Source organism: Arvicola amphibius, chromosome 8 (genome assembly GCF_903992535.2).
Source record: "Arvicola amphibius chromosome 8, mArvAmp1.2, whole genome shotgun sequence".
Classification (NCBI taxonomy): domain Eukaryota; kingdom Metazoa; phylum Chordata; class Mammalia; order Rodentia; family Cricetidae; genus Arvicola; species Arvicola amphibius.
This window is the reverse complement of record NC_052054.1, coordinates 57,353,684-57,425,772: the sequence shown is the minus strand read 5'-3', so window position 1 is coordinate 57,425,772 and position 72,089 is coordinate 57,353,684. Positions and strand designations below refer to the sequence as shown.

Below are 72,089 nucleotides of genomic sequence, written 5' to 3'. Positions count from 1 at the left end.
CAGCAATGCCCAGTGTAATTCTCTAAAAATATAAGTGTCCTTTGGGGTCCTTTCCTATATAGCACACATCAGCCACATCTAGCTTTTGCAGGCTGAAAATGTAGCTAGCATACCTCAGAAATCAGTGAATGTACCATTATTTGAATTTTAATTAACTGTCAGTGTCATACAGTAGCTGCTGTACTGTATGGCAGTTCTAGAACCTACCATGGTCTCATATACAACTCCAACCAGATAGGGACGGAGGTAGCATAGGTCCAAACTAGTCCATCTGAATGTGGGTGACAGTTGTATGGCTGGGGCTGACTGAGGAGCCACAGGTAGTGGCATCAAGATTTATCTCTACTGTTTGTACTGGCTTTTTGGAACCTATGTTCTTTGGATGGATACCTTGCTCAGCCTAGATATAGTAGGGAGGACCTTGGATCTTCCCCAAAGCAATGTGCCTTACCCTCTCTGAGAAGTGGATGGAGGTAGGGTGGGAGAAATTGGAAGGAATGGGAGGAGAGGAGGGAGTGGGAACTGGGATTGGTATGTAAAATGAAAAAGGTAGCTTGTTTCCTTTTTTAAAAAATAAAATAAATTAATAAAAAATTGAAAAAAAAAAGAAAGTGAGATATTTTCCTGTTCATTTTAGCATACGAAGAGCAAAGAGAAAGCCATGTCCCATTATCAGCACAATACTAAAGAAGTAATAGATGGAAAAGCCACTTTTCAATCCAAGTTTTCTCTTTATTTTATCTTTTTTTCACATCACCTACCTCTCTAGTCAAACTCACACTTTCTAGTGTGCCATGAAGTTGTATAACCTAACTCTAGTCTATGTCTGCAACCCTATCTCTATGATCACCCACTTCTTGTGTTTCACACTCCAGTGTATTTTCTTCACTCTTTTGTAGAAGGAACGGCAGTGCTGCGTCCCGCCACCCGGCCAGCTTTACCCAAAATAATTACATGGAAACTGTATTCTTTTAAATACTGCCTGGACCATTAATTTCAGCCTCTTACTCACATCTTGATTAACCGATATTTAGTAATCCATGTAGCACCACGAGGTGGATCGCTTACCAGGAGAGATCTTAATCTGTGTCCATCGCTAAGAGGAGAGGCATGGCGACTCACTATGGCGACTGCCTGAAGCGTCTCCCCCACTCTGCTTCCTTTCTCCCACAATTCTGTTCTGTCTACTCCGCCTACCTAATTTTCTGTCTCTTAAAGGGCCAAGGCAGTTTCTTTATTAAAAATGAAAGTAACACATAGACACTTCTCCATCATTTCCCCTTTTTCTGTTTAAACAAAAAAGAAAGGCTTTAACTTTAACATAGTAAAATTACATGTAACAAAACAGTTATCAAGCAAGAATTACAGTTACAATATTTAGATCTATTTTATCTTTTATCATAACTAAGAAAAACTATAACTATTGAACCATTCTTCACCTCCATCAAAGACTCCAGAAGGATATAATACTACCTAAGTAAATAAGAAATATGCAACTTTCAAACTCTAGAAATGACAGAGACAATTCGCTCTCTGGACAGTCACCCAAAGTTCCTCTGTACTGTTGGGGCATCCATCTTCAGCCTTCAGGCCCACAGTGTCCAGCAGACATTTCCATGAAGCAGGAATTTCCAAAGACAGTTCAGTCACTTTCTGCTGTGTCCTGCAGAATGTCTCACAGACTCTTTCACGAATCAGTAAACCAGAAGGAACATCTCACCTTTAGGCAAGTTCAGCAGTCCTCTCTCTGCGGGTTCTTTATGTCCAGTTTATGCAACAGTCCAGGTAAGAGCATTTTCTTACCCAAATGGCTATCAAACTCCATAAGGAGCCTCTTCGATGCCCATCCTCCTCTTGAAGTAGATTGGTGCTGCCAAGAGCAGACGTGTCTCATTGTCAAGAAAAGCCTAAGTTATTAAAACATTAAATGCCATATTCTACAGTCTTTGAAAGATATGAAGAATGCCTATCTAACTGAAATATATATATATCTAGAAAATCTAACTAACGTGACTACAAGCTTGACTATTATTGATGATTATCCATTAACAACCTATATTTCCTAATTATACATTACATTCTTAAATGAACTACACAATCACAATAGCTTAATCAAGATCAGAAATACATATACATATAACAAAATTGACATTAAAATCCATACCAATGCAAATTATTCATATCTATATCATCTCCCCTTTAAATGTAAAAGAAAATTTATAAACAATATTTGGGAAAATAGGCGCAGTTTTTTTCTCTAAACTGCTTCCTGCTGAATGGGGGCGCTGTTAATCAGATCTTTCATGGTGTAACTTGTGTGCTAGGTTCATCTCAGTTGGCAGTTGAGTGAAGTAATTTTTGAAGGTGTTCACAGCAACCTTTCAGGAGGGCGTGGTCTATCATACCATATTGGGATAGAAGCAATCCACAAGGTGTCATCCTCTGTGAAAACAAAAGAAGACCCTCTTTTCCAAAGCATCATGTTCTTAGATCCAAATTCTGAAGTCATACCGTTAAGATGTCCATTCTGGTCTAGCCTGGCAGCCCATATAATGAAATGTCTCTCTGTATTTAGCTCCTTTACAGTCAAAAATTTCAAAGAAAACACAATAAAATACATAATCCAAAATCTCTGTGAATTTTCCATTTTTATGTGGCTTATTTTTACTCTACCACTTTACTTTATTCTGTCTCTTTAAAGACTTTACCCTTTTTTAAGGCATTAACTTTATTCTCTATATTCTTTTCTTCTCTCTCTCAAGCCTACGTACAGTCATCCAACATTGTGACCCATTTAAAAGTCTTTTCTGTCTGAATCTGTCCTATTGTGAATCTGTAATTCTTTACTATCCAGGAGCACTTCTTAAAATGTTAAGCACTTCTTAAAAACTTAAGTTGCGCCACGTAGAAGTAATATGGTACCGCCTGTTTCCAGCCCAGTCTAAACCTTAACTGTGCTGTTATCATGGTAAATACAATAGATCCTGCCTGAGATCAGCACAGTCCAGCATGGCAGGAGCTTGAGCCGCTCCTGCCTCAGTCATTTGGTGCCCCTGAGCCACACAGTTACAGGCACACAGCAGTCCACATTGGAGCCGCACTCAGCAATTTAATTCTGAGACTGAGCGTGTACCATAGAAACACTTTTCATCCAAGTTACAGCCAAATATGACGCACAGAGCACTGCACAGTCTGAAAACATCTCTCTGTATGGCGGCAGAAATCTGCCATGCTCTCCCGCCTGACCAAAGTCTGCCCAGGCAGGAAGAGCTGAGCCAAGGGCATGGTCTCAGCTACTTTCCTTCCAATCCCGAGCGGAAACACAAACATCCAGTCCTATAAAAGCCATTGAAATGCTTTAAAGCCAGAGTTTGCACTGGCAGCACAGCCTCAGGAAACTACGTTTTAAAATGACTCAGCTTTTTCTCTGCCACTATTGCCGAAACAGGAAATCTCTCTACGCACATCCTAGCAAACAGCAAAAAGCTGTGTTAAACTCTCTCTCTCCTTTATTTAAAGCTGTCTCAGGTTTTTAAGTGAATTTAGTCCATCATGTTGGAGCACCAATCTGTCCTCCAATCATGGTCCATATATTCTGAAAGCCCCTTCCTTCCTCTACTCCCCAAGCCTCTCCCTATCTGGTGAACTTACATATTATATTTTGATTATCTGTTTATATGCCCATCTCCTCATATTGAAGTCAAACTTAATGAGGATGTCTATTTTTTTCTTTATAGTCCTAAGATGTAGAAAAGTACATGGGTAAAACTCTGAACATGTTTAATGGCAAATAAGTGAAAGAAAAATCAGATATGAAAGAATTAAATTAATCATTTATTTATATAGTGTTATCATGTGTGGCCCTACTCTAGCAATGACTTTGTCTTGAAAACTAAATATTAAGAAAGATAAACCACCAAATGTAGAGGTTTATGCTTCTAATTCTAATACCTGGGAGCTTCTAATTAAGCCTGATGACCTGAGTTCAATCCCTGGAATCCACATGGTGGAGGGAAAGAGCCAAGCTAACAATGGCAGAAGACTCTATTAGTTCATATTAGTTCAAGACGATCTCTGGCTACATAGTGAATTCCAGATCAGCTTGAACTACAGAGTGAGATACTGTCTAAAAAGAAGAAAAAAGAAAAGGAAAGAATAAACCACATATTTTGCCAAGTATATTAAAAAGTCTGAGTTAAAATTTTGTGAGGAAAGCCAGGTACTGATGGCACATGCCTTTAATTCCAGCACTTGTGAGAGCGGGGCAGGCAGATATCTGTGAGTTTGAGCTCAGCCTGGTCTACAAGAGCTAGTTCCAGGGCAAAATCCAAAGCTCTATCTCAAAAAAAAAAAAACACACAAAAATGTGAGGTGAACATGTAGACAGAACCACACTTGTCCTGTCATTGAAGATGAAGATTACCACATAAAGGAAATCATGACAAGTACAATTAAATAATATAGTTTGCCTAAGCTGAGTGTCGTAGGCATATATCCCAAACATTTGTTTAAAAATTTTTAGAACATTTGGTAAGTATGCCCACTGGGTTGTGAGCATCAGGGAAAGTATCAAGTTGCTTTATTCATCCATGAGCAGATACAATTTCCATTGCTTCTCATGGTGAACACTGACTTTTCCAGAACACCCTATTGCCTGTTCCTCTCAGAGAAGACCTGGGAGATGGCTCTGACTCAACCTCTTTGAGTGTCCTGAGTATACTCAACATTGATTAACATGTTATTGTCCTAGAAAAATTGACAGTCTCCCTCAAACTTACCCTCTTATAACATATGCACAAACATGCAAAGAAATGACAAATGACTGAGCTGCCACTGTGGGGTAAAAGTTATGGCCCTGCCTGAAAGCTTGGGTTTAGTAGAAAATTTCAATTCTCATTTTGTAGTTCAGATGTTCACGGAGAACTTGGGCCACTTGTGAAACTCCCCAAATATCCCAGATCAGTGCCTCTGCGCTCTAGTTGTACATAGGGATCCCATGGAAAATTATTTTTTATTATACTTTAATGTGTGCCCCTCCCTGCACCTTGTGGATTCCATGTATCAAACCTGGGTCATCAAACTTAGAGGCAAGCACCTTTATCCACTGATTGATCTAACTAGTTCTAAAGAGATTTGTTAATTACAGACAGGACCAGCCTTCATGGGTCATTTTCTGACCTTAAGGCAGTATGAAAGAAAATCACACCTAGCAGAAACTGAATATACAATTTTGAATTTTGGTTTTTATCCAGACTACCAATTTGTTACCTACTCTTTCTCTTAATTCAGGATAGCAAACAGCAAACCCCAGCTCCCTGTCATCCACTCCAACTCAAGAGCAATCACCAAATCTCTGCAGTACACTATATTGCTGAATTACGATGTTGAGTAGAGTAGGCACATTTTCAACTTATTGCAGTTTTGATTTATGATGTGCATATTGGACATGTCCATACCTAGTGTCCCATACTCACAACTTCTGGTTCAGCTGTTACATGATGAGGTAATGTTTTAAAGTTACCAAATGGTTCCACAGACAACTCTGGTTGAGATTCATAGCCATAACTAATGAAACCGGCAGCTTAACTACCAGAGGTGCCCTAAAGAGAAGAGTACAGTCAACAGGACACTACAGTTAATTTGTAGGAACAAAGACAGGGCTAAGGATTGAATGGTGTCCTTAGGAGGAAAGCACCAGCCTGTAGCTGAGTTCGCAGTGCTCCGGCAAGAAGGCATTTGCCCCACAATTCATCTACAGTCTAAATTAAGCTCATTTTACAATAGTGTATGATTCCTGCAACTGTGACTTGGCTATAGTTGTAATTCGATTTAGCAAACAGTCATGGAGTGTTTGTAATGTGTGCTCAATTCTCTGGGCTAGGTACAGAGAAGAAGGAGATTGGAAAACAACATTTAGGACCAGAGTGTCCAGCAGGAGAATAAGACACAAGCAGTTTAACATAATGTGTTCCTTGGCTGAAAGAGATATAAGCACAGATGTGCTATGGGAGTTCCAAGCATAAAGTAGGGAGTGAAATAAATTAATTCTGTCACTCAGAGGGAAAAGCCAAAGGCCTTACAATGGTTTACTAAGACCTTGATCAGGTGCTCCATTACCTCGGTGACCCGGTCTCCTACTGCACGCAGTCATCTAACCTGAGTCAGATGTCCCACATGTTGCTGGAACACTCCACACTTGCTCCCAACTTAAGGTCCTTTGCTCGAGCAATTCCACCAAGCAATTCCAACTTAAGTTTTCTTACTATAACAGCATACAGCATTACTCTGCTACTCTGCCAGAAAGATTTTCCCCACCTGCTGTCATCCCAGTGGGGTCCATCTTGCAAATACTATGAGGAGAAATAGCACCCAACCGCCTTGCCTTGCTTAGCCCTCCACTCACACCTAGTCTGTCCTGTTGTTCCCAAAGCATGCATCTGTTGCAGCATACTATGAGATTCGTTTGTGCCTCTTCATTCATTGTCTAGTTGCCTGCACTAGCATTTAGGCCCCTGACTGCATGAACTGTTTTGTCTACTGATAATCTCAATGCCTGAAAGATACTACCTAGCAGATGCTAGACACTCAACAAATGATGCTTAATTAATAATGAGGAGATTAGAAAATAATTCATTTAGCAATGACAGGCTTCCATAGATTATTAAAGGAATTGGATTTTCTGTTCTACAGCCAGTGTGTTCTTAATTTGGGGGCTGTTAATCATAGCACACTGACCTATAAGAAAGAGCTATGGGAATACTGCCAGTCATCCATCCACTCAGTCAGCTAGTCAACAGATGTTGATTTGGCACCTATCGTTAAGGCTACCTGGAAGATACCATTGCCATTCACATTTTAACTTTGATTACTCTAGTTCTAACAAAAGGGATGAGTTGGGCACATAAATTAATTCAGGAAGCTGCCCCATGAGAAGCATGCAGGAAACAATGCAGTTTTATACCCACAGTGTGCTTCTAGCAGGGCATTTAGGACAGAATGTCCAGCCTTGGTGGCTAAGCGCACTGAGGACACAGGATGACACCAACCGGTCCAATCACCAAAGATGGCATTTCTGACTTTGTCCTCTGATCGTCTGCTTCCCATCACCAGATGCCTGCCCAAGGAGCTGAGCAATGTCATTAAGCTTTCTAAACACACTTGAGCTGACTTTTCTGATAACCTTTACCTACCAAATCAGGCATGAAAACCACTGAACAATGGTTAAAACGCTTTCTCTTTCCCATTTCCCCCCGGCTTTAACATTCATAGCTGTTTGTTCTAAAGCCATATGCAGTACAGTATGTTTCAGGAGAGGCCTGCAGAGCTCTAAAACAGCTTAGCATTTGGGCTACTCTTTTAGAGCTCGCACACGTCCCTACTGTAAATGTAAAATAGCTTAGATCAAACTGCATCGTTGATTCCACACGGAGGTGGGTGAGTGATTTGTCCCTAGGAACCGAAGCCCTCAGACAAACAGTGTTAATGGGTCTTACCACAGAGCAGTTGGTGACAATAACAGAGTTAATTTTAAAGAAGGGAAAATTAAATGGTGGTTGCAACAGTTCTAGCCACTCCTAATTATTGTGATGGCAAATTATGAACAATTTCCTGTCACTTTCCCTTCTAAAGCAATTATTGATGTTTGCCTTATGGCTGAACTGGGCAGAGCACTCTCTAAGCAGGAGCCTGTCTGATTCGATGCTTTGTGGGCTCATATTCAGAAAGCCATTTGGCCTGCAAAGTTGCTGGATTATCTGTAAACACAGTGAAAGGAGACCAAAGTGCTTGCACGAAGCGGAGGGAGTGCACCTGAATGCCAATAAGGCCCATGTCATGACAGGAACACAAAGCCAGTATTCCATGTGACCTTTTCGATAGAAACCAATTTACTTTGGTACCATCTCAAACAGAAAATTATGGTGTAATTCTTCATGTCAATACATAATTTATTTTGTAATAAATAACTACCCGCATATTTATGGCGCGCCTCTCCCTGCTGTTTACGATGCTCCAGCCTCTCCGTCAGACACCCGCTGCAGAATCGCAGCGGAGCTTTCTGTGTTTAAGGCTCTTCTCTTCTCTAAGCTCAGTGACGGCCAACGAAAACATTATGAGATTAAAAGCCACTCTTTATCTCAGCAAAGAAGCCCAAGTTATTTATTTTCTTATTTTCAAATTACCTACCAGGCTGAAGGATTCATGAGACCAAGTCAGAATAAGAAATCAAAGAAGTGCCGAATTAAGCCCAGGCCACACTTCCTAATAAAAGAAAGCTGCTGTACTTAGAGAGGCATTAGCATCCGGCAGTGAGTCAACAAGGGGGAAATTCTGCCTTATCAGGTCAGCACCCCCTTGTGTACATCTTCTTCTTTGGGGGGGGGGGTGATCTAGGGGCAAGGGCAGTTTCCCCAAACCGCCTGCACTCTGTCTTTAGGATACAAAGAAGGTGAATCTAGAGCAGCTCTGCCCTTTCCCCCCTGGTCAGCACTCAGAAGCTCCCTGAAGCTGGCATTGACAAGACTCTCTTCCCAGCTGACAGCTGGTCGCTGACCTCTCTGAGAGCAGTTGGGGGTCTTCCCTGAGCCTTGAGCCATAGGTGACCTCGGCACTGACCAAGCCATCACAGCAAGCAGTTAGCATTCTGGGTCCATGGCCTCTGTCAAGGACGAGCCAGCTGGAGCTCGTACCAAAGTTGGTGCACGAAGCACAGAGGGCGAAGCCGACCAGCCAGGCATATGCCTCTCTGCAGCTCACAGAAAGAAATCTCAGGCTAGGATAACAGAAGTGTGGCACCTGGGTGGCTACAGCTCAGCATCTTTAAAAGGTTTCAGAGAAATGGAAAATAAAGAACGTACAGCTCCATAGCTGGCTATATTTGTAATTTTTGGCTTTGAAATATCTGTTTTGAGGCCAATTTGGTGTTAATGATTATAAACATTTGTTTATAATGTGATCCCTGGCTAACTTCAGCTGTTTTAAGAAATAGTAAAGTTAATATGACATGCCACAATCCTTCCTTTGGAAATTAGTCACTGTGCCACACACACAACACACACACACACACACATCAAACAAACACATTTCTTTGGCTTCACAGATGAAATAGCAACTCTCTATGTGTAGGAAATAAGGGCTCCAATTCAAATATAACATATTGAGAAGCAAAAATCAATACCCCGAGAAGGTTTTACATGGCACTCGTGTTATTTTTAATGAGTTGCTGTATAGAATGAGGCAATAGAATGAAGCCAGGATTCTCCCAGGGCTAATTGGCTTTCCTCCTCCATCATGCCCACCAAGTAGTTTCTGTTCTGCTCAGAAAACATATGCTGGGACCAAGATCAATGAATCAATCAGAACATATTGGCCATCGAATGGGTGTTCGCAGAAAGACCTCTGATGGGAGTTCAGAGGGAATCTTCTGTGAGAACTTGGCCATTCCCAGGTCAGGAATGCCTTGCTTGAGTCTACAAAGAAAATGCAGATAAAGTGGACAAGATCCTGCAATTGTCTTCAGGACTCTTAATTTACCTGGGGTTGGCTCAGTCTGTGTGACTGATCTATTTAGCATTTCCTTAAAATTAAAGACACTTAATTGTATGGACAAAAATATATCTATACTTCTTTCATATAGCACATTATAAATAATAATATTTAAGCAAACAGAATTTAACAATGTAATGTTGTTTAAAGGGTAAACAAATGTAGCACTAGTAAATAAAATAACAGGAAATTCTTAGACACCAAAAGCTCCATGCTGTCTTCCATACACTCACACAATGGGTTGGGGTAGAGACAGTAGGCATTCTTGTCTTTTAATATTTAAAAGTTTATTTTTTGAATAATTAAGATTATTTATCATTATTGAAGTTCAGAATTGGTAAAATTTGGTTATGCTAATAAATGAGGATTTTAGATGATTATACATTTGCTAGTGGCCTCAGAGGTGGTCTTGTACAATCAGTAAACACATACAAGTAAAAAATAAAAGCACAAACCAGGGCACAGAAAGACAAAGACTCACAGAAAAACAGAAATTTGCCATTCACAAAACTATAAATACCTGAATCTCCTATTTCTGATGGAAACAGGGAAGTGTTAGCTGGTGTCTCTGGCTCCAGGTCTCTCAGGAGGGACTGATGAACCTGAACTTCCAACCTGGGCTGCAACCTCACTTGAAGACTAAAGAGAACAAGTAAGGGGTAGATAACAGGAGGAACAATCTACCTGAAGCTCATCCACTGGCAAGCTTTGGCCATTCACCAGAAAGAGTCTCCCAGATGCTCCCACACAAAATAGCCATTGCTTCCATTGAAGAAGCAATCTGAGAGAGAGAAAGGGATTCCCCAGATGGTAGTCACTGACTTTTTATAAACTAATAGCATAATCAATATACCTCTGCCCTTTCTGTAATTTTATTAGAAGAAAATCACTAGTCCCACCCTATACTCCACAAAAAGGCTGACTCACAGGCATGAGTATGAGGAAGTGAAGGTCACCGGGGGCCATCAAACAGGCTGCTGCCTCACATGGTCGGAAACACCAAACTCAGTTCTCATTCCACAACCCAACCCGGAGCTGTCGTGGGCCATTTCCTAGCCCTAAAGATGAATAAGTTCTCAATGGGCTACTTTGAGGACTTCTTCTAGTCTCAGAGTGTCTTCTGCAGTAAGACAAAGTTTTACCAACTTATGAGGGCTTAATTTAAACACCTTTGGTGCGTGAGAGGTGCGGTGGACTCTCTGCATCATCCTGGGACTGGAGTCGCTGACCAGTTCAAGCATGGGTTAACTCATCTTGTTTTCTAAGCCTAGTTGCACTCCTGCCAAAATTCAGAAACAAGACTGAGCTTCTACTGTGTCCATGGTTCTGTCACACTGAAACAAGTTACTCTACCATCTGGTTACCTTCAAGACCGAGGCGACACATAAGTAAATTAAGTCACCAACAACAAGGTTTGACATCTAGGCCATATAAACACTATTCCACACCGAAATATTTCTCCCTCTGGCTTGAATTTCTACATGAAATTCTTTGTTAATAAAAGCCTTTGCCAAAATGCAAGTGTGTTTTTGAGAAGAATAAATCAAACTATTGTCCCAAATTAATATTTAACTGAATTTGTTTATCTTGTTAACTAACATATCAGCTGGTTACTAGGATCAGGGAAGAGAGCAAAGAAACAAATTTTAATGAGAATTGGTTTTATAAAAGATTCGTAGGGTTTGAAAGGGCAGACTCGGTTGCAGCTGAATGATGGGACTGAGGGAGCCAAGAGCCAACATGACAAACTGCAAGGGCACAAGGGATGTGTGAAGCAAACTCAGAGGAAAGAAAACTACCCACGTATCTAGAGACATAGCATCCTTTCGGTGCCTCTAACTGCTTATCTTAGTTAAATAAAATCAATGTGTTATAATTAACTCACAAATCAAACCACACAACTACATTAGGGGAACCATTCAAACCCTCACCCAGTGCCAAACCTTATAGCCCAGTGAGCTTCTCCATAACTAGTAGCCATTCTAAAGCGATGGAGCTTCCTCGGGCCTACACCATGACTATCAATTACCTTTCATTCATGTATCTAACATACACACAAGACTATCACAGAGTTGAAGCTGGAAGAAACTTAGCTGTCTGTCTTCTTTCATGGCCCATGTGCCCTTTCACCCTCTGCATTCCATCCTTTTCCGTCACCTTGTATTATCCTCTCCAGATCTCCTTTCTGTACTTAGACTACACCCACACCTACACCTGTTTGCATGCACATACACACATATACATTATAGGCTAGAATCGCAGATGAGGTGAATAATGGGGCACTCAATGTCTTAGTTTGGGTCACCTTGCTTAATATACATGGATTATATTTTATAGTTATTATTCAATAAAAATACTATCCTTACAGACAAAGCAAGTTGTGCCGGCAAAGCTAGAGATCCACCGGCAGAAGAATGAAATTAGATCCATATCTTTCACCTTGCATAAAAATCTATTTGAAGTGAATTAAAGGCTTTAATTTAAAACATGAAATGCTGAAATTGCAAGGGGAATATTCTTCAAGACACTGGCATAGGCTGTAATGTTCGGAACCGAGCTTCAACAACACAGAAACTAGGCCTGGCTATAGCAGATGGGACCACATGAAATTAAAACAGTTCTGCACAGCAAAAGAGACTCCCAGCAGAAGTACGAAGAGCACACAGCGCAGGAGTAGATATTCCCCAGCGGCTCTTCAGACAGCAGACACACTATCCAGAACTTTCCAAGAAACTGCACACCAAGAAATAAGACTGCCCACCAATAAATGAGCTAATGAAATGAGCACTTTTCAAGAGGAGAAACACAAATGGAAAGTTAACTATTTTTAAAGTGGCCATCATCTGTAGGTATCTAGTCATTTTCTATGAAGAGAAACCTCTTTGATGAGGGGTGGCGCTACACTTATCTGTGGGAATAAGGAGAAGATTTAAACAAAGTAAGAAATTATGCTGGTCTAGCTAAGTGGCAGTAGTAGACTTTTCTAATGCCTACTTCTAATACCTTTATTTATATCTTGACATGCACATAATTGATAAGAATTGTTTCTTCCTGACTTCCCTAGATGCCCATTCGCATAGCCACCATTTGAATGTTGTCATTACCTCTCTGGCCACAGCCTCGGTGCATTTCTCTGACTTCTTACACCCCATTCATAGCATCCCTTCAGCGTGAACAGCCATCCGGTTTACATTCTAAGACAGATTCACAAAACTAAGCTCTTCCTTGTGGTTCCCCCAACGCCCCTCCCCCTCCCTCGCTCTTAGCCATCACACTCACGTATGTTCGCTAGTCTGCGTGAACCTAATGACCTGTTCTGTCCACAGTCTCCCCGCTTTCTCTAAACTACGCTGGAGAAAATAATGGAGCTGGACACACCGATTTCACTCTAAATTTGTGACTACAAATGAGCGAGCAAAGCTGCCGAGCAAGGTAGCTTGGTTCTTCTCTGAGCACACCAAACCCTCTTCCGTGCGCCTAGGACCCATACGCCATCGCACTTTCTTTCCCTGGAGTTCAGTCTGAATATCTCAACCTGAGCATCTCTGAACCAAACTCTGTGTTGCTGTAGTTTCCTCCTTCAGCTAAACGTCTTCCTTCTGCTGTTCGCTTCCTTCATGGTCCTTGATCCCAATTAGGAATCGTGCTGCTTGTTTGTTGTACACAGGCCATTTGTCTTCCAGGGTATATATGCTTCAACCTCCATGGAGATCTAGACCATTACTGTTAATGATTTGTAAGCTTGGACATTGTATGGGTTTAAACCATACAAATACCCAATAAATACTTTAAGAAGTACATGTATGTGCAGGATCCCATGTCACTTGTTTCTTTATTCAATCAGTACTCTTTTGAGCAGAGATTTCTAAAGGGAATTCTGGCACAGACTTTGCTTCAGCAGCATAAATGGCATCAGCAGCTAACATCCCCCCCACTGTTGCCACTGGCAACAATGAAATTAGCTATATAAAACCTGACACGAGAGCTGCAGCATCCATTCAGCAAAATAACCATGCAGTCTTTCAGCAAACATAGTACCAAGCTATAACTGCACTTTTAGTAGATGAGCAAGGGAAAAGCATTTTCTTGCCCAAGACAAGGCCCTAGCACAGCTCCTTCCTCCCACCTCCATAGCAGCTCAAGGGGATACCGAATCAATTGGTCTCACTGTTTCTCCCTTAAGGTACATCTGAGGGAGGAGCTGAGGAGCCAAAGAGCTACTTTTATACAAGAAGGAGCTGTGGGAGATCTTGCTGTGTGTTGTGTATCATTGTAAATAAAGGTGCAGTTGACATAGTTATCTACTGCTTAATGCCGGTAGACATTGACAATACATGTGGAGACTCCGTGCTCACAGAAAGACCAGTTATCCAACCCGACAGATGTCCTGACTCCTTTTTCCTGTGCATACTTCCACTCTTTCCCAACATACTTGCAGTATGTACTCCGTAGAAGCAAAAGTCCAGCATAACAAGTGCACTGCTATGGAGCAGATCAGCTGTAGGGAGTACATCAATATCGACAGAACGCCCACAGCAACCATTGATTCCTTGCCTCATCAGATAGTCACAAAAATCTTTGTGTATACATTAGCATTCTTGTTTTGGCAAATTAGGAAATTGAATCTTAGGGATGTGATGACTCTCAGACCATTTAGGCCACTATACAGAGCAATTTATACTGGGTAGTTTATGAACCACACAACGTACCTTTTACACTTTAACTCCCCAAGAACAAAATGCCAGGGGATTGGCCATCTAGTGAGAGTGCATTTTCTGTTTTACTGATTAGGAACATTTTTGGTTGCTTTTGTTATGGTTTTGTCTTGATTTTTTAATAGCCTACCAAGTCCAAGCTGTGTTGCCCATATGTTCACATGTATGGGACCATACACTGGAACTTGGTAGGTCCACAGGAGTGATGATATCTTCTTTCTGTGTTCTCATGCAGTGGAAGGGGAAAGCTTCTACCCATTGAAGCTCTACCCTCATGACCTGATCACCTCCCCAGTTCCCTACCTCCTGAAACCATCACTCTTGGGATGAGGTTTGAAGTACAGTAAGATAGTAAAGATCTATTAACTGACACTGTGTATTGATTTAGTTAGTGATTTACTCAAAGCACTGCTTGTACTGCCTATTTACCAAACATGACTCAACTTGCTACCTGGAGAAAAATTAGCTAAAGAAATAGTTGAAACAATTGGGCTATTTTTCTTATTAACCTGCTGACTACCATGTGGGCTTAAAATCTTACTTGCTACCCCAACTTTCGGTTTTGGAGTACAAAATGAGAATGCAAGCTAGACCCAATACTGAGGCCAGGAGCTACCCTGGCTTTGGTCCACTGACAACATCTCCTCTCTTCCATTCTCATTGGTGTCAGGGTGCTTATTCCGAAAACATTTCCCCAACAGTTTCAGCATATACAAATGCAGTGCCACAACTATTCAACAACCTTCTTAATTTTACAGATCTGTAATCCAAGTCCCACAGCAGAGCTAAGCAACCCAAATAAGCAATAGACATAGAAATGAAACTAATGATAAAAGGACAGACATGAGAGAGATTTACAGAACCTCGGGGACTGTGTCTTTCTTGAAGTAGAACAGGGTCACAGTGGTTTCTGATTCAGGTAAGCAGACAGACTACAGGATCATTTCCCAACCTGTAGAGGAGAGATTGTCTGAGCAGACAAAGAAAGAAAAAAAGATAAAACCTGCAGAATTAGAATTTTACACAGAAAAAAATATTAGTAAATTACTGGCATGGAGTGAGCAAGATTTGTCTTGAGGGGGCTGGAGAGGTGGTTCGGTGGCTAAGAACACTTGCTGGTCTTCCAGGGAACCCAGGTTAGATTCCCAGCATCCACGTGACAACTTATATCAATCTGTAACTCCAATTCCATGAGATCCAAGACCATTGTCATGTCCAGTATAGCCTGCTGTAAACCTGAGACAACAAGGGAATAAATAAAGAACAGATAATGAATATATATATATATATATATATATATATATATACATATACACACACACACACACACACACACACACACACACACACACACACAAAAGCTGGAATCAGATGGAATAGAGCTGCAGCAACAAGCAGCAATCCTGAAGTTCAGCAAAGGAGGAGGCTGGGTCAGCTAGTCTCAGCAAGAGGCCTACATGGGCGTGTCTCAAGTTAGAGCCATCCTGGAGGAAGAGGATGAAGTTGCTAGCTTTTACACACATGGATCAATCTTTCCTAAACTCTGTACTTGGACCAAGCAAAGGCTTTGCCATGCAGCCAAGCCTCACCAGGAGGAAGGCTTTGCCAGGCCTCTGGGCCTCACTAGGTGGAAGGATTTGCCAATGCCTGTGTGTCTCCATCATTGGTTCCCATTAATAATCCATGTTCGTTCACTATGGGCTTTCTCCCTCCATGGGCTCCAGACATGTAGCTAGTACACAGACATGCGTGCAGGCACTTTCATACAAAAATAAAAGGAAATAAATTAAAGATGCGTACTGACAATATTTTATCAACTGCAAAATTATTGGTCACCTTGAAGTTAGTAATTTTACTTCGAGGTGACAAGTATGTTACAGCAGAATACATGGGTAGGTAGCATATAGACAGACTAAAACAATTTGTATGAGGTGTGTGGCACAGATAACAACATTGTACCAAAAAATATTTTCTGTTATCTATTGATGAACTGTTAATATAATTGTTTTTAAAATCTATTCCAAGCTCAATCTCAATATCAGAATTGCATAAGCTCATAGTTCATGGGAAGATCTACATGGCTTACTTTCTTTCTCTTTCCCAACAGTGACAGGTCTTAAAGAATGCAGGTCATTTATCTCCCGAGATTGTACCTTATATTAAATATAACGAGATGACACAGAGACTTTTAATTAATTATGAAAGCTCAGCCTCTCTATTAGGCTTGTTTCTAACTAGCTCATATAACTTAAATTAACCTATTGATAATAATCTACATTCTTCCATATGGCTTGTGCCTGCTACCTCTCCTCCTGCACAACTTGCTTGCCCTACATGTCCTGGCCTCTCTGCCTATTCTTTTTTTCAGAGTCCTCTCTGTCCCCAGAAGTAACAACCTAATCTCTTCCTGTCTAGCTATTGGTCATTTAGCTCTTTATTAGATCAATAATAAGGCAAAGACACAGTTTCCCAGTTTAAACAAATATTCCACAATGGTTAAATTTACCTGAGGTTTCCCCTTCAGTAGGTTGAGTTTATGCACTGGTACAGACAAACACAACAAGAGTGAAGTAGGTGTTCTCTGTTGCCTTGTGTCAGTAGAAACAGACACCATCTATCCAGTTGCTGTTAATGCCAACTGGGGTCATTTGGTGAGGATGCATTAGCCCGTGTACTTTGCTGTAAAGTTTCTAAGTTCCTCTTTGTGCCTCGTATGAAAACTCCTAGATAATTGTCAGTATGCTACTATTCATAAAAATATTGTTCTACTGTTTTCCACATTTTTACTTTAATGCTTTTATCAGCATATATATGTATATATCTATCATAATGGTTTTATTAGAACATTTTCATACATATGCATAATTTATTTCAATCATATTTACTCCTGTTAATTTATTCCTTTTTCCAACTAGCCTTTTTCCAGGTCTCTATATGTGAGTGTGTATATGTGTCTGGGTGTATAAGTATGTGACCCAATGAGTATAATCAAAACATTTTCAGGAGCAAGAGAGGAAGCTGGTTTTAAGAAGCACATGCACCTTTCTTGTGTCTACACCCCTGAAGGCAATACCTCTTCTTTGACCATCAACCATTTCTCCATAAAAAGTCTCAAGAAAGCTGGGCTCTATCGTGCCCCAACTCCAGAATATGGTTTAAAAAAACACTATTTGAATTCTAGTTTTTGTATCCACATATGATCTTTATTTAAACTAAATACTAAGTTATCTGTTAAATTCTGATTTTTAATTATATTTAGCCTTCTAATAGTTAATAAATAGATTTTTCTATACTAGTTATTTTCTCATATATTTATTTAGATCACTTAGTACTCATGAATTTGCATTTCATTCCATAGGCTAATCTTACTTTAGTCTATAGATTAATCTCACAGTTTGACTCCTAAACTGACCCAGATTTGGCCAATAGAATCCAGACAGGGGCATTTTTATAAAGGATTCAGTAAAGAACGACTGAAGACAGAGGTGAGTCTGGTTTGTGCTCAAGAGATTGACAGTCCAAAGTCAGGAGGCTGCATCTGGCTGAGACTTCATGCTGCATCACAACAAAAGGGAAACATCACAGGGCAAAGTATCAAGAGCAAGAAGAGGCTAAACTCATTCTGTTGGCAACCTCTCAGAATAACTAACCCACTCCCCAAATAACGTCCTTAGTCTATTCATGCATGGGGAACATGCCCACTCACCCCTGAAAGCTCGCTTCTCCCAACTCTAGTGACTTGGGGATTAAGCTTCTAACTTGAGCACCTTCAGGGCCAGAATCAAGTGCAACAGAGAAGAAAGGGAATGGTACATAGAATAAAGGCTGGGGAAAATGACCCAAGAAGGAAGAGACCCCTCTGACCATCCAGCTAAAAAGAAGGAAGATGGAAGAATTGAGGCAGAACAGAACTCTAGAATTGTGGAATTTCTGAGAATCGGGATGTCAGATAGTTTCCTGGGAGTGAAAAGTGACGAAGGACGTGGGTCCAGATGAAAGAAGTAGCAGTTTCTGTGGCCGTGCTATGACAGTGGATGGCAGGTGCTTAGAATAAATCCTTGATCTTCACAGAGGACCCCCCTTCCCTGCCTCAGCTGTAGAGCTGAAATAAGTTGGTTCACTGGCCTCTTACCTCCTGTCTTCACATAGTTCAACATCGAGTGTACCATTTCTGTTGTTACATAGCTAAAACTCTTTTAAAGATGTTTTTATGTACCTTGGGGTTTTACCTGTCTGTGTCTGTGTGAGGGTGTTAGATTCCTTTGGCTGTGTGTACATCTGTGTGAGGGTGTCGGTTTCCCTGGAACTTGAGTTACAGGCAGTTGTGAGTTGATGTGTGGTTGCTGGGAATTGAACCTAGGTCCTTTAGAAAAGCAGCCAGTGCTCTTAACCACAGAGCTCTCTCTCTAGCTCCAAACTGAAAATGTTTAAGTGACTGAATTGGAAGTATGACAACATGGTAAATATTTTTAGATTTAGTTATTTATTATTTATTAATCTGGGAGCATGTCAGGGTCAAAGGACAATGTGAGGCCTCCATCTTTTCTTTCTAGATGTGGGTCCTGATAATCAAACTCAAGTCACGAGGCCTGGCATCTAGTAATTTTTGTCTGCGCAAGCACTTCTTTTTAATAGTGCAATGGTGAAAAGAGATCAAGGAATATATTTAAACTAAAGAAGGAAAAACTTTCAAGGGAGAACTCTGCTATAAAAAAAGGGGGGGATCCACACCCTAGCAGTTCCCCGAGGCTTAAGAAGAGACAAGAGGGAAGATTATGGTAATAGGGCTTCATGCTAGGTTCTAAGATAGAGGTCCAGCCTCTCTGAACAACATCAGTGTCTTCTCACTTAATCCACAGAATTTCAAATGTCTCAAGCCTGGTCCAACAAGACAAGCATGTAACGGCTCACTGTCTCAGAGGTGTCCCTTGCCAAGCCTCCTTCATCCTGACATCCCAACCGCAGCCAGCATCTAAAACAAGAGCAGAAACTGCTACGAGCACGAGTGAGATCAGAGAGAATACAGGTGTCACACTATGCTGCTTCTCTGAGTGCTTTCAAAGCAACCATTACCTATCATGCCTCCTTATTTTCCTTCTTCCTTTTTTAAGAGAATATTCTGACCAAGAGATTTGTCTAGCCTCCCAGAAATCGAGTTGGATAGGGGTAATTAAGCTTTTAAGGGACACTGCTCCTGATAGCCCATTTTGTTATGATGTCTGCGACTCCAGAGATGCTGAAGTTCACTGAGTTGAAAGCCTTTGAGCACCAGCCATTAGCATTCTACACTGTGGGTACAAACCTCCAGAAGCTCCCATCTGTTTCTCCCTAGGAGCATAAAGCCCTACTCCTGCCCGTGATAAGATCTTTCAGAAAACACCAGAAGCCAGCATGGTACTTTCAGACCCAGCTCATACCTCAGTCTCTGCCTCCCACGCCTGAGTGTCTACACACTGTCTTGTTTCTCCTCTTCACCTTTAATTTTCACATAGGGAAAATTATAGGAAAAAAATTCCAAAACAAATGTAAGAACTCCTAAAGAACATCAGCTGGGTGTGCCCTCCCTGGTACAAGAGCAAAGATTCACTGTTGTCAGTCATGCCTGAACCAGAATCTTCCTAAAGCAAAAGTATGATAACTTGTATCCATTCCACTAGCCCAGGGTATCTGGAATGGCTGCTGTGACTGACAGGAAATCTGCGACACCTGACTGCATTCTCAAGAGATTCTATATTCAGGAGTGAAGCAGAGCCTGTGTTTTGTGCCAACAAAGAGAAAAGTTTTAGTTATTGGCAACAATCCCTTCTACAGAGCTCTGAGGACCCAGGAGAGCAAACAGGCAGGCCCAAAGAATGAAGCGCCCAGAGCATGTGTGCTGGGCATTTTCCATCTGGTGGGCACTGAGCTCAAAACTGATGTTTCATTTCTTGTAGCTCTTGTAACAGTATCTTGAAACTGCTACTGTCAGTTTCCAGGTTTAAGAGCTGACACCCTGATGTATTAAAGGGGCTAGCTTGCTGGGAAATGGCACTTAGAAGTTTGGCTCAAGATCTGTTATTCTGGAGGCTGTTTCCTTCCAAACTACGTGACTGTGGTGAACATCCTGTCTGCAAAGAGGCTTCGGAAAAAGCGATTTCGAAGGTGAACATAGAACTGCAGTTCTGTATATTTTTACCCCAAATATATTAATGAAGTTGATAAACACAAACAGCAAAGGAGCCCAAACGTGGCATGGTTTAGAAATCCAGTCTTTTCATGTTGTAACTTCCCATTTTACAATTCTTCAAGAAAACTGTGTTAACGGAAGCCTTGCCACAGTTGTCAGTGCTATAAAAGAAGTATTGGAACAACAAGCTTCTTGTCAGTGAAGCAAGATTAAGACCTTGATGTCCTGACTCAAGAGTTGACCTTAGCCAAGGATGATAGTGAAAACCTTCGCTACCCCTTTTTTTTTAAACAGTTTTTTTTTTTTCCAGGAATGAAATGGAATGGAATGACATTATGCTCCATTCTAATTTAATTTTCTATTCTTCCATAATTAATTAAAAGATATGAAACTGAGTCATTTGGTCCAAAGACCCAGCTATTGGTCATATTAAATGTTATATCCATTTTCTGTTTCCCAAAACCTCTCTTCTGTTTTTCTCTCCCGCACAGAACCTGGGAGCTGTATGTGACACAGAGGCTCCTCTCCCGACTCCGACCTTAACACTGTCTTCCCCAAAGCTGGCCTAGCTCATTCCTCTTCTCTAGTACAACATTTCTAATAGCCTCATCCTAGCTTTTGCAAATATCAGTCTAAATTTGCCAGGCTACAGCACAGAGTCATTTCCAACCACGGAGAAACATCAATGAACCAAGAAAAGTCATTTTGTGTGTACGCCAAGTGTCACAGAGTACCAGATGGGTTGCTGGAATATTAGGAGAGAAGTGAGAATTTGTGTCACACTACCCAGATCCAAACTCCGGTAGAGGAGTCTGTCCTGTAAGATTGCTTTTATAATTATTATAAAATCCTCGGCTGCAAGAAAGATTCCACTCTTCTGATGCTAGAATACCTCAGCTTAGGAACGACAGTAATTAACAAGCAAATCACCTACTGGGGCACAATTAAGCATACAAAGACGAGCAGTTGTAGTGGTCAAATTCAGCCTGCCTATTTGGGATTAAATAAATGCTAGCATTGGTATTGCGTAGGGTTTGATATTTGACTTTCCGTTACAAGGCATCTCAGAGATGAGGAGGAGGGGCTCACGTGTCGGGAAAATTCGTATTTTAATAGATGATCATGATACTATTTAGGGCTAATTTTCTAAGCCTCAGATTTAATCTTAGCGTTTTTAAGGAAATTATAATGACCGATGAAATCTCAAGACCATAAAGTCCTTTCCTGCTCGACGTATAGGAAACTGTGTTACAGCGACACCTAGTGGTTCCTTTGACTCAGAGTCCCAAAGAAGTCGTTTTAAAAACTGCTTTCTCCTAAGAAATCTGAAATAAGAAGTCAATGTTTAGGATAGTGTTTGCTTTCGGCTCTTTCATACTTATTTAATATTTAAATTTCGATTTGATTCAATATTTATCCAAAACACTGATTTCTATTAATCTGCTGATTCTCTCACAGGATTAAAGAGAATTGACTTCATCACCATACCCAAAGAAAAGTGTGGCTATTATACAAGAACATTATTATTATACAACCAACATGATTCAAAACAGAGTTACCTGTAGGGAAATGCCAAATGTCATTATTTAATAACGCATGCCACTGCTACATAAGAATTGAACAAGATACGTTTCAATCAACAAGAATCAAGAAATGAATTTGAGTCGTTATTTAGAGAATTTTTGAAAAACAGTTGCCATTGTTTTCTGTTCCCAAAATGGGGCTCAGAAGCAAGTCTCAAGCGCCTGGGACATTGTTCCTCCGAATCAGGTGGTTTTACATTCCTTTTTGTCAGGAACTATATTGAAATCCCTTCACTTTTCCCAGAAATACAATCATAAGTGGGGAAATTCTGCACTAATCATTTACAGTGTCTGCAGAGGTCTGCAAGATCGCAATCTTCAAACTGATTGAAGAAATGTTGACATTTATACCGTTCCCCAGTCCTGTTATAATCATTGTCACCAGTATGAATTTGTGAGGATCTTATTTTATGTGCTTGTCAAAATCCCTGTCGCAAAAAATGAGACTGAGAAAGTTTAATGCTTTATGTGCTTGCGGAGAGACGGTAATAACCCGGTTTCCCTGACCTCCTCCATGTTTCAAAACGCAGTGTCTGGTTACTTCTCGCACTGCTTTTGCAAGCTCAGCAGCCCAAGGCGGCCAGATCATCAGCCAATCACAGTGCAGGGAACAGAATGCTGGGCACCCTCCCCTGTTGCAAACCAGTTTTCCATCTTGATCTCCCCACAGGCAGGGGTGCTCAGCACACACTTAAAGCTTTCCCACTGACGTTTTAAACACAATGGGAAGCAAACAATCAAGGCACCTTTTTTTTTTTAAAAAAAAAAAAAACATTAAAACATTTTAATATCTGACGTTAAATTCAGAAAGCTGTCCCGCTCTGCACGAGTCCATCACCTTCTTTTCCAAAAAAAACGGGCAAATGATCAGAATAGACCTTTCTTAGAAAAGGGCACAGAAAAATGTTTAACGTCACTAAGAATTAGAGAACTCAAATCAAAACTGCAATGAGATGCTATCTCACCCCGTTCACAACAGCTATTACCAAAATTAGCTCATTCATGAGAGGAAAGGGGAATTCTCGTAGAGCCCTGACAATGGGGAGCAGCATGGAGGCTCAAGAAACTAAACAGAGCTAACATGCCCAGCCGTCCCAACAATATGTGTACAGTCAAAGTAAGTGAGTTCAGCGTGAGGAGACGCCTGCAATCATCCTCCACCCACTGATCTCAATAGCCAAGATCTGTGTATGTTAACAACTGAACACACGAGGAAAGTACGATATGCATTCATATAAAAATGTTATACAGCGATGGAAATAATGGAAACATTTTCCATTTGCTATGACACAGAAGGAATTGAAGGACACTGTGTCAAACAAAATGGCTCTGACTTCATACTTTTCTCTACTTCATATTTAGTGGCATCCTTTAAATGACATTATAGCTCAGTCCAAGCTACCAAAAGAGAAATAATCTGTTTATGAGTCAATTAAAGAATTATCTAAAGAGGCACACCAAAACTTCAATTTTCCTGAATTCTTTGATTAATTCAAATAAATCACAAGTTAGGATAAATCATATTTATGCTACATGTTCATAAAAACAAATGTGTGTGTGTGAGGGGGGGGGGGGGGACTGAGGACCAAACCCAGCCAGGATTGATCTACATCCTAGTTCTAAGCTGGGTTTTATAGTTATTACATTACTGAAATTGTTTTTCTTACAGTTGCTTCTGTCTCTTCAATTCTTTACCTAACATAGACCTGCTGTTATACCCATTTTCTTCACTGTGAAGATCACATCGTCAAACACATGAAAAACACAGCGAGAAAACTTGATGTAGCCTGAGGCTACAAACACTCGAATCCGCCTTACTCCAGGAGGTCTTCAGCACCCACCCAAACAGCACCATCAACTGGAGACCAAGTATTCACCTCTCTGAGCTTCTGAGGGGCATTCCTCCTTAAACCATCACTCCCACATTTCCGGGTGCACTTAGTGTGACTAGAATATAAATGCATTTTGATTGTAATAAAAATTTGAGTGGTGTGAGCTTTCCTCCTACATGGCATGCCTGAAAAGAGTGATGTCATCCTCACATTTTATTTTATGCATCATTCAGTGTAAAATACTTTTTAAAATAAAGTATATACACACCTACAATTTCTACCATCTCTACACACCCACTGTAAATCAGTTTAAATACTTAGCTGTACTGCATGATGATACACTAAAATGGGTCTTTGTGCTATACAGTAGTATGTAAATGTTGAGAGAAAGATGCCTGCTTAAAGCCCCAGGTGAGTTTATCTTTCTGCATCCAGAGAAGCCCTAGTAAGAGAGCCGACAGAAACACCAAATGGTCCTAAAAAGCATCTATTGAATTCCTACTCTCCAGGCGATGCTTTCTAAAATGTAGAATTTCATCAGTTCTGAATTGAAAAGATTGATCTGCTTGTCATGTTGAATAGACTCTAAAAGTAGTTTAAGCAACAATTGACCCTGAGCACAGTACTTGCAGGTTCTTCTGGGCATAGGGCTAAAGGCAGCCTCAGATTTCTGAGATAACTGAAATTGTCTCTGTTGTGAAAAACAGCGAAGCAGCTTACAACAGACAAACGCTCAAGAGGATTTTCATAATTATAGCTAAGAGAAATGAGATTTACTGGAAGTGGCATTTATGGCAGTAAGGCCATGTCTTTCTTCACAATTTCTTATGATTAAAAAAAATCAATTTCATCTACTTTTCCTAATTCCATTTTCTCTCTCTGAAAATTAGCCACTAAATTTAAGCTGTATTACAAAGGGCAACCACAACATTTTATTGTCATTAATTTATTTCTTTTATTGACTTAAAATTTCTGTCAGCTATTTTCAAGCACACTCGCCAAGAAGATGTGGGTATGTGCTTGAATCCACATGCGTGTCCACTGGTGAAGCATATGGGTGGAGACCCAGAACAACGGGTGAGGCAGCAGTGAGGAGGTAAACCTCCATGTGAGCAACCGAAGTCCCACATTGAATACCAAGAGCCCCTTTGGTGATCTGCCAGAGCTGCACTAACACTTCAACCAAATACAGCCACATTCCCTTGTGCTCCTAGCATGATATCGCCTTTGGCGGCTGATGGTGACTCATCTCGGGAAGCAGCTGCTAGACCCATGAACTCTGTACCTTTCTTACTTCCTCCTTCAGCTTCCTTGCAGCCTGGTCTTGGTGTCTGATTTTATTCCATGAACCAGGGCTGCAGCTCCTGCAGGACACTCCTCTCAATGAAGTCAGAGGCAACAGCAACAAAACCCAGAGCATCCAACCTTATGACTTCAGCTCATGCTATAGGTTCCAAAGTGCTCATGGTCTCCCTTCCTAGCTTCTGTTCCATGAGTGTGGTACTTTCAGTCACACAGAGACAACAGTTGGCAACAATACAAAAACAATGAAATGCACTGTTTATGCATGTATATATACATGTGTTACATATACATTATTGTTGTGATTAAACCCTGACTTGAATAATGTAGTCCAGGGTTCTGGAAAAGCATTCGAAAGCCCTTACCTAAAGATAAAGATTTGTCTTCGCTACTAACAGGACTATTTAGAATGTTCACCTGACTCTAGAGGGGTTCCCAGGTGTCCAGGGAGATGCCCCCAGCTAGTTCCTTGGGCAGCTGCGGAGAGGAAGCCGAAAAAGGCCAGATCCTATAATCATACTCATGAATATCTTGCATATCACCATAGAACCTTCACCTGGCGATGGATGGAGATAGAGACAGAGCCCCACATTGGAGCACCGGACTGAGCTCCCAAGGTCCTGATGAGGAGCAGAAGGAGAGAGATCATGAGAAAGAAAGTCGGAACAGTGAGGGATGCGTTCACCCACTGAGACGGCAGGACAGAACTAACGGGAGATCACCAAGTCCAGTTGGAATGGGACTGATGGAACATCCGACCAAATCGGACTCTCTGACAGTGGCTGATGGTGGAGGCTGACCGAGAAGCCAAGGACAATGGCGAAGGGCTTGGTCTCTACGACAAGGACGGGCTCTGTGTGAGCCTTGTCAGTTTGGTTGCTCACCTTCCTGGACCTGGAGGGAGTTGGGATGACCTTGGACTCAACATAGTGTACAGAACCCTGATGGCTCTTTGGCCTGGAGAGGGAGGGAGTGGGGATATGGGTCGAGGGGAGGGGAGGGAAGGAGGAGGAGGAGGGGAGGAGATGGCAATTTAATAAAAAATAAATAAACTGGGAAAAAAATAAAATATATGTCAGACCACCTTGATGGATAGAAAAAGCATAAATGCCTTAAGTAAACCCCAAGATAAGCAAAAAAATGGATTCTGAAATATTGGCCATAAGTAGCTAAGTTATAGAATTTTACCAAGAAGAGACCGAAAGAGAACAAATATACAATAAAGGAAGCACCAAACAGGACAGGAATTCCAGAGTCCCGCTACTGCCACCAACTGCCTGAGTACATTGACTTTAACCTCTCTTTGTCTCTTTCCTCCTCTCTTTGCAGAATAAAATAAATTCAATGAACTTAATGATAAAAAAAGATAAAGATTTGTTACTCAGTATTTTACTGGTGTTTAACTCTTGGGATAATTTCATGTTCAAGATAAATGGAGGTACCCTGAGAACTTCCAGTCTAGTTCTTACTACACTATGGGAAATCCCAGGAGGTGTTAGAGACGAGACCCAAAAAGCACAGTAGCAGTGTTTGAAAATTTTGATTTTTAAAAAAAGAATAAGAGACTTTGGAGCATATCCAAGCATAAAATTACCTTTATGAGAACGGTAGTGATCAGGAGTGAATGGTGTATCTACCTTTCATGGCAGTAGAGATTTTTAAGAAGGGACTATGGCAGTTAACTGTTTTGAACTTTTTGTGCTCATGCATAGATATTGCCATAAAATGTAGAGCAAGAGACAGACATTGCCCCTAATAGAAAACCTCTAGAAAACGTGCACAGTGATTCAGTCACATGGCTGTGGGTCTGAACGCTATCATTACTTCTTCAAACGCAGCAGATGGGTTCATTTTTATGAGAATCAGTTAGGAACTGACATGATCCCTCCCAAATGATGACTACTGCTTATGTCCCAAAGACACTACTGTCTCAGCTGTAACTGTGGCTCTCCACCCCTCTCTTTAGAGCAAGAGTTTGAGATGACAGTGCTACTGGCTGTGTGCTTTGCACCCTCGGTGGCTATTAGTCTGCAACTGTCTCGGCATTTATTTTCAAAAATTAAACTTGTTAACTTTAAGTGTACATAAGCTAGACAGAAAAGCAGTTTTACTCAAAATAGCATCAGCCACATAAATTCTGTACAAAAAGTACCTTAACATTCTGATTAAGGCATGCCATAAATTAAAGCGAGTCACAGAATATTTCAAAGAAAAATAATGCCCTCCACATCACACTGAATTTTCCCATTTATGTTTGGGAAACATCTTTTCTTAAAATAGCTAAAACTCACCTTGGGCTGAGCCCAGTTCTCAAGCAGACATCTAGCTGTCTCTCCATCTCTTTATTCCAACACTCAACTCACTCAACTGCTCTGCCGATTCCATGCATAATGTTCCTCTTGGCCTAATAAAATAGAAGGAATTCGTGTTTCCTTTTTATCCTAATGACTCAACAATCAAACAAGATTGACTTCTTTTTGCCAATTTTCCTATAATTTCAGAGCAGCAGGGTCATGCTGAAGCTAGATTTGCCTTTTTATTTCATCTTCATTATTATTTAGTTTTACTGTAAAGAGAGTTTTCTGACATTTCTGTACCTCTTTATACCACACTTAAAAATGGAGTTTCTCCAAATTCAAACAAGAGTTTCCATTGTTCGGTCTTACACGACTCAGTTACAGGCTCTACATTATTAAACTGCATTTTTCTAACAGCATTTGTGCCACTAAAGTTCCAATTGTTCTTTTTAAGAAAACGAAATTAGCCTTCAATGTCAGACAACAACAAAAGTAAAAATGAAAAACTTACAAAAAAGGAAAAGTGCTGATAGTGTTAAAGATAAAAGGCAATTTGAGTCATTATCTAGTCATTTTCAAGGAGAGCACTGGTATCCAAATATCATAAGACAGGGAAAGAAAGAAAGCATTAGTTTTCCATATTCTAAAGTTTCTTACCACCTACTTCATTTTTTTAATTATAGGAAGTAATCTGATACTTTAAAAGTCTAAGTTAAAATCCAACTTTCCTCTGTGTTTAGTGACAATTTCATCTTAAATAGAAAAACGTGGCTCTCCTGTGATTTTTTTTTTGTTTTGTTTTTTCTCATGGTTTATTTTTTTTTATATTTAAAAATTTCCATCTCCTTCCCTCCTCCTCCCCCTTCCCTCCCCTCCTTCTCCCCCTTCCCTCCCCTTCCTTCCACCCATACCTCCCCTCCCTCCCTCTCAAAGCCAAGGAGCCATCAGGGTTCCCCACTCTATGCTAAGTCCAAGGTCCTCCCAACTCCCCCCAGGTCCAGGAAGGTGATCGACCAAGCTGAGAAGGCTCCCACAGAGCCCGTCCATGCAGAAGAATCAGAGCCCAGCGCCAATGTCCTTTGCTTCTCAGTCAGCCCCCACTGTTGGCCACATTCAGAGAGACGGGTTTGGTCGCATGATCCATCAGTCCCATTCCAACTGGAGTTGGTGATCTCCCTTTAGTTCTGTCCCACCGTCTCCATGAGTGAACGCACCCCTCACGTTCCTGACTTTCTCCCTCATGTTCTCGCTCCTTCTGCTCCTCATCAGGACCTTGGGAGCTCAGTCCAGTGCTCCAATGTGGGGCTCGGTCACCTTCCCCATCTGTTGCCAGCTGGAGGTTCCCTCACGGTCCTGACTTTCTTTCTCATGTTCTCCCTCCTTCTGCTCCTCATCAGGACCTTGGGAGCTCAGTCCGGTGCTCCAATGTGGGGCTCTGTCATTTTCTTCATCTATCGTCAGGTGGAGGTTCTATGGTGATATGCAAGAAATTCATCAGTATGGCTATAGGAACTGGCCTTTTCAGGCTCCCTCTCCTCAGCTGCCCAAGGAACTAACTGGGGGCGTCTCCCTGGAAACCTGGGAACCCCTCTAGGGTCAAGTCTCTTGACAACCCTCAGGTAGCTCCTTAAATTAAGATATATGCTTCCCTGCTCCCATATCCACCCTTCCTATATCCCAAGCACCCCATTCCTCCGAGCTCCCCCCGTTCTCCCCTTCACATTTTTCTCTCCCCATCTTCCCTTGGCCCAGTCTCGCCCAACCCTCAAGTTCCCAATTTTGCCTGGCGATCGTTCTACTTCCAATATCCAGGAGGATTACTATATCTTTTTTGGGGAGTTCACCTTCTTATTATCTTCTCAAGGATCCCAAATTTATAGGCTCGATGTCCTTTAATTATGGCTAGAAACCGATTATGAGTGAGTACATCCCATGTTCATCTTTTTGGGTCTGGGTTACCTCACTCAGAATAGTGTTTTCTATTTCCATCCATTTGCCTGCAAAATTCAAGATGTCATTGTTTTTTACCGCTGAGTAGTATTCTAGCATGTATATATTCCACAGTTTCTTCATCCATTCTTCCACTGAAGGGCATCTAGGTTGTTTCCAGGATCTGGCTATTACAAATAATGCTGCTATGAACATAGATGAGCATATGCTTTTGTTGTATGATTGGGCATCTCTTGGGTAGATTCCCAATAGTGGAATTGCTGGGTCCTGGGGTAGGTTGATCCCGAATTTCCTGAGAAACCGCCATACTGCTTTCCAAAGTGGTTGCACAAGTGTGCATTCCCACCAGCAATGGATGAGTGTACCCCTTACCCCACAACCTCTCCAGCAAAGGTTATTATTGGTGTTTTGGATTTTAGCCAATCTGACAGGTGTAAAATGATATATGAAACAATAAAATATTCTGATTTTAAAAGATCTGTTCTGTGAAGACTGGGAATGCCATCTCTTGCTTCCTAGCTGTGTTTACATTCAACCTACAACTAATGCCAGCCAGGAAATGGACGAATCTTACCAAACTTGCTTCCCATGAGTCCTGTGAATGTTCCCCCTCTACAGTTCAACAGGTGGCCCTTTCACTGATCATTAGTGTCTTGGAGTCAATGTGGAACTTTTATTAAGATATTAAGTGCACTTAATTTAAATAGCACATTTATTCTTGGAAAAATCCCAACTCTAAGAAATAAAATCAAACAATATCATGTTGTAATACCCTGCCTGTGAAGCAATTTGGAGAATGCAATAAAGGAGTAGACTCTTTTTTCCTTCAAGAGGCCCATGCTCTGTTCAAGGGAGTAGGACATCTACATCTTTCAAGTTTGTCTGGTAGTAATCAGAAGCCAAGCAGACTTTCACTTCTATATTTGTTGGCACAGAAAGATAATTACCATAAAAGAATCGAATAGTGATACAGAAAACCAGTAGTGAAGAAATTCAAAGTCTAGAGACAATAAATTGGTTTTGGGTAATTAAGAAAGGTTAATTAGCAATGAAACTTGAACTAAAACTATAAATATGAGAAATCTGAGATTACTAGAGAAAGATAAACAGTTTCCTGGGAGGATAAAAAGACAAAAAGTGGCGTGGTAATGGGGACCTCCAAAATTTCTGTGATGTAAAACCATCAGCTGTGTTTCTGTTTATGCAGCAAGCATACTCATGCTTGGTATATTTCCTCAATGTGGCCACCCATAGGAAAGTTTCTCTTTTCCTTGAGCCTCACACTCTGTTCATCTACCCAACCAAGATTTGTATGGTCTTCCCTCTATCTCTGCCATATTAAAAAGAACAGAAACTTGAGTCATCATATATAAAGTTATCCTGGGTAAAGAAGATCCTTAAAGGTGCTACTGGCTAAGTTGTAAGGATGTGGGAAGGTTCTAATCATAGAATAAAGCAACCAAATAGGCACTGTAAAATGAGAATGTACAGTGGTGTCCAGCAGGATCTGGGGTAGAAGACATACTTTTTAGACAAGAGATCTGGCAGAGGGAATGCAAAACCCAGGTTGAGCTAAAATCCTAAGTACACAATGAAGTTAGTACAGAAGGAATGGAAAATCCTGGCTGAGCTAGAATCCTACCAATTAAGTTAGTACAGAAGTAGAATGGAAGTAAGGGTGGGAAGCAGACAGGTAAATAAGATATTGAACACTGAACCTTGGGTAATAATGTTTGTAAGGATAATTAGGAGACCTTTGGGGGAGAAGGTGAAGTTGGAATCATATTGAAATGACCCATGCGGCACCTACATGTTACTATATAGCTGATGATCTCATTAGACAAGAGGAGGAGGATGAAGGGTCAGAAACAGAGGTTTCCTCTTCTGATCTAACCCGTGTGTAATTTCCCCTGACCTACTAGAGTGTCTACAATGAACTACTCTGTGACATGGCAAATCTATTGTTTTGCCCATCAACACAATCAATACCAATTGCCACAGCCAAATCGATCTGGCTGCAACTCAAATAAATTCTTCAAAGGCTGAGAGGAATGGCTAGGCCACGCCATAGGCCAGTTATTTCACATCCTCAACATGCCCTATTCTGCCTCAAGAGTTACTGGGTCAGGGAAGAAGAAACCAAGGTTATTACCTCATTCATTTTAACAGTCCTGACTACCACATTTATGCCCTGAGTTTCCATAAGTGCTTAAGTAGTTTTGATGTGAAAATTTAGATGTAAATTATTTCAGTTCCTTTGATACCAAACAAATATTTGAGTATCCCTTCCATAGTATTTATTGAAGTTTGTAATATGGAAGACAATGTGACAAGAAGAGAAAAACGACAATACAGTCCGTCTGCACACTTCCCAAACCCTGTCCTAACCCTTTTAGAGAGAAGAGAGCAATGCACTGGGTGTGTCTTGTAACACTTTGCGTCTCAGATTGGCTTTAGCATAATCATTATAATAACTATCTTAAGACAGCTTAATAGTTTTCCCAAAGTGACACATCAAGGACTTGAGAGTTGGCAGTGAGATCCTTAGTAGGACCCAGAGCCAAGAGTGTTTGATATAATACAGGTCTCACTGTAAATATGATCAGGCCCTCAGAAACAACCATATGAAGAGCCAATTCCTGCTGCCAGGTGACAAAACTTTATAAACAGTGTTCTGTGCCATTTATTTCTGACATTAAGAGCAAGTTCAAGACCAACAACAAATATCTCCCCTTTATATGTCATTGTATTTATGTGGAATTAAATGATTATTTTGAATCCTGTTGTAAAGTGCAAGAAAGCAAACTCCACGTTCATCAGTTCTGTCTGTGAAGCATGCCTGAATTTTCCACATGTCAGGAGGTGTGCTATTGGCAAAGCAGAGCCAAATATAGAAAGCAAGTCTTCTTAGGATGAGGGATTTGGGAAGCCTATAGTCCATAGAACATTTCTCCGTGCACCTGTGTGGACAAGCTAGACTCAGAAAGTGCAGCAGAACTCAGCAAGGTGACATCTTACATGTCTGAAAAGGATTCTGTAGGCAGCCATCATTGCCCCTGCTTCACCTGTGATGTGGCTTCAAATCTCAATTGCTTAAGGCAAGTAAGCCCTAGCTAGTCAGTTTGGACTTCGATTGCTCATCCAAATTGGGTTAAGCAAAGGGGTTCAGACCCAAAATAAATATATACAGTCGTTAAAGGAATGTGAAGGGAGAGACAGTACTCAGAGCCAATAGTCAAAAACAAAAACAAACAAACAAAAAGCACAGTGTGTGTTTTTGTTGATTTGTTTTGTTTGTTTTTTAGTCCGGAATCACAGCAAAGCAGGGGAGATATGAAAAGCTAACCACAGAGCAAAATACCATTTTACCCTGCAAGCTGAAATATCTGCAGCCTGTGAAGGATCAAACAAAATAAGAATAATATCATTATTGCAAGGGCATCATAGAGAGAAACTCCGTTTGGAATCACCTGAAACAAATGGAATGAGCTTAATCGGTTTCTCCTGCAGCCTGCTCTCTGTTCACTCCTCACCACACACTCCAGGTCAAGTAGTGGATCATTTCTTTCCTCAAACTGCCTGGAACGTGTAGCCATTCTTTGTATTACATTTCCTCGACACCATAAAATAAACCGTACTATGGAGTGTTTTAATTTTCTATCGTCTTTGGAAAATCATGCTAATAAGACATTTAGTGGAAAGAGTAGTCGCCCAGTAAGTAGTAATAATCTTTTATGAGGGCTGCTGTGAGAGCCATGAGCAAATATGTTGACCTTGAAGTTCCAGGCTCCCCGTGCGAGCAAGAACAATGACACAAATATTCATTTAGATGAATGCTGACCATGCTTGGCCTTATCATTTCCAGCTCCCCACATTTCAATTTTCCTAGTTATGCTCAGAAACTATGGCTTGTGATGGAAAGCAAGAGAAGGATACTGTTGCCATGGCAGCAAAAAACATTTTTCTCCCTCAAAAATAGTATGTCAGAGATCAGTAGGAAAAAAAATGCTAACTGCACTTGCAGAGAAAATTAAATTTAAATACAAATTCTTCCTATTTTTCAAGGGTTATTTGTGTTTTTCTTCTGGTTTTTTTTCTGTTTTAATGTACAAAGATTTGTTACAACAGACTTGCTAGTTAAAATTTTTTTCCTTGCTTTCAGTAGGTTACCCAACGTGCAAAATCCAGCCTTTAAGAAATCACAAATGGAATGGTGAGGATTTACCAGTGGTTTGAAATGACACTCAAAGTAGGATTTTTCAAAAGCCTCTCAGCTTCACAAATAATTTTGCAACACAACGAATATGCAACGACTACAATGACAAAAACAAAAATAGCCACTGTCATCCTTTCTGATTCCTCTGCTTGTCATTCAACCGAGATATTAGCCTTTTCATGACTGGCTGAATGAGTCATGCTAATGTATCAACCTGTGCTGCTTACGCTCTCTTCTGCATTCCATTTTGGTGATGTTGCTTTTGCAACCACAGCAGTGGCTTCAAGAAAAACAAAATGCCTAAATTTTTCAGCCCTCGGTGAGCTGTTAATATTTTCTAATGAGAGAGTACAGCCCCATTGTTGCTGTCTTAATGCTGGGCATTGCCTTCCCGCCAAATTCAGCAGTATGCTGATGGCTCATTGTTAGAATTACAGCAGCCCCTGCCCGTGCTAGTCCCATCCTCTGTGTTTTCTCTTTTATGTACTAAGATAAATATTAGTGTCAGGTACCCAGAGGAGCGAGTGATCTCTCTCCTGCATATTCGGTAGCAGGTTGATACCTTTTGTTTCTATTCCATGACAGAAATGGAATTCAGAAATGTTCTCTCTTTTCTTTCTTTTGCACAAATGCCCTTGAGAAAGTCAGCACATGACATGTTCTAATATAATGATAAGCCATAAATTGTTGTATGCAAATATATGTAAGGTGTTCTTAATTTCTTATCCTATCCCTCCTGCTAAGTTCAGTTTATCACTGAAGTTTATTTAGGAACAAATCTATTCCCAGTCTTTATCCTGAAGCCAGTTGATTCTGTGCAGCATGTCTCCCAAATAAACATCCTCTACTGAGCAAAGATTGAACAAACTGGTTACTGTGTTACAGGGACCAATTATATTACTCTTTCCTGGGAGAAATAAAAAGCGCAGTCATTATGGCTCCGTTTGGCTGTGGGGCAGGTTTTCTGTCCGGTCAATGTTTTCCTTGGAACCAACACAGGGGCCTCAAAATCTTTTCCTTTGTGATTATAATCAAATAGGTTTCAAAATACAGAGAAACCAGAATGTTCTTTGGAAAATAGGCTTATTGGGTTTGTCCCAAAGCTCGACCCTACAAGGCTCAAGGAAATAAAAAGTCATATTTTGGCTCTCTGAGGAATAGTCACAGTAAAAAGTATGCTTCCTCGAGCTCGAGTCAGTGAGGTGAAGCGAAGGTAGTGGTTTGCTGTTGCAGGGAGCTTCCCAAGGTGATGCTATCAGAGTTTTCCTAAGACCGTACTACGGTCTCACAAGATCACTCTATCTTTCCCCAGTCATTTCCTGATTTTTCTTTACTATTATGATGTATAAAACTGTTGTGGGTAATTGTGCTTTGGAGTGTGATTCAAAGTTTGTGTTTCAGCCAGGGCCTCAAAGCAGCCTCGGCTCTGAGCATAGCCAGGCCTGGCCTCTGCAGATGCCATTGATCAGTGTGCCAAGAGTGGTGTCGAGTGAGCAATACCAGGGAGCACTGCCCTTGCTCTGTGGCCTCGCCCCACTGTTCCCCCTGGGGACATTTAATGTCTCAGATTCTTAAAGAGTGCATTTGACTAAACTGGGTGCCAGTTGCTAAGATACCTAAAATAGGAACAATTGTTTCTGTTGGACTTCAAGGGGATGAAAATAAATTAACAAGAATGAAAAGTGCCCAGAAAATTAGTCATACAGAAAATAATTATACAATGTTCTCTGAAACCAAAGGGCCATGTATTATCACAAGGAACAACTTGATGGATCTTGCCACGGCCACTGCTGTACCTGCTTCTGTATTCAGCTATGAAAATGACAAATCAATTTTATTTTGAAAATAATCACTTTCTAATTACCCAGAGTGTCACAAATTCATGTGGATTGCACCAGGTCTCGGCACTGAAAAGATTCAGATCTCCAGCCGTGTACCGTGTACCTCTCTTCCTCGAACCTTCCCAACCATCTCAGGCAGTGGGTTGTTGGGAATTTATAATGAAGATGGGACACAAGCTGATCCAGCTAGAAAACAGAAACTTAATGAAGGATAATGTGGCTACTTATGATCCAGCTCTGAGAACTTCTAATTACTATAACTCCCCAGGCCAGAACACATTCGACACATGAGGAAATCCTGGACAGTGAACTAGCATTGAGTTACTAATATCAAATCAAGGAATTGCAGCCGATCCCAAGTACACATTCACACAAAACCTCTGGGTACAAATCCCTCAGAGACTTCCAGATCTTATTCCCCATACTGACCCCTATTTCCTATTGTAACACACATTTTCATGTTGCTTTTCTTATGGTCAAACTCAAGTAAGCTATCCTTGTATCTAGAATCTCTCTCCCAACTTAACTTGATACACTCTAGTGTATCAGCTTTAGCTCAAATATGGCATCTTGTCTATAACCCTTCAACCTTCCTGGTGACCACTGTATGTCCAATTTAGGGTATGGGTACTGTTTGTTATGTTTTTGTTTGGTTTAGTTTGCTTTTAAAACATGGTCTGGCTTTGTCATCCAGGCTAGACGTAAGTGCCTGGATCCCCACCTCAGCCTCGCACATAGTTAAAATTAGAGGTTCATAAATTCTTCTCTTACTCTTTCACTACAGATAACTCATTCTTATTTTTTCTTTTTCATGAGATTCAAGGACCTTGTTTCATTCACCGGCTCACCCACGGTGACAACAACTCTGTGCTTAGGGCATGGCAGCTACGATATGCTGAAAGACCTCTCTAGAAATTCAGATGCTGTGAAACAGAAAGTGCGACTCCAGCATTGCCCTGCGAGTTTCCAAAGTTTTAAAGTGGAGATAGAAACATAATTCCTTCTTTGTCGTTGATGCCAAATTTTAGAAAATCTAGTTAAGCACTAAAGACATGTCATCTTTTTTAAATCAAATGAGTGTGCTCAGTCGGCATTGTGCAAGTATGCGGAAGCCACTGTTCATTTGTTTCCACACCAAGCCTTTTACACACCCAAGACTTTCATGAATCATAATCCCTTATTGCCATTTATTCATTGTGTAGAAGTAATGCACTTCATGTGTAGAGGAGTCTCATAGCCTGCATCCTTAAAAGAGTATTCAGGCTAGCCGGGTGTCCTTCCCGGATGCCAGCCTTCATATAGAAAAGGATGTATAAGTGCTTTAATAAGATCTGGTGACTTTACTATCAATCTTAGAAAGTGTGCCCAGCCCTTAACTTCAATCTCTATTCATCACTGTTTGCCAGTGATAGCCAGACTTTACATTGCTGTCACAAATTACCGAGGCAAAACAACTTAAGGGAAAAAGATTTATTTTGATTCACATTTTCAAAGATTTTAGAGCACCGTCGTGGTGACTCAATAAAGAAGGGCAGCTGACATCATGAAGGCCAGGACAGAGAGAGACAGAGATGCACAAAGACACACAGAGAGACTCTGAGACAGAGAATAACAGCTAAAGGACACTGATATCTTCATATTTCTTCTCAGCTCCAGCCTTGCTTGGTGACCACATTTAAGACGGGTGCTCCTCCTAAATAACTCTCTCTAGAAATGGTCTCCCCGAACTGCATGTTTTTTGTCTTCTAAGTGTTTCTCAACCTGATCAACTTACCAATCAAAATTAACCATCACACTGCCTTATCCCAGATTTAAACTTTAGAATTTCCTTTGGTGCACCTGCCATAATTCCCAAGTCCAGCTTCTAGAATGCTTTTATTGGTTCCACACCCATGTTTTCTATGCTTTCAAAGAAAAAATTCAGGAGAAGCCTAAAGGAGAGGTGACGATGTATTCATTGTATTTGCTTCCTAAATTTCAATTTAGTATTGCTTTGAGCATAGAGCTGGTGACTGCCCAAGACTAAAGTCATCAAATAGCCCCTAAATTACATTTTATGTATGACTGATTAAGAAAACTCGTTTGTTTTTAATAAAAAGAAATAAGTGGATTCAGTTGGCCATGTTGACACCAATTGTTGACAGAAGTTTCTATCCTGCCTGGTCCCATAGCTGTTCAGTACCAAAGAAAAACATAGAGACCTACATTAATCATAAGATGGTGGGCCTATTAGCTCAGGCTACTTATTAACTCTTACATCTTACATTAGCCCATAATTTTTATCTTTGTTAGTCATGTGTCTTGGTAAATTTTATCAGTAAGGCATTCTCATCTTGTATCCTCTGTGTATGGGTGATGACTGCAGACTGAGCCTTTCCTCTTCCCAGAATTCTCCTATTCTGGTTGCCCCACCTATACATCCTGCATGGCTCCTAGTCAAGCAGCATATTATTAAACCAATACAAGTGATAAATCTTTACCAGGGTACAAGACCATTGTCCCACAGAAGTAAAGTTTACCAAAAGAGGAATAGATTTCTAGTTAACTACATGATATTAGTGAAGGTCATCTGTAGGATAGTATTGTATATATTAATGCCAAAGCATGTCTTCATAGACCATAGGTTTGAAAATGGCTGATTCTGGAGTATGCTGTGACCATCACCCACTAACACTCAGATAATTCTAAGAACCAATCCGGAAAGATGTCTCTTTAAAACATCGTCATATTGTCTTCCCATTTTCTGGGGCAGAATTCTATAGTTGGCCACATTATCTACACCATTTCTAACCAAAATCCTACTCAAATGATTAATTTCTTAGGTAAATATCCAATCTCGGGGTGGGCATTTAGGAGGTTATACAGCAATTTAACACTGATGCTATACCTAGAATTTTCTTTTTCTAGTAATTCATTCCTACTATACTTTAAGTGATGATCTTCCTAGATTACAAATAAAAAGAAACTATTTCCTCAGCATAGAAATAACTTGAAAAGCACTGACACAAAACACTAATCCTCCTTAACCTGATATCTTTTGAAAAATGCTGAAGGAAGCAACAGACACGCCATTTAAAACAATCTATGTACAGCATATGGTTTGAAATAATACTTGTAATACAATAGCTATTAGATTCTCTAAAGCTCATTTACAGCCCATCTCAGGTTTTAGAAGTCCCAAATTCAGAGCCTTTAATTCAAGGTGACAAGGCCTGGAACTGCCTTGTCAATATTCTCCTCTGTTTGATTATTGTAATAAAGGCTTTGGTTCACTATTAAAATCTCAAGATGAGCAGCAAGAATTACCATGCTCAAAATCATTACTGGGCTCAAAACTAAACACAGGACCTACTGAGTGAGTGCTGTCAGGATCTTTTGTGATGTTTAAGTTTCTTCAGAAGAAAAGAAACAATCAACTAGTAATAATAGTGAAATTGATAATGACCTAGTTATCCTTTTGTATGTTTTATAATACAGTGAAACCAGACCTGCTGTTTATAAAAGAAGAGCTAGCATGAAAAGCGATTGATCAATAATGCTAGATAAATTACCTCTGCGAATAGAACGAAGAAGACTAAAGCCCGTTGCATCCTGTGGTGTATAAAACACATCCTTATCTCTTTCTAAATCCACAACCTCATTCCAAATAAGGATTCATGTAGCTCACATAAACATGTACAATCCAATAGAGTGCTTTTGAAAATGAGTATATGTTTTAAAGTGGAATGCAAACTAAAATCAAAGAACACATGCCCTGCAAAAACAAGAGCCAGAATGCTGCTTGTCTCCACTGCACACCTGCTCCTCATACAGTGAAGGTGGTAAACCTTCAAGATAAAGGCAAGGAAAGCCTTGTATACAGGTCACACATGTGACTGCTGGAAGGCTGACACCCATTGAGCTACTTTGCCACCAAAGCAAGATATAATCATGTTGAATTAGGTTTAGTTTGTCTTTAAGAAAGAACTTCCAGGCACTAAGAGAAGTCATTACACTTCTTCTGCAGACCATACTATATCATATGGTAGTTTAGCTCTTTATACTAGAGGAAAGGAAGATGACATCAATCCAGACAGTAACTCCATCACCTATCAGTCCAGATGCAACTCCTCTACCTACAGCTTTACTGAGGGTCAATACACAGATACAAATTATATATCTTCCAAATATAACCTTCCAGGCAACCTGAGTTACATACTACCCAAGCACTGTCTAATAAACTAGATACCAAAGGGATAAAGCAAAATATACTTTGGTGCAGGCCTTTTCATTGTTTGGCTCAATCCAGACAATTCTACTGTATGTCTTCACACACTAACTTCACTACCTACTTTTAAAAATAAAATGTTTTTACCATAGTCACACCTATTTGTTTATTCCCTGTCTATGGCTTTTCTGAGTAGGACAAAATTAAACAGATTTCACTAAGATCATTTGTTCCACAATATTAAAAACACTTACAATATAAACCATTACAGAAAATGGTGGTCAATCTCTGTTTAATGGATGTATGAGCTGGTAACAATAGTCTTCTAAAACTAAGTTTGCCATCTGGACTGAACCTCCACCTGGCGATAGATGAAGAAAATGACTGAGCCCCACATTGGAGCACCGGACTGAGCTCCCAAGGTCCTGATGAGCAGCAGAAGGAGAGAGAACATGAGAAAGAAAGTCAGGACCGTGAGGGGTGCGTTCACCCATGGAGATGGTGGGACAGAACTAACGGGAGATCACCAACTCCAGTTGGAATGGGACTGATGGAACATCTGACCAAACCGTACTCTCTGAATGTGGCCGACAGTGGAGGCTGACTGAGAAGCCAAGGACAAAGGCGCTGGGCTCTGATTCTTCTGCATGGACGGGCTCTGTGGGAGCCTTCTCAGCTTGGTTGATAACCTTCCTGGACCTGGGGGGAGTTGGGAAGACCTTGGTCTTAACATAGAGTAGGGAACCCCGATGGCTCCTTGGCCTGGAGAGGGAGGGAGAGGGGTATGGGTGGAGGGGAGGGGAGGGAAGGGGGAGGAGAAGGGGAGGAGATGGAAATTTTTAAATATAAAAAAAAAATAAACCAAAAAATGTGAAAAAAGACATTAAAGGAATGGATACAAAAACAGGAAAAAAAAAGAAAAAAAACTAAGTTTGGAAATCTGAGTTCTAAGCCATGTTCATGGGGCTATCTTCAGAAAGCTACTTTGTTAATCATACTGCATGATTGAATGATAACCTTGTAGAACTATGTGAGGTTATGCCCTGACAACCTCGGCTTCAGTCAGTCAATCAATGTATGTCCTTTTGTTCTGTGTGCAACCCTTGAGTAAACTTGCATTTTAAAAAGCCTTATAAAGGTAGTTAAATCTCCCAATTAAACTTCTAGTTCTTATTTCTTGCATACAATGAAATTGAGTCCAAGTGACTGAAGGACCTGAAGATAAAGAAAAGACTTTGCAGAGACATGGAGCTCGACAATCAGCAAAGATCGTAAACAGTTCTGACCAGAGGAGCTTGAGGTGGGTAATGAGATTTGTCACCAGAGTGTTGTGATTTACCAAACACTGAATGTACTTCACAGAGGTGAGGTAAACACAAAACCTTAAATTGTTGTTATTTTTACAGAAGTCTGCTTCATTTAAGATGACACTTAAGCACAAATATCTCAGTGGCTTAACACAAAAGAAATTTCTCTCTCCCCTATAAAACAAAGCAGTGCAGATATTTCTGTTAAGTGAGTAGACTTTCCCAGTATTTAGAAACCAGGATCCTTCCATAAACACAGGGATACATGCATGAGAGGTCCCAAGACCTTGGATAGAAATGCTATACATTATTTCCCCACAAAATTGCAGAGAAGTCTGGGAAATGCAGTCTAGACGTGAGTTCAGACTATAAATACATATCCGAACTCTTTCATACTTGTTGTCAAAATGTGAAACCTAATTCAAATTCACTCTGCTGATAGGAGACCTGCAAGCAGCTCTCGGGGAATTAAATTGGGAAACATCCCTAGACAGTATACTAGCATTATGCAAAGATGAAATCTTACTATACAAAGTCTAGGTATTCCACCTAAAAACTTGTCATGTATCTACTGGCTCCCCCTCACCCCTGTACCCCTGGACAGCTTAGAATACACTCTTAGCTGCCTGCTTTCAGATTTTACACCTGGCATTATATCTAGTCTCAGAAGTTATCACTTTGAGAAAATTGTAGCAGGCTGGTAGATCTGCCACTCGTGAATCAAAGTGAAAAACTATGATCCCCAACAAATAAACTCTGGGGTCACTGCAACGCTCTCTTTTGTGCTGCCCAAGCCAGCTTAATAGAGATGCTCTTTGCTCTGGCTCTTGTGCTCTTCATAATTAATTGAACTTTAATGCTCCAACAAAGTCCTAAGCAGATTACTGCAGCCTTATCTTCTAGTGTCAGGATATCTGTTTACTTCGGCTGAACAGAATGCTTAGACCCCTCTGATGGACCAGAGCCAGACTTGCTGTAAGCTCGGTGATGGCTTCAAAACAGAACATGACAGTATATTAGTGTGGCACACTCAGGGTTACCTTGGATGAGGGTGTATAGACCCTAGCACATAAAATGAAATCTCTGTCAGTCTACCAGCATAGCTATACAAAGGATGCAGTTCTGGCCTTCTTTAATTTGGAGAATTTCTTTTTCTATGAGAGCAATGCTGACCATTGACTTGTAGACTCAGCTCCAAAATGAAATGAGAAAATGCCAGTGTGTAGAAGGAATTTACTTATCTACATCTCAAGCATCTTCTACTGTTTGTCTTTTAGTGAGGTGGAAATTTTCTACACTGAACACACTTATCATTCTCCTTAGGCATCCAATCCAGTTCAAATCTCTTGGATTTTGTCTAGCTCTGGTCTCTTGTATTCTTAGCCATAACTTCTCTTGTAGGCTTCTGATTCTGTCATTACCTGTCTTCTAGATGTTTCCCTGGAATATCGCAGAATACTTCATGTTCAGTTTGCTAACTTTGGCCCCATGTTAAACTCTACTAGACCTTAGAGACACTGTCATTTTTTTTCCAGTTACCTGGCCTTACAACAAAGTTGTACTTTGCTTTTCTCTTTTTTGGTTCAGCCAGTCACCAAATACACAAAACCTCCTGACTCAATCATAATGCTAAATCGAAGGAAGCTCAATTAACTGGCTATTTTGAGTCAGGGTTCATTCAACGATGACCAATAACTTTAAGGAAGACTTGGAAGGCCAAACAATGTGATCAGTGCATCAAAAATATGGCCATAATTCTCTCCAGATTCCTGTCACCATCATATTCCCCATTTGCACATGCACTTCAGGGATGTTGAGTCCTGGGTGGTATCTTTAATGACTCTGGAGCCATATTAGCCACCTACTGGATGCAGAATATGGAGCAAGCAGCACCCACTATTCTGGTGCCCCAAGATATGAAAAGCAGTTCTCCATAAAGTTGGCAATTATCACTTCCTTCTTGCTACTTTCAACCATGTCCTTAAGAGAGGGGTGAGGCAAAGTACATATACCAGACTCCTAAAAGGAACAGAGTGAAAGACTACATTGTTAAATTATAGCTTCCCAAACCCTAATAACCTAGCTTCACTGAGTCCTAAAATATGGATTTCTAATGTTGGATTTCCCTCTGTATGCTGTGATTACCATTAATGAATAAAGAAACTGCTTTGGGCCTGTTGATAGGGCAAAACTTAGGTAGGCAGGGAAAACTAAATGGAATGCTGGGAGGAAGAAGGGAGAGTGGGAGAGAGACACCATGGGGCTGCCAGAGTTAGACATGCTAAATCTTTGCCAGAAATCCACTGACAGGTGGCAATATACAGATTAATAGAAACATGTTAAATTAAGATGTAAGAGTTAGCCAAAAAGAAGCTAGAGCTAATGGGCCAAGCAATGTTTTAATTAATATAGTTTCTGTGCTGTTATTTGGTTCTGGGCAGCCGGGATGAACAAGCAACTTCCTCTTACAGATTCCAGCCTATTTGCAAAAGCAATGGCTGGGATGGGCCAGGAAGTAGTAGTACATAGGCCAATAGCCCCAAGTTGTCCCCCAATATCAGAAAAGTTGATATAACTAGACATGAGGAAAGCCCTGACTGTACTTATACTGTGGAGGTATCTCCAGACTTGCATACCTTTCATTGTCTGAGATCAGTAAGCTCCTCTCCAGCTAACACTACCATTATACATAATTGATAGTTCTGATGAGAAAGAGACAATAACAATGATGAATACCCAAAAGTCCTCTTATGAAATATTCTTCATGACATTGCTACCTTTCTTTTCCAGGAGCTTATCCTAGACTATATTCTTTTGGAGCTTCAGAATAGGTTTGCAATTAACCTGCTAGTTCTTCTGCTTCCTCTTCATAAAGAAGACTGTGTCTGAAGCTAGAGCAGATCTCCTGATCATTAACACAAATCCTGACACATACTAGGTAACCTGCACACATTTACTACAAGTACGGATGAGCAAGTTGAAATATAACTAGTGAAATGTCAGAAACTGATGCATCGACCGCTACCTGGTAGGTTCAACCCCATAAACTGTAGGAACTACCTGGAACTAGCTCTTGATTTTAGGCTTTTAAACCTGTAAAAATATTCTTTTTGTTCCCTCCTTATATGAAATAAATGCAAAATTCTTTTTAATGCTCAAAGGTATTATGGAGAGTACTATTTTGCTTATCTATGTAAGAAATTACACGGAACACCAAATTAAGCTGACACATAAAATAACAGTGATTTAGAAAACATTACTTGCTATATAACTCTTGTAAAAAGTATAATAATCAGAAATATTATTGAAAGACATTATAATCACTATTTGATTTTCAATGCTGGCACATAACCAGGAGATAGTAGTTCAGGAAGCAGAAATAATATTTGCTATTTACTTTGTCAAAACATAATATTTTGTCTCTAATTGCATGGTCAATATTTACTCGGTGATTATACAGCTTTTCACATGATCGCCTGAACCCAATAAAGTAAGGAAAGGCAGTTATCGTGATTTTCCCCAGAGGGTGAGCTAGACAAAGATAAACTAAATGATCTCCCTTACTGGCTTATTTAACTCTGAAGTCATTCATACTTCAAAGATGCATGAAGCATGGGGAGCAAAATCTTTCATTTGTGAACTTCAAACTTATAAATCAATCTATGGGAAAGGCTTTTTTACCCTGAAGTTTCTACCAGCCTATCCTTCCAAAACATAGGTCAAGATTCTTCAAGACTAAAAATAAAGCTTTCAATTAAAACTCATCGGATAATAGGGTTGAAGTCAGAGAACAAAGTGTTTGATCCTGCAAATCCAAAATCCCAGAATTCTAAAAGGGTACATGTACTTATAGCTCTGAAAACCCATCTCACAGATCATGGAAAAGGATGCTTTAAGATCTTGTGTTCATTTGTTAGCTTTGCCTTATAGCAACATCCTTGTAAACTTAGTGGGGTTGTTAACAGATGTCAAGCCATTTACTTTGAGAAATCCATTGGCTCAACTGGAAACATTTTAAGAATTCTAGAACTGAAATGACCAAAATCTAGATTAATAAAACTGAAAGAACTTTATAATTGAAGATGAGAGCACAGACAAGAAGAAACAAGAGATGTAAAGTTTCTATGTTTGTGAGAACAGCCTTTGCACACAGTACATGTAAGCTGCTATGTATATGAAAACAGCCTTTGCACACAGTACATGAGCAAGAAGGTAAAAGCTTTGTTAGGGCTTTAACTGGGAATATGGCTGCTATCTCTATACTCAAGATATCTACATATTTTATTATTGGCCTGGGTGTTTCTATTTATGATACAGGCAGGGAAAATCAATTAAATACTGGCTGAAAATATAGCATCATGGAATATATTATGCCATTTTTATTGCTGAAATAAGAGCAAATAACCTGCATAACACTTAAGGCCAATAATAGAATTTCCCACATATAAAGAAGAGCAAATTAGTATTGGTCTCAGAACTGTTTGTAAGTTTCAAGTACACATACATGTACTTAAAGCAGATGAAAGCATTTCTACACTTAGCACAATAAATAGATGAATATAAAAATTAAAGGTGCATGTCAGGCAGGTACCACCTGCATTCCTGTAGTCTCTTTTATTATCATCTACATCCCACAGGAAATATGGCCACTAAGGTGCATAAGTGCACATACGGGTAGGGGGAGAAAAAGTGACGGTAAGCTGTGCAGCTGGGTTTGTGCACTGAGCATAATAAGAGGAAGGCAAAAAGAAAACTGCAGTGGTTTGTAAAGCTTTCATTTTATTGGACTGCTGAGAAGCCCTCAGAGGGTAATGGTGCTTGCCATGAAACTTGATGTCCTGAGTGCTAGCCCCTAGATCCACAGAGAGAACCAACTCCTACAAGTTGTCCCCTGACCTCCACACTGGTGCCATGGCATTTGTGCATGCATGATTGTGCGCAAACACACACACGTGCATGCAAACACACACACAGACACACACACACACACACACACCATAGAAAGAGAGAGAATGTAAGCAAGTAAATGTAAAAATAAAATTAAGAGTTCTGTTCTTAAAATCTTTTGCATCGGGCTGCATCTGGCTCCCCTTCTCACAGCCATTGCAGTACATTGAGCTCCATAGAGACAGGGGCAAGCGAGAGCCGGACGGGCACTGGGAGACTCTGTGCCTCGCAGACGGACGAAAATCAACTAAACATGGGCAAAGGAGATCCTAAGAAGCCAAGAGGCAAAATGTCCTCGTATGCATTCTTTGTGCAAACTTGCCGGGAGGAACACAAGAAGAAGCACCCGGATGCTTCTGTCAACTTCTCAGAGTTCTCCAAGAAGTGCTCAGAAAGGTGGAAGACCATGTCTGCTAAAGAAAAGGGGAAATTTGAAGACATGGCCATGGCTGACAAGGCTCATTATGAAAGAGAAATGAAAACCTACATCCCCCCCAAAGGGGAGACCAAAAAGAAGTTCAAAGACCCCAATGCACCCAAGAGGCCTCCTTCGGCCTTCTTCTTGTTCTGAGTATCGCCCCAAAATCAAAGGAGAGCACCCTGGCTTATCCATTGGTGATGCTGCAAAGAACCTGGGAGAGATGTGGAACTACACCGCTGCAGATGACAAGCAGCCCTACGAAAAGAAGGCTGCCAAGCTGAAGGAGGAGTACGAACAGGATATTGCTGCCTACAGAGCTAAAGGAAAACCCTATGCAGAGAAGAAGGGGGCGGTCAAGGCAGAAAAGAGCAAGAAAAGGAAGAGGAAGATGAGGAGGAGGATGAAGAGGATGAAGAGGAGGAGGAAGACAAAGATGAGGAAGAAGAAGATGATGATGAATAAGTTGGTTCTAGTGCAGTTTTTTGCTTGTCTATAAAGCATTTAACCCCCCTGTACACAACTCACTCCTTTTAAAGAAAAAAATCGAAATGTTAAAAAAAATCTTTTGCGTCGTGAAGTTGGATTATCAAGTAAATTAATTAGAGAACATGTGCCATAACGTACCACCAACAAATACTGGTAGTAATATTTATTATTGTCTATTAGTCCATCCATCCATTTAACAAAATCTTACACAGCACTGACTGTAGGCGTGGTGTTAAATAAGAATTTGAAATTGTAATGTTTGTCACCTGGACTTTTAGAGAAGAAAAAGCAAATTGTTAATCATTATCCTTCAATTGTAGGTGTATTAAAGACCCAGGTATGTAGTATTCCCTGCACCCATTTTGAGAACAGTTAAAGATATAATTTAATCTTGATTCTGTGAAGGCATTTCTCCCCAGAGCTAACACTCCGTGGATACAGACATGGAGGATCCTAGAACTCTGACTGGACCGGTGCTAGAGTTGAGAAAGAAGAAATAGATGTTCAAAGCCACTAAAGATAGTTCTCAGGATTGATATCAATGTGCTTTTTTAAAAATTCAAATTTTTAAAAAAAATTTTGTTTTGAATTTTTGAATTATTGAATTATCTATTTGCTTTAGATAACAGGCAACCAAAATGGAGGTGTGATTTGAAGGCCTTCATAACAGAAAATGTCACCTGCCCAGTTATGAGCTACCTAAAACATGAAACTCTGCTACAGGAGATTTATTGTGTTGGGAAAGAAATCTTGTTCTCCTTTTGCTGTCTTTTTGGCAGTTTAATTATGGTACTTCTGGTATATGGCTTTATGACTTTTTCCTTTTCTAGAATAGAACATATTTTGCTTTATTTCCTATAACCCCAACAAGGACAGAGGCAGGCACAGAAATGGCAGTCAACGAATAGTTACATAGTGAATGAATAAATATACCATCTCCAGTCACAGAGCAGTGATCTGCCTGTAGATTCCCGGGACAATATGAAGACTGTTTAGCTCGGCACAGTCTTCTCCTAATGAAGAGCTGTGAACATACCCGCTAACAACATCAAACGCCCTTGGAGAGAGACATATGAGCAGTTTGGACTCATAGACAAATTTGTCATGAAAGCCCCAGAGGGTGACAACATAACACATGAAAATATTGCCTTTTCCTAGGAAGTTGAGGCTAGGCATTCTCAACCATTTGTTTCAACTATAAAGCAACCAGCACACAACTCACTATGAACATTTATGATCCCCTGGAAGTTTATACACCAAATGCAATCCTGATTACTAAATCATTCCACTTGGAAAATGGGGTAATTTGTTCAGATTGCCTTAGAGTTACTTATCTAAAAACTGAGAAAGAAGTGGCCAGAAAAATCTAAATAATCTTATTCATCTCCTGGCTTAGTAAAAAATAAGACAAACAATTAAAAAGGAACATTTCTCTCTAAATCCTAGATACAACTTAAAATAATTCAATATTTAACTAATTTGACAAAATAAAAAAAATGAGTGACCATTAGGTGCTGTAGAGAGATGAAGCAATGAAGACTCTCCATCTCAAATTAAACAACGCCGAAGAACTATCTTTGTGTGAGTGCAGACGAAAGCCAACATTTGAGGGGACAGTGAGAGACAACGACTCTCAGAAACATTGAAATGGGCTAAAAATACAGTAATTGTCAAAAATAGAAGTAAGTCTCAGGTCAATATTTCACCAAGTATCTTCTAAGGATACTCATGATGTTTTAAAAGATTAAAGAAAAATAAATATTAATATTTATTAAGAAGTAAAAATAGTTACAAAGTTGATAAAGACTTGAAATATGCCTTCCTCCATCCTGTGTTCTTACATTACAGGGAACAACTTTTAGTCCTTCATGATAAATTGTAATGCTGACCATGATTTTTCTAAATAATGTTAAACTATGCCCTGGTTTATCAATTTTAGACAACATCCGCTTATTGCTTTTATTAAAAATGAGTGTTTTCTCTACCTCTTTACAATATTTCACTTCCAAATGGTCCCAAGACAGCTATTTCAAAGTTTTTCATTAAATCAATCATTAATATTCATTGCAGAGCATAAGCCAGATGTACTAGTTATCGTTGCTTTCTTGTAGAGTATACTTTCCCAGCTACAAAATTACCTCATTTTTCATTAGATTTTCAGGGTAGCTATCTCTCCCCAAATGCCCCAATGTATCTTCTCAAGGCCTCTGAGCTTTATTGTCCATGAGCCTTTATTAGTATGTGTTGATTATACAAAGCAATGGTTTTGTTCATGTAAACAATATATGTGGATTATATTGGCCTCATTTAAAGTTGTATCACTCTATTTGGTCATTCATGTTAGACTGTATAGCCGTGCCCTTCTCCCCTACCAGTCTCAGCTCTCTCCCAGCCCTGCCCTTTAAACACCTTAGTCTCCGTCTTCCTGTTCCTAACTGTGTGGTCCCTCCTGAAGCCAGCATATAGCCTAGGACTTGTTTACCTGTTCCTATCTTCTTGCTGTTCTTTTCTGGATCCAGGGTCTTCTTTCCTGGGAACTTTTGTGGAAAATGGCCTCCAATAGCTTACAGACCAAGGAGTCAGGGGCACATATTTAGAGTCTAGGGACATATGAGAATATTGTCATTTTACCCTGTGCCTAATTGTTATTGTTTTGTATGTAAAATTGAAACTGGAAATCGTTTTTGCTCACAATTTCAGAGGAATTTGTCATGATCCGCCAGCCCATCATGAAGGTTAAAATATCAACACAAGACAGGAGAGGCGGCTCAGTGGCTAGGGACCTGAGTTTCGATCACTGCTGCTAATGTACAAAGGTCAGTCATGGCCTGGGCCTGACATCCATCTGCAGCAACAGCTATGAAATAATTGTCCTAGAACAACTTGGGAAGTAAAATATTGTGACTATTGTGGGCAGATCAATGATGGTCTCTCAGATGCTGGAGCTTCCGCCTGAACTCTAGCTTCCATGAAAGACCCTGTCTAAAGGGCATAAGACAGATAATGACAGAGCAGGCTACCCCAGATCCTCCTGAGCCTCCTCAAGCAGACACCACAGGGATACATGCACATATACTATACACACATCATATACACAGAAAAACAAACTGTGACTATGACGATAATCCAGAACACTAAAAACTCCATACAAATTATTCAGAACCACTGTCTCTTTTCCTGTATTTGTCCTCAGGTCATTCAATGGGACTTCCTTTACCACCACTGCAATAAATCATGGTCTAATCCAATACTGTTTCCTGTCAACTGTAAAATAATCTTAATCTTAATAGCCCAACCACTTCTTAACTGCTGCCAGATGCTTTAATTCCCTTAGAACATTTTGCACTTTTGAGAACAAAAGATTTATGTGTTTACCTCTCAATTGACTAGCCCTCCCTCTCAATCCCTCTTTACCCCTGTATCGGTGGCAATCGACTGGACTCAGCTTCTTTCCTTTGTTCTTTCAAAAGTGGAATGATGGTCCCTGTTGTCAGTTTGACAGGACCTGGCGTCATCTAGGAGATGAGCCTTGCAGAACACCTGGGAGGGATTATTTAGAATATCTTATCCTCTGACCACATCCAAGGGGGACTAGGTTTCTTAGGTTAAGTGAGGTAGGACTCACCCCAAAAGAGGTCTTTACCAAAACTTGGTCTCAGATTGCATAAGATTAAGGAAGCTAGTTGAATGGGGGCATCCATTGCTCTCCAACTCTTGAGTGAAGATGCAATATGACAGACAGACTCAAGTTCCTGTTGCCATGATGTCTCTGTCATGAACTTTGAGTCAAGATAAAACTTTTCTTCTTTAAATTGTTTCTTATATTGTACTTTATTGGAGCAACCAGAAACATGAGTAACATAGGGGCTGAGTCTCATCTGCTGATAGCTCTGGCCATGATATCTAGTCCCACATCATCATCTGCCTCTTCAATACCGACACCATCAACTTCAACGAACATCTTAAGTTTGCAATGTCTAAACTGAAATCTGGTTTTCTGGGTCACACCTGCCCTCTCTATGGGGTTTTATCCACTCAGTGAATGGCGACAACACCATCCACCCAAATTCTCAGGTGCCAAACCTGGAAATCATGCTTGACTCCACTCTTTCCATTGCACTGAACAGCTAATGAATTAGCAAACCTTGTTTATTCTATGCACAAAATATGCCCTGTGTGTGTTTCCAACGGAAGCTACCATTTCACTTTTCATTACTTCCACAGCTCTCTAACTTTCCCAGACTCTCTTGGCTTCAGATAGAATTGGCCAGTGGCAGGACACAGCAGGATGGAGCACAGGGCTCCATTTCTCACTGGAGAGCCTCTGCTTCTTCTGGCTCCACATCCTCCTGTTATCCACTCAGCCCTTGTGTATGTAAAAAACTGCCAGTGTAGTCAGCTCCTGGGCTTTTTCAACAGTTGCGCTACCATCCCCCCATGTGGAATTAGCAATGTTCAAGAGTCTAATAAGTCCCAGAGTCCAAGGGAGGCCTGAACTAAAGACATCTTGATTGTCTTAGGGTCTTTTCTTCGCTGCAATGTACACAAAAAACAGGAAGATCAGTGGTACAACACACAGGGAATGCAATAAATACATTAGCATAAGAAAACGTTTTTCTCCAAACTAACAGGATGTTGTGCTGCTCAAAACATAAGTATGATAACTTTTAGGATGAGAAAAAGCTTATCTGAATTTTTTAATGTTCTACAGGAGATCTGAAGTAACTAAGATAAAATCATCAGAATAAAAATTTGAGAAACAAATTTTAAAATAAATAAATAAAAACATGCAGAAGGTCCAAATGATCTCAGTTTAAAGAAATTGCTTTCTGGAGGTCATTTTATTCCATTAATTTTGGTACTGGCTTCAAGTTATTTTTTAAAGTTTATTTTATCTATAAAATACATGCTTTCATTAAATGCATCATTACTTTTATGACCCTTGCAATCAATCTCCCTCTTCCCCTTCTAAACAAGAAAAACAAATGAGACAGACATGAGCATTTATATTGATGATCTTTAAGAATATGTGGGAGATGGCTTCAGGAAAAGAAATTAGAGGTAGTTTTACAATGAAATCTACATTCAGAATTTAAATGAGTAAAGATTCAGGAGACTATTTCACAGCTGAGGAAATGTTCCATCCAAAGTAAGATGGACCTGGATCAGGACTTGAATAAAGAAAAAAAACAGATGAGTAACTAAGCTCTCCTTAAAGAGCCAAGAAAACTCCTTTCTAAAGAATAAACTGTGATCATGGGATTTTCTATCTCTTTAACGTAAAGACGTTATAAAGTTCTAAACCAAATAATTCAATCCAAGCCTTTCTGTTCCTGCTTTACATCCGGGTTTCATTGCACAACTCAAGTTTTTGGGTTTTTTTTTAAATTTGTTTGCTGCTTATTTTCTTTTTTGTATGCTAAGCTATATTTGTTGCCAATATTTGAGAATCAGACAGTTTCTCATAAAAATGTGGAGTCTGACATAAACCAGTCAGTTCCACCCAAACCATGGATGCCACTAGATCAGCAGTTCTCAGTCTGTGGTCTGTGACCCCTTGGTTGTCAAATGACCTTTTTACAAAGGTCAAATATCAGACATCCTGCATTATCATATATTTATACTATGATTCATAATAGTAGCAAAATTATAGTTACAGACTAGCAACTAATGTGATAGCTGGGGGTCAGTACAACATGAGGAGCTGTATTAGAGGGTCCCAGCATTAGGAAGGCTGAGAACCACTGCATTAGGTGCTCCACGTCCTCTCCCAGCCTCTCACTAGCTCCCCTGGCCTGACTCATGAAGAGTTAACAGTGATATAGACTACAGGAAAATAGCCCTTCACTTTCTGCCATCTATTGAATAGTCTTATAACTGCAATGCAGAATGACCTGTCCTTTCATTTTACACTAAGATAAGGCCTCATATGAGATCTTTAGGTGGTAAACACAATAGCTGATGATAGCTTTTTGTCTAGGAGCCAGGGCAGTAGCAGGAACTTTCAATTTTACCTCTTTCTCCCAGATGCAAGGCCTCCTCTGAGTACCTCAGCCCACAGGGAACAAGGGAAGCCAGAACTCCTCCAAGGCCAAGAGTAGCAGGAATAGGAGGCTTTCTGCACAGCCCACAGGAATGCCCTGGCTTCTTGAGGAAACTCGGAGTCTGCTGGAAAGAAACAACTGTCTCTGTAGGACACAACCCTGGTGGAGTCAAGAGAATTCTTTTTATCAGTAAGATAGATTTCATCCAGATGTTAAAGCAAGGATCAAAACATATTCTATATGCCACAAAGAAGCTGCCTTCTATAAAGACCATGTGTTTTAGTTATTTTTTACAAATACCTACTTTTCTACTGTGAAACATTTGTTGACCCAGTATTCATTAGGACAAACCCTTGACATTTGACACAAATCTTCCTCAAAGTTGAAGACTAATTTTCATAACAGACACATTTACTTTTGCATTAATTGGTAGGTAGTTGACTTTAAAAATTGGCTCCAAACCCACGTAGAAATTGAATTTTGCAATGGCTTAATGACGTTAATGCATATAATTTACAATCCTCACAAAAGCTTTTGTCTCTTGTGGTTTCATCCTTACCTCTCTCAATTCTGCCGTTTTATAATGATAAGCATTATAAAAATGCCCAGGCAGCTAAAGAGACATTTCCTGGATCCATATTTGGGCGTATAAAGGGAAAGATGCTGCCAATTAAAAATGCAGTAGAGCCCACTATTGTTGATTTACGGCTGTGGAGGACATAACTTTTCCTCATTTTGGTTATTCAATTTGGATAACAACCCGGTTGCTATGTGAAATAACTTGATTTTCCCCTTTGATGTGCAATTCTTCTAACACCATCATTTGGCATACTGACTGATGATTGGATAAATTCACTTGACTTTTCCTATGAATCATTTAAATTACTCTTTTGTATAAGGATCTAAATTTGGTTTGGAGAAGCCATTAGAGGATTATTTTAAACAGTTTTTTGTTTTGTTTTGTTTGTGATGTTTTAGGTTTGGTCTCACTTTCTTACCAGGCTCTTCCTCTCGTTTGTTTTTAATTGCCCTTCCCCTTTCACTCTGTTGAATAAAATCCTACCTACTGTTTTCATTAAGGTTCCTAATGCTGTGAAGAGACACCATGATCTCATCAACTTATAAAGAAAATATTTAACTGAAGGGGCTCTCCAGTTTTAGAGGTTCAGTCCATTATCATCATGGCGGGGAGCACGGTGGCATGCAGGCTAGAGCTGAGAGTCCTACAGGTAAGTTGACTGAAACACTGGATGTTATCCTGAGCATAGGAATGCTCAAAGACAACTCCCACAGTGGCACAGTTCCTTCAACAAGGCCATACCCACTCCAACAAAGTCACACCTTCTAATAGTGCCATTCCCTATGAAATTATGAGGCCAATTACATGCAAACCACCACACCTACCACCCGCAGAGGTAGAGGGTAAGAAAAGGCAAGCAGTTAGAAAGAGACTACCCACTCTTCCTGCACCCCAAGCAATAGTCCTATAAGGCCACCTCTCTCCAAGACTTGGACCATCAGTCATCTATGTTTTGAGCCATTTGGGCAAAGCATGATCAGGACTATCTCATACATTTTATAAAATCACAGCATCAGTAACCCCCAAGCCAAAACATCCATTCTCTTTCAGCTAAAGCAAGGTCCCCAAGTCTATCCAAGATCTATGCAGGGAAGCTCAAGCCACATTAGTACACTAGATGAAGAATAGAGCAGAGTGTCCTCAGACAGATGCATAGATGTACAGGGACAGACACTCTGTGGATATGCAATTGCTCTATTAGTAACTTTCTTTTTTTCATTATTCTTGTCTTTTATAATAGTACAGATCAGTTATACAAAATGGTTTTAATTTGACACTTCCCTATATTTGTAGAAAGTATTTTGGTCATATTTCCCCATTGTGTTCTTTCTCCCATCTCCCACTGCTCCTGCTGATCCCTTTCCTCTTTCCTACAAGACCGCCTTCAATCTTCATGTCTTTTCTTGTATGTAATCCAGTGCATCTTGAGTTGTTTAAATGTATGTGGGTGAGGGATTCCTTACAAGAGTATGGGTGTCTCAGCAGTGGCCACACTACTATTGTTCCAATGTGAGAAATATAAGTGTAAAACACAATTTCAAAGAGCTGTTTTAAAACAAAAGAATAATTTTTAAAAAAAGATCCTCAGTAGTGTTTTTATTTGTTATGTTTTATTTGGTTTTTCAAGACAGGGTTTCTGTGTAGCATTTGAGCCTGTCCTGGAACTAGCTATTGTAGACCAGGCTGGCCTTGAACTCACAAAGATCCTCTTGCCTCTGCCTCCCGAGTGCTGGGATTAAAGGCATGCACCACCACCACTAAAGGCGTGTGCCACCATCATCTGGCCAGTAATGCTTATTGATGAGTATTGTGGAGCACTCCTGAAGCCCAGCAGTCAAGAGATGGAGAACTGTGAGCTCAAGGCCACACTAGGCTGCAGGCAGTAGAGAAACCCCATCTCAAAACAAACAAACAAAAAAGAATACTTTTTATATTAAGTGTATCTAGAAATCAGTTTGGGATTTGTTGAATTTAGTATATTTTATCTTTAAAATTCCCCTTTTTACTTTCTTCTTTTAAATGTAGAAACATTTAAGATACACCGAAGAACATACATTGTATTCCTACGGGATGCTGCTATAGTAGAATCTTAGCAAATTGCTATCTTAGCATCTAAACTATGAGCCTGAGAGATGATACAAGAAAGGGATATAGTAAGGTGAGTTCCAAGACCCAAGACATCCACATTAGAATAATGTGCCTTCTTAATAGTATAGGGCACTGTGGAAGGGACCATATAGACAAGGGAGCTATTGAGAACTAAAGAATCACCTTGACATCCCCATTGGTTTGCCTAAAAGCAGCCTTAGGATATAGTATTAGGTACACACTTAGTTAACTATTAGTGTCAAATATGAAAATCCAAAACTGTTTAGGTACCAAATATAAACCAGTATTCCATTTACATGCAAGTGTTTAACCTTCTATATTTTTTAAATTGTCTCTAGATTATTTATAACATCTAACACTGTAAATACTAAGTAAAGTGTTATTATTGGAGTATTGCTTGGAGAATAATGACAAAAAGTTTGCACATGCTTAGGACAAAATCCACTTTAAATACTTTTGATCCATAATTGGTTAAATCAACAAATGTATAACCCAGCAGTAAACAGTCCAACTGTATCCCAAAACATTAATATTTGAATCCATGTGTTATAATTCTTCATAGATCTTGAAAGAATAATTTGCAATTTCATATAGCACACAAAAACACAGGATAGCTAAAACAATCTTGAATAATAAAAGAACTTCTAGTGGTATCACCATCCCCAACTTCCAGTTGTACTATAGAGATATAGTAAGAAAAACATCACGGGATTGGCCCAAAAGCAGACAATGAACAATGGGACTGAATTAAAGACCCACATGTAAATCCACACAGCCATGAACAATGTATTTTTTATTGAGAAGCAAGAAAGACACAATAGGAAAAAGGCAGTGTATTCAGCAAATGGTGCTGGAAAAACTGGAGGGCTGCATGTTAGAGGAATGCAAATAGATCCATACTTTTTACCCTGCACAAAACTCAAGTCCAAATGGGTCAAAAATAAACATAAGTACAGAACCTGATGGAAGAGAAGATGGGAAATAGCCTTGAATTCATTGGCACAGAAGACAAATAGTACAGACAGTAAGATTGACAATTAATAAATGGGACATCATGAAATAAAAAGTTTCTGTAAGACAAAGGATATCATTAATAGGACAAAATCACAGTTTACAGAATGAGAAAAGATTTGCACCAACTCTACATCTGACAGAGGACTAATAAAATAAATAAAGAATTTAAGAAACCAGAAATCCAGAAAACATATAGCCCAACTGAAAAATGGGGTACAAACCTAAACAGAGAATTCTCAATAAAGGAAATTCAAATAGATGAGAAACAAAGAAATGTTCAACATCTTTATTGTTTATTTTTATAAAAAAGAAACAAGCTATGTATTTCATTATACATACCAATCCAGATTTCCACTCCCTCCTCTCCTCTCATTCCCTCCACATACCTCCCACCCCACCCTCATCCACTCCTCAGAGAAGGTAAGGCACCTTGCTTTGGGTAAGGTCCAAGGCCCTCCCTGCTATATCTATGCTGAGCAACGTATCCATCCAAAGAGAATGGGTTCCCAAAAAGTCAGTACAAACAGTAGGGATAAATCCTGGTACCACTGCTAGTGGCCCCTCAGTCTGCCCTAGCCATGCACTTGTCAACCACATTCAGAGAGACTGGTTTGGTCCTATGCTTGTTCCATCCCAGTCTAGCTGGTGTTGGTGATCTCCCATTAGCTCAGGTGTACTGTTTCAATGGGCATACCTATCGTGGTCTTGGCCTCTTTGCTCAATAATAAGGTGAACACTAAGAAAAGCATATATAGACGAACCTAGAAAGTTGAAGTATACAAGATCGCCTGACAAAATTGGGAGTAGGGGCAGAGTGACTTCCTGACCCCTCGGCAACAGCCTGGGAGACGGAGCACAGCCACTCCCTGACCAGCGACACTTTCTGGTCTTCCGGCTGGGGCTAGTCTCCCTGGCTACTGCCTCCAATTTCCGACCCCACCCAGCTTGCACCCAGGAAAACTGTCCCTTCTTCCTCCCCTCTTCAGGTTCATAACACCTCCAGCTCAGCCCGATCAGAGTACTGGGACTGCATAGGGAGTGCAACCGGCAGGCAGGAGTTTCTTTGTTTCAATAGCCTGCCTGCAGCAAGGTAGGCCCTCTCCAGAACTCCCTGGCCAGCAAAGACACTGGATATTAGGACCAGAAGACACATCTGGGAGCAAAGACACTGGATATTAGGATGAGAAGACACATCTGGGAACAAAGACACCAGATATTAGTACCAGAAGACACATCTGGGAGCAAAGACACTGGATATTAGGATGAGAAGACACATCTGGGAACAAAGACACCAGATATTAGTACCAGAAGACACATCTGGGAGCAAAGACACCAGATCTTAATACCAGAAGACACTTCTGGGAGGCATCCCTCAGCTACCAGGAATCCCTGATTCAGTGCTGTGGAGTCCCATCTGGACGGCCTTTCCTAGTGTATTCAAGTGTCCTGACCCTGTACCAAGGCCACCTACCCAGAGGGGTGAGAGGCTGCCCTCCAGGCAGGTCTGTGGAGCCCAGCAAGGGAGTGCGGGCTCCGTGAGATTGTGCTGCAAGGAATAGCTCCTGCACCAGCACTGAGGAGATCCACCCAGACTCAGTCACAGCAAAGATTGGACCAAGACACCAAGTTTCTTCTAGCTCCATTTGAAGGAAGAGATGGGCAGGCACCAATGCAAGAACTCCTCCAACAACCCGAAAGGCAACATGACATCTCCAGAATCTAGGCATCCCGAAACAACAAGAATTGAACACCCTACTCCATAAGAAATAGAAGAAATTGACCTTAAACAGTACTTTATGAAAATAATACAGGACCTTAAACAGGAGGTAAAAAAACTGACATAAAGAAATGGAGATGACAAACAAAAAGGTAGACGAAATAAATAAATCTCTCAAAGATACCCAAGAAAGGCAAGAAAAACAAGAAAAAGCAATCAAGCAGGTAAGGGAAACAGTACAAGACCTGAAAAACGAAATGGAGGTAATGAAGAAAACACAACCCGAGGGAAGACTGGAAATGGAAATTCTGAGTAAACGAACAGAAACTACAGAGACAAGTATTTCCAACCGAATACAAGAGATGGAAGAAAGAATCTCGGACTCTGAAGATACTATAGAGGAAATAAACTCACAGCTTAAAAAACAAAACAAATCCAACAAATTCTAAACACAAAACATCCAGGAAATCTGGGACACCATGAAAAGACCAAAACTAAGAATAATTGGGGTAGAAGAAGGAGAAGAATTACAACTCAAAGGCCCAGAAAATATATTCAACAAAATTATAGAAGAAAATTTCCCCAACCTAAAGAAGGAGATTCCTATGATGGTACAAGAAGCCTACAGAACACCAAATAGACTGGATCAAAAGAAAACATCCCCGCACCATATAATAATAAAACACAAAACATGCAGAATAAAGAACAGATATTAAGAGCTGCAAAGGAAAAAGATCAAGTAACATATAAAGGGAAAACTATCAGAATTACACCTGACTTCTCACTGGAAACCATGAAAGCCAGAAGAGCTTGGATAGATGCACTACAGACACTAAGGGATCATGGATGCAAGCCCAGACTACTATACCCAGCAAAGCTAGCATTCACCATCAATGGAGAAAACAAGATATTCCAGGACAAAAACAGATTTAAACAATACATAGCCACAAACCCAGACTTACAGAAAATACTAGAAGGAAAATCACAAACAAAGGAGGCCAACAAAATGCATAATAACACAAGCATCTGACAACCCTCCACCAGCACAACTGAAAGAAGGGAAACACACAAACTCTACTACTACAAAAAAAATGACCAGAGTTAACAACCACTGGTCATTAATATCACTTAATATCAATGGACTCAATTCACCTATAAAAAGGCACAGGCTAAGAGATTGGATACAAAAACAGGACCCAACATTCTGCTGTTAACAAGAAACACACCTCAACCACAAAGACAGACACCTACTCAGAGTAAAGGATTGGGAAAAGGTTTATCAAGCAAATGGACCTAAGAAACAAGCCAGTGTGGCCATACTAATTTCTAACAAAGTTGACTTCAAACTAAAATCAGTCAGAAGAGATGGAAAGGGACACTTTATACTCATAACAGGGAAATCCTTCAGAATGAAGTCTCAATCCTGAATATCTATGTCCCTAATATAAAAGCACCCACTTATGTAAAAGAAACACTTATAGAACTCAAGGCAGCCATCAAACCACACACACTAATAGTAGGAGACTTCAACACTCCTCTATCACCAATGGACAGGACAATCAGACAGAAACCTAACAGAGAATTGAAAGACTTAATGGAGGTAATGAACCAAATGGACTTAACAGACATCTATAGAACATTCCACCCAAATAGGAAAGAATATACCTTCTTCTCTGCAGCTCATGAAACCTTTTTGATGGAGGGCTCCCATTGGCTAATAAAGAAACTGCCTGGCCCATTTGATTGGCCAGCCTTTAGGTGGGCGGAGTAGACAACAGGAAGAAGGAAGTGAGGTAGATGGCTCAGTCAGATGCCCACACCTCTCCTAAGTGAGACAGACCACTGTGCCTCTCCTGAGAGAGAGGCCAGACGCAATGAAGCTCCAGCCCAAGATGGATGTACGCTAGAAACTTCCTGGTAAGGCACCACTTTGTGGTGCTACACAGATTATTAGAAATGGGTTAAAGCAAGATGTGAATAAGAGTCTGAAATTAATGGGCCAGGCAGTGTTTAAAAGAATACAGTTTCCGTGTAATTATTTCGGGTGTAAAGTTAGCCATGCAGGAGCCAGGCAGCCAGGAGCCGGGTGGTGGGAAGCTGCCCGCAGCTCCTACTACAGAATGGCACCCAACGTGGATAACTGAATCCAAAGAAAGCCTGAGAAAGCTTGGGAAAGACTAGAGTAAAGCATGTTTTCTTGATAACAGCAATTTCTCGGGTCTGAGCAAGCGCTCTCATCTAAGAGAGGCTTCCTGACTCAGCTTCAGCTCCAAAACCCTGCAGCTCATTAAGAGGTCCTGCCACAAAACACTTAAACGGTGTTGATGAAAAGCTTTTCAGTTTTCAGCTGTAGCAGAAAAAAAGTTGTGCTGTTTTAAAATGCCGGCTTTCTGGGCTGTCCTGCCAGGGCAAACTCTGACTCAGGCAGGCGGTCCGACAGAGTGTGGTCTGTGAGCAGAATGCTGCAGCTTGCTTGCCGATGGGACCTTGAAATGCCATAGAGTTGTGGCAATAAACATGGCTCTGGCTGGTACCTCCGCCATGAGGCTGAAAAGCTAAGGCATGGGCCAGATCTAGCTGTCAAAGCCACGGCTTTAATCCTGCTTATATTGTTTGGTAAATTAAAGACTCATGTGGTCAGAAAAAGTGAGATATACAGAAAAAGAAAGATTCAAAGTCGAAGAAAATGTCTAAATGGTTTACTATGTGTTAAAAATATATGCAAGCTAAAGGTTAAAGTTCTTAAAAGTAAAAAAAAGGAAGTAGTTTGTTGTGGTGGTACACACCTTTAATCCCAACACTTGGGAGGCAGAGGTAGATTGACCTCTGTGAGACTTCAAGGTGTGGCAGAACACACCTTTAATCCCAATGCCTCGGAGGCAAAGACAGACAGATCTCTGTGAGTTCAAGGTGTTGTAGTACACACCTTTAATCCCAGTACTGGGGAGGCTGAGGCAAGTAGACCTCTGAGTTCAAGGACGACCTGGTTTACAGAGTTATTCCAGGACAAAGATATACAAAGAACTTGTCTCAAAAAAGTAAAAGTTAAAAAAAAAGAATTAGAGGTTAAAGTAAAGCCGCATAAAGATGGAAAATACACAGAGAATCTTGATACTGTATGCTATTATGCTCTCTTTGAATTGTTTGAATGCTGAGGAAGAAGCAACAGCTGATAAAAGATATTTGTTTATAAATGCTGCTGAACTAATCCAACATAGATATTTTGAAAATACCTTGACTTCAGAATTTGGATCTAAGGATATGATACTTTGGAAAAGAGATTCTTTTATTTTTACAGAAAATGAGACCGTATGGATTGCTTCTATCCCAATATGGTATGATAGACCACGCCCTCCTGAATGATTGCTGTGAACACCTTCAGAAAATTACTTCACCTTACTGATGACTGAGATGAATCTGGCACACAGGTTACACCATGAAAGATCTGATTAACAGCATCCCCATTCAGCAGGAAGCAGTTTGGAGAGAAATAACTGTGCCCATATTCCCAAATATTGTTTATAAATGTTCTTCTACATTTAAAGGGGGATATGATATGGAGATGAATAATTTGCATTGATATGGATTTTGCTTTAGTGATTTAAATTTAAGGTCAATTTTGTTTTATGTATATGTATTTCTAATACTGATTAAGGTATTGTGATTGTGTAGTTCATTTTAAAAATGTAATGTATATAGGTTGCTAATGGATAGTCATCAATAATAGTAAAGCTTGTAGTCATGTTAGATTTTCAAGATAAATAGAGATATATTTCAGTTAGATAGGCATTCCTAATATCTTTCAAAGACTACAGAATATTCCATTTAAATGTTTTAATAACTTAGAGCTTTACATGACAATGAGACATATCTGCTCCTGGCAGTACCAGCGACTTCAAGAGGAAGATGGGCATCGAAGAGGCTACTTATGGAGTTTGATAGCCATTTGGGCAAGAAATTGCTCTTGCCTGGACTATTGCATAAACTGGACACAGAGAACCCTCAGAGAGAGGATTGCTGAACTTGCCTATAGGTGAGATGATCTCTCTGGGTTCCTGATTCATGAAAGAGTCTGCGAGACATTCTGCAGGACACAGCAGATAGTGACTGAACTGTCTTTGAAATTTCCTGCTTCATGGGAAAGTCTGCTGGATACTGTGGACCTATAGGCCGAAGATAGATGCCCCAACAATACAAAAGAACTTTGGGTGACTGTCCAGGCAGCGAGATGTCTCTATCATTTCTAGAGTTTGGAAATTGCATATTTCTTATTTACTTAGGTAATATTGTGTCCTTCTGGAGTCTTTGATGGAGCTGAAGAAGAATAGATAGAGAATTATAGTTGTTTTCCTTTGTTATGATAAAAGATAAAGTAGATATAAATATTGTAACTGTAATTCTTACTTGATAACTGTTTTGTTATATGTAATTTTACTATGTTAAAGTTAAAGCCCTTCTTTTTTGTTTAAACAGAAAAAGGGGAAATGATGGAGGGCTCCCATTGGCTAATAAAGAAACTGCCTGGCCCATTTGATTGGCCAGCCTTTAGGTGGGCGGAGTAGACAACAGGAAGAAGGAAGTGAGGTAGATGGCTCAGTCAGATGCCCACACCTCTCCTAAGTGAGACAGACCACTGTGCCTCTCCTGAGAGAGAGGCCAGACGCAATGAAGCTCCAGCCCAAGATGGATGTACGCTAGAAACTTCCTGGTAAGGCACCACTTTGTGGTGCTACACAGATTATTAGAAATGGGTTAAAGCAAGATGTGAATAAGAGTCTGAAATTAATGGGCCAGGCAGTGTTTAAAAGAATACAATTTGTGTGTTGTTATTTCGGGTTTTAAGCTAGCCAGTGGCCGAGAGCAGGGCAGTGGGAAACCGCCCGTAGCCCCTCACTACACCTTTTCGAAAATTGACCATATACTTGGTAACAAAGCAAACTTCCACAGTTACAAAAAAAATTAGTAACCACCTGTGTCTTATCAGATCACCATGGATTAAAATTAGAATTCAACAGCAATGCTACCCCCAGAAAGCCCACAAACTCATGGAAACTGAACAGTCAACTACTGAACCACACCTGGGTCAAGGAAGAAATAAAGAAAGAAATTAATGTCTTTCTTGAATTTAATGAAAACAAAGACACAACATACTCAAACCTATGAGACACAATGAAAGCAGTGCTAAGAGGAAAGTTCATAGCACTAAGTGCCCACTTAAAGAAAATGGAGAAAGCACGCATTGGAGACTTAACAGAACACCTGAAAGCTCTAGAAAAAAAAGAAGCAGACTCACCTAGGAGGAGTAGAAGACTGGAAATAATAAAACTGAGGGCAGAAATCAACAAAATAGAAACACAGAAAACAATCCAAAAAAAATCAATGAAACAAAAGGCTGGTTCTTGGAGAAAATCAACAAGATTGACAAACCCCTAGCCAAACTAGTCAAACGGCAGAGAGAGAACACACAAATTAATAAGATCAGAAATGAAAAGGGGGACATAACCACAGACACAGAGGAAATTCAGAGAATCATTAGATCTTACTACAAAAGCCTGTATGCCACAAAATTAGAAAATGTAAAAGAAATGGACATTTTTTAGCTAAGTACCATATACCAAAGTTAAACCAGGACCAGGTGAACGCTCTAAATAGTCCTGTTAGTTGTGAAGAATTAGAAACTGTTATCAAAAACCTCTCTACCAAAAAGAGCCCAGGACCAGATGGTTTCAATGTGGAATTCTACCAGAACTTCCAAGACCTAATACCTATACTCCTTAAGGTATTTCATAATATAGAAACAGAAGAGTCATTGCCAAATTCCTTTTATGAAGCTACAGTTACCCTGATACCTAAACCACACAAAGACTCAACCAAGAAAGAGAATTACAGGCCAATCTCACTTATGAACATTGATGTAAAAATTCTCAGTTAAATACTGGCAAACCGAATCCAAGAACACATTAGAAAAATTATCCACTATGATCAAGTAGGCTTCATCCCAGAGATGCAGGGCTGGTTCAACATACGAAAATCTATCAAGGTAATCCATCATATAAATAAACTGAAGGAAAAAACCATATGATCATCTCATTAGATGCTGAAAAAGCATTTGACAAAATTCAACACCCCTTTATGATAAAGGTCTTGGAGAGATTAGGGATACAAGGGTCATTCCTAAATATAATAAAGGCTATTTGCAGCAAGCCGACAGCTAACATCAAATTAAATGGAGAGAAACTCAAGGCCATCCCACTAAATTCAGGAACACAACAAAGTTGTCCACTCTCTCCTTATCTCTTCAATATAGTGCTTGAAGTTCTAGAAATAGCAATAAGACAACATAAGGAAATCAAACGGATTAGATTTGGAAAGGAAGAAACTAAACTTTTGTTATTTGCAGATGATATGATAGTGTACATAAGCGACCCCAAAAACTCCACCAAAGAACTCCTACAGCTGATAAACTCCTTCAGTAATGTGGCAGGATACAAGATCAACTCCAAAAAATCAGTTGCCCTCCTATACACAAAGGATAAGGAAGCAGAGAGGGAAATCAGAGAAGTATCACCTTTCACAATAGCCACAAATAGCATAAAATATCTTGGAGCAACTCTAACCAAGGAACTGAAGGATTTATTTGACAAGAACGTTCAGTCTTTGAAGAAAGAAATTGAAGAGGATACCAGAAAATGGAAGGATCTCCCTTGCTCATGGATTGGGAGCATTAACATAGTAAAAATGGCAATTCTACCAAAAGCAATCTATAGATTCAATGCAATCCCCATCAAGATCCCATCAAAATTCTTCACAGATATTGAGAGGATAATAATCAACTTTGTATGGAAAAACAAGAAACCCAGGATAGCCAAAACAATCTTATATAATAAAGGTACTTCTGGAGGCATTACCATCCCTGACTTCAAACTCTATTACAGAGCTACAGTAATGAAAACAGCTTGGTATTGGCATAAAAACAGAGAAGTCGACCAATGGAATCGAATAGAAGACCCGGATATTAACCCACAAACCTATGAACACCTGATTTTCGATAAAGGAGCTAAAAGTACACAATGGAAGAAAGAAAGCATCTTCAACAAATGGTGCTGGCATACCTGGATGCCTACCTGTAGAAGAATGAAAGTAGATCCATATCTATCACCATGCACAAAACTCAAGTCCAAATGGATTAAAGACCTCAATATTAATCTGAACACACTGAGCCTGATAGAGGAGAAAGTGGAAAGTAGTCTACAACAAATGGGCACAGGAGACCTTTTCCTACGTATAACCCCAGCAGCACAGACATTAAGGGCAATATTGAATAAATGGGACCTCCTGAAGCTGAGCAGCTTCTATAAAGCAAAGGACACTGTCACTAAGACACAAAGGCAGCCTAATGACTGGGAAAAGATCTTCACCAACCCTGCAACTGACAAAAGTCTGATCTCTAAAATATATAAGGAACTCAAGAGACTAGACTTTAAAATGCTAATTAACCCATTTAAAAAATGGGGTCTGAAGCCGGGCAGTGGTGGCGCATGCCTTTAATCCCAGCACTCGGGAGGCAGAGGCAGGTGGATCTCTGTGAGTTCGAGGCCAGCCTGGTCTACAAGAGCTAGGTCCAGGACAGGCTCTAAAAAAAAAGCTGCAGAGAAACCCTGTCTCGAAAAACCAAAAAAAAAAAAAAAAAAAAAAAAAAAAAAAAAAAAAAATGGGGTCTGATCTGAGCAGAGAATGCTCAACAGAAGAAGTTCAAATGGCCGAAAGACACTTAAGGTCATGCTCAACCTCCTTAGCGAACAGGGAAATGCAAATCAAAACAACTTTGAGATACCATCGTACACCTGTCAGATTGGCTAAAATCAAAACCACCAATGATAGCCTTTGCTGGAGAAGTAGTGGGGTAAGAGGTACACTCATCCATTGCTGGTGGGAATGCAAACTTGTGCAACCACTTTGGAAAGCAGTGTGGCGGATTCTCAGGAAATTCGGGATCAACCTACCCCAGGACCCAGTAATTCCACTATTGGGAATTTACCCAAGAGATGCCCAATCATACTACAAATGCATCTGCTCAACTATGTTCATAGCAGCATTATTTGTAATAGCCAGATCCTGGAAACAACCTAGATGCCCTTCAGTGGAAGAATGGATGAAGAAACTGTGGAATATATACATGTTAGAATACTACTCAGCGGTAAAAAACAATGACATCTTGAATTTTGCATGCAAATGGATGGAAATAGAAAACACTATTCTGAGTGAGGTAACCCAGACCCAAAAAGATGAACATGGGATGTACTCACTCATAATCGGTTTCTAGCCATAATTAAAGGACATCGAGCCTATAATTCGGGATCCTTGAGAAGATAATAAGAAGGTGAACCCAAAGAAAAACATATAGCAATCCTCCTCGATATTGGAAGTAGACAAGATCGCCGGGCAAAAAATTGGGAACTTGGGGGTGCGGTGGGACGGGGCCAAGGGCAGATGGGGAGAGAAAAGTGTGAAGGGGAGAATGGGGAGATCTCGGGGGAATAGGATGGTTGGGATATAGGAAGGGTGGATATGTGAGCAGGGAAGCATATATCTTAATTCAGGGAGCCATCTGAGGGTTGTCAAGAGACTTGACTCTAGAGGGGTTCCCAGGTATCCAGGAAGATGCCCCCAGCTAATTCCTTGGGCAGCTGAGGAGCGGGAGCCTGAAAAGGCCAGATCCTATACCCATACTGATGAATTTCTTGTATATCACCATAGAACCTTCACCTGGTGATTGATGGAGAAAATGACAGAGCCCCACATTGGTGCACCAGACTGAGCTCCCAAGGTCCTGATGAGGAGCAGAAGGAGGGAGAACATGAGAAAGAAAGTCAGGACTGCGAGGGGTGCATTCACCCATGGAGATGGTGGGACAGAACTAACGGGAGATCACCAACTCCAGTTGGAATGGGACTGATGGAACATGCGACCAAACCCGACTCTCTGAATGTGGCTGAAGGTGGAGGCTGACTGAGAAGCCAAGGACAATGGCGATGGGCTTGGATTCGATGGCATAGACGGGCTCTGTGGGGGCCTTGTCAGCTTGGTTGCTCACCTTCCTGGACCTGGGGAGAGTTGGGAGGACCTTGGACTTAACATAGAGTAGGGAACCCTGATGGCTCCTTGACCTGGAGAGGGAGGGAGTGGGGGTATGGGTGGAGGGGAGGGGAGGGAAATGGGAAGAGGAGGAGAGGAGATGGAAATTTTCAATAAAAAAAAATTGGGAGTAGGGGATGGGGGAGAAGGGAGGGTGGAGAGGATTAGGAGGGAAGAATGGGAACGTAAGGAGAACTTGAGGGAATAAGATAGTCAAGATGGAGGAAGGATAGAGATGTGAGCAAGGAAAGAGATATCTTGATTGAGAGAGCCATTATGGGGCTAGCAAGAAACCTGAATCTAGAGAAATTCCCAAGAATCCACAGGGATGACCCCAGCTAAGACTCTAAGCAACAGAGGAGAGAGGGCCCAAACTGGCCCTGTAGTCAGACTGATGAATATCTTAAATTATCACCATAGAACCTTCCTCCAGCAACTGATAGAAACAGAGACAGAGAGCCACATCAAAGCACTGGACTGAGCTCCCAAAGTGCAATTCAAAAGTGGGAGGAGTGAGAATATGAGCAATTTTCAACATATTTAGCCATCAGGAAAATGCAAATCAAAAATGCTTAAGGATTTCATCTTACACCTGTCAGAATGGCTAAGATCAATAATACAAATGACAGCTCATACTGGCAAGGGTGTAGAATAATAGAAAAACTAATTCATTGCCGGTAGGAGTGTGAATTCAAATAGTCACTATGGAAGTCAGTGTGATGGTTCCTCAGAAAGATAAGAATTTATTTACCTCAAGATCCAGTTATATCATTCTTAGGCATATACCCAAAGGAAGCTTCATCCTACACAGAGACACTTGCTGAACCATGTTTATCACTGCTCTCTTCATAATAGGCAGGAACTGGAAACAACCTAGATGTCTCTCAACAGAAGAATGGATAAAAAAAAATATATGGCACATTTACACAATGAAGTTTTAGTCATTAAAAGAAATTACATCATAAAATTCACAGGTAAATGAATGGAAATAAAAAAAATCATCCTGAGTTACATAACTCAGACCAAGAAAGAAAAATATGGTATGTATTCACTTATATGTGGATATTAGCTGTTAAGTCAATAATAACCAAGTTACAATCCATAAAACCACTGGGTTTAGATATAGAATAGGGGACTGCAGTTGGGGATGTAGATCAGATAAGCCTTTATATAAAGAGGAATATAATAGATAATTGTGTGGATGGGGGCAGGAAGACTGTAATGGGAGAATCAAGTGGAAGTGGGAAGATAAGAGAAGGACAAGGGAAGGAAAACAGGCAGAGACAGATAAAATTAAGGGCCAGTTGAGGGGTAGTATGGCAACATAATATAGTAGAAGCTTCCTGAAATATATACATATATAAACATGATCCAAATAAAATTAACAAAGAATGGAGGTAACAGATCCACAACTGGACATCTCTTCTCCCAAAATTAAGATTCCAGTACTGGGATTTTGTTACATCTAACTGAGTGGTTGGTCAATGGGAACACCCAAACAATCCAGTCTTTGCCAAGACTACAGATTGTTCTTCACAAACTAATGGCAAAGACCCATAGCTGAAGACAACATCTACACAATTCTTGTTGAACATGGAGAGCTCAACCTAGTGCCTGCTTAAAGCCTGCATCCCTATATTTTTCTAGTGTCTTTGGTACAGGAAGGCACTCTGCAGACATGAACACAAACCCAGCCACAAACCCTGTGATCTACAGTGGTGTCCTGCCTGCAAGATATGCTAATGCAAGCTAATGCAATGGTCCACAAATTATAGGTGAGTAATCAACCGATATCTGATTTGATTAAGACCCTCTTCATGAGATAGAACCCAAACTCAATACTGTTTGGGAGACCAAATACCAGAACTAGATACCCCAAGTACCTAAGGTAAAGCCATATAATACTGTTCTAAATAAATAAATAACATAACAATAAAATAACTCCTGATGGCATTCTATTACACTCACAGATCAGTGCCTTGCTCAGCCAACTTCAGAGAAGCTTCCTCCTGTAACAAATGAAAACAAATGCAGATACCCACAGCCAGACATTACAGAGAGACTTAGAAAGCCTAAAACACTCAGGCCTAAATGGGATATCTCCATCAAATCCCTCCCGTCAGGCTCAGGGATTCCTGTGAATAGGAGGTAGAAAGAGTGTAAAAGCCAGAAGGGATGGAGAAAATAAGAAAAATAAGGCTCTTCAAGTCAACATGATAGATATACATATGAACTTACAGAGACTGAGAAAATATGACAAGGCCTGCACGGGTTGCACCAGACATGGTCCTAGAACTGAAAGAAGTGAACATCTACCGTCATCTCTAACTCAGAAGTTATCTCCAAATATAACCACCACGTGCAAATAACAACCAAATATTAACCACCATATCTTACTCCAAGAGAGTCTCCTGGGGAAGCAAATTACTTTTAAGGGTAGGCTGCATGCCCAGCAGTAGATAACCAACAGAAAATGAACCCAATACATTCTTGGAGTTTCCTTGTCTCATGATGTCATGTATGAGCTTTTTTCTTTTTCAAATTTGTCTTATTATTTTTAATTTTATTTGCATATTTTCCTGTCTCTTTTTATATTACAAGTCCTTTGCATATATACATATATACTATAGCCTTCAGTTTAGTGTCTGTATGGGATTCTGAGTTTGCTAACCATTGACTCTGTTTCTTGTGCCTTCTCATGGGCTTCTTTACTTCTACTTGTTTAGTTAAATTCCAATGTGTTAACTTTTGTTTTGTCTCATTATATTTTATTTTATTTTTAAAAATAATTCATGTGTTCAATAGAATCTCTACTGGAATAGGGTTTTCAAGTAAGAAGATTTCTTCATTTCTGTCTGTTATCACCACAATTTTATATAATTTAGCTTGACATGTTTGCTTGTCAAGATGTGGAAAGAAATTACCCTAAGATCTCAATGGGTTTAAAGGGCAATGCCTGTTTCCTTTATCAATTGGAATGTGAAGACCTACTTTAGCCTGTATTTATTCTGTCTGTCTGGACTTTGGTAGATCAAGGACCACAGCCAAGGCCGCGGAAGACTAATCCAAGAACCACAGTCCAATGTTTACCTGAACTTGTCAGTGATACACAATACTTCAACAGGCATCTCACCCTCCAAATTAAGTCAAATGACTTCAACTGAATCAATAAGAATGGAATTTAAAATCTTTATGAAAAGTTGTAAAGGACAGACATAGATCTTCTCAACAAGAGCAACACCACTATCAATAGTGTTTGATTACCAAGGTCTAATAAAAAGCATTGCTGCCCTTAAAATTTTTCAGTATGCCTTTTGGCAGTAGACATTTTGTTGCCTTCTTCTTTAAGAATGCTATTCTTCTTGACACTCACAGAAAACTTTCAGAAAACTGAGCCTGGCTTTGGACCTATAGCCAGGCAGAACTTAGGTAGGCAGAGAATGCTGGGAGGAAGAAGGGCAGAGTCAGAGAAAATCCATGGCGCCGCTGGAGACAGATGAGCTGAAGCTTTGCTGGTAGGCCATGAACTCGTGGTGATGCACAGATTGCTTGAAATGGGCTGAATTAAGATGTGAGAGCTGGCCAATAAGAAGTTAAAGCTAATAGGCCAAGCAGTGATTTAATTAAAAAAAAAGAAAAGAAAATTGAGCCTGGTGGAACCCATTAGAGGTCCGACAGACAGGGGTGACTTTCTGGATTCTAATGTAGAATTGGGCTTCAGTGGTCATTTTCAGTCATATGAAGAAGGAAAATGTAGGGTTTGAAGTAAATATAAGATGCCTAAAGTTGACACTGAAAGGAACAGGACAGAGAGAAGAAATGGCCACTTTGATCCCTTGGGAGTGTTCAGGCTACATTTTCAATTCTATATGTCTTAAAACCTTTCTGAACTCCATTTCACAAAAGCACTCCCTACCACACACTATGTAAGACCCACTTCACCTTGCCCACTGTCCTCTTTAACAGATTTACAGTGTTACAGAATGGTAGTTTAAGACAGATAGAGCCAAATGAATTGATTAGAAGCCTGGCCCTGTACAATTTTGAACAAATTCTTTTGTTTACCTCAGTTTCTTCCAGTATAAACTAGGGATAATGCCCATAATTTATCTGGTCATATGTCAGAAGAACTGAGAGTCAATATGTATTGAAGCAGTTATATAACTGTCACCCACTCTTAAAATATCATTAGCACAGTCCAAAACATCTGACTGCCTTTATAAGATGTAACTTCAGTGATTCTTGGCACCTATCTCATCCAACAGCCTGTCATGGAATTAGTATCAGTAAGAGTCTGAGATATGCAAAACTAAGGCTGTGAAGTGTCCTCATTTCTCCAAAGTATCTATGCCCATATAATCTAGTATCACCAAATCTCAGCACCTGTGTTCTCAGCACTGATACATCTGGACCAAAGAAGAGGAAGCGAGATGCCAACAGAGCTAGACCAAAGTTCACAGTTCCAACTGGCAGCTGCGAGATTTAAGTAAGCATTCCAAACTCACAGATACATCCTTGCTTATTAGCATTCTTTTAAATTAGCACTCTTGAGATTTGCCAATCATGCATAAAAGTTCTTTGGTTCTGCTTCCTTTATAGCATGGCCCCTAGGTTGAATTTATTCTGGGCATCCTTATGTTTGAGACATATGGAAAATAGAAAAAAGGAAAATGTTTT

General features: G+C 40.2%; 1 pseudogene; it reads left to right on the top strand.

Moving 5' to 3' along the window:
* Positions 1–46,159: 46,159 nt before the first annotated feature.
* LOC119821339 lies at positions 46,160–46,789 on the top strand (annotated as a pseudogene).
* The last annotated feature ends 25,300 nt before the right edge of the window (positions 46,790–72,089 follow it).